Raw genomic sequence first — 72,089 nt, forward strand, 5'->3', positions numbered from 1 at the left:
TTGCAGGGAATAAAATACACCTTAGATCGAGCCCGACATTGTGATCCATCATCATGGTGTTAAACATTCTGAGGTGATCTGATGGATCTCCATCTCCATCAAATTTTGACAGGTGTGGCATTCTAAAGCCTATCGGATATGTGGCCGCCGCAATATTTGGAGCGAAAGGTTCGAGCTCCTCAATTGAGTCACAATCGTCTTTTTCTTTTCCAGATAAAAGCCTCTTCATTTGATCTTCCATCAAAGCTAGTCTTTCGAGGGTTTGGTCCCTAGTCTCTAGGTTACCTAGGGGCTGTTCAACAGCTCCCATCCTATCATATGCGTTTGATGGGTTATTATCCCTCCAAGCTCGAGCTTGGTTTTGTGGGGCATTCCCGTTATCGCTTACTATGGACGGACCTCCTTCTTGTTGAGTATAGCTAATATCTTCATTCCGAGTTGGATTCCTTCTCTGTGAATTCAGACGATCGTGTAAATCGGGTTGCAGATCATACCGAGGGCTCTGTGCTGAACTCAACTGATTCCTTAGGTCGCCCTCGGACCTACCGCTACGACGACTTTTGGTCCAAAAAATCTCATTTGCGAAGCTTACAGCTCGCGTCTGGAGTCGAGGATCTGGATTTTCGACACGTGTTCGTGGGACGTAAGTATTGGTAGATGAGGGAGGATTTCTCCTACTGTCTCCATAAGCTGGAATGTCCCATTGAGGATGAGGTGGTTTCAGATGTCTTGTAGGTGACAAGGGATGCCTTATTGGTGAGGCTATCCTCTTTCCATTAGGGCGGACTAAATTAGTCTACCTCTATTCTACTCCAATGTCTCTAGTTCTCTGTGCCTGGTGATCCGATCACGGTGTAGGGGGTTTTGTTGGAGAATTTTTTTATTCGTGAGCCTGTCCCAACCCCCCGTCATGGATTTTCATGGGCATTTCTGGGGGCCGGTGAAGAAGGCACCGAACTTGGGGTTGCAGTCCTAACCGACCTACTGACATGATGACGACCCCTATGATGAATGCTAGGTCGAACATTCTGGTGATCTCGCCCCGTAGGTACAGAACTTGGAGTGGCGGTTCTGACTGATCGACTCGGTTTGGATCACTTATTCATGTGGGACTTATGAGACCCACTCTACCTCTTTTCGACATTAATGTCGGTTGCAAGAGGGGGTAACCGAACCAAAACCTCCTCAATCTACCTGTTTGCCTTAGCGAGATGGCTTCTCAATTGCATATTTTCCAACTCGACGACAGTTAGGTAGTATGGATTTGGATTCGACGGAAATGACGCTGAACTCCCAGTGTCACCTTGTCCCACCAGTTGTTTTCCCGGAAGTTGCTGAATCTCAGGGCCATGTTCGTTCGAAACAGTGGTATGATGGGCCTCCTACCCACCGGGCTGTTCTATCTCATTATCATGCATTGAGCGAGTGAGCACCATGATGAGAATCGACTAGGATTTTGATGAAGCACTAATTGGCTCTCAATGAAAGCACCAAACTGTTGACGTGGTTTTTCGCCAATAGTGTGTTAAGAAATAATAAAGGCAGATTAATGCTTAACGGTAAACCGTAATGAAAAATAACCATAATTCACTCAAGAACACATAACTTTTACGTGGTTCAGTGGTTAAAATCCACCTAGTCCATGAGTTAATATTATTGATGTTTCTCTCTCTATTTTGGCAAAGTTTCGATATTATAGAATAATCGTCCCATATTCCTGTCTCCCAGTATTTATAGGAGAATTCCATGGATAGGTTTGGGTAACCGCGTGAGTCAATCACGCATTTACATAATGTCTATATTCAATACAAATAATTCCCATTTATATTGGGATATGATTTGATCACAATGTAAATATGTCTTGCTATCTTGGATAATAAATATGACAACCTGGCCATGAATAAGCGTATAAACAAATCCCGAATCTTTGGGGATTATTTAGTTTGCGTTATATCTGAATCACCCCGAGTTGTGTATCTTCCATGAGCTTATGTTCTGACAGCTATCCGACCCGGAGCTAGTGCTTTGATGACTTACGTTATTCATAGCTCGTGGTAAAGTCAGGACGCCCAATACCAGGTCTGACCACTACGAACCTTGAGCTGTCCGTATAGATAATAATCAGATATTTTACTTGATTACTTTTCCATATATTTATCTGCCACCTGTACCCGAGCTGAGTGAATGAACTCGTGCTAAGATTAGGGTACAACAACATGCATGCATGCAATTCATCATATCACACAATCTCAACCTTAAGCATAAAATCGGCTCCAAAAACTATTGAAATACCCTATACAACCAGATCTACAAAAATCACCACAAAACTTTAAGGAAAACAACCATAGATTCTACCTTTTGAAGCCCTATCACGGAGATGTATTCCTTAGCTCTTCAAAACCTTTCCTTGGTACTCTAAACTCTCAAAATTGAGCCCCAAGCCCCACATGCAGATTTTTAAGAAGAGATTAGGGGAGGAAGAAAACTAGATGAGGGACAAGAACATGCAAACTTACAAAACCTCTTACCTTACTTGCTTTGATCACAAATGGGGCTCAACTTTGAGATCCAACTTGTAAATGCTTCCCTTGAACCCTAGAACACAAGATCAAGGCCATGCATGTCTTTTAGATCCCATGCATGCACAAGGAACCCTAGGGTTTCAAGTTTGAAGGAGAAGAAAGGGAAAAGTGCACAAAGGGCAACATTGCACTTACTTGAGACAAGGAGGTTTCTTCTTGAAGCTTTTCTTCTCCAATGGAGAAGAGGAGTTCTAACTCTCTTAGGTTTTGATTGTGTGCACCAATGGAGGAGAAAGAGAGGGGGGGGGGGGGGGGGTGTATCGGTTTTGGGAGAGAGGGAGAGCTAGAGAGAGTGTGTTAGAAGAGAAAATGATCAAGATTTAACTTGTGTAAAAAGGTAAGAGACTTTTCCCATTCCTTAGCTTTTGGGGTATGTAACCTAGCTTATTAGAGCCCTGAGGCCTACCCCTAGACCATGCCTCTCTCTCTCTCTTCCCTTTTGAAATTACCTTTATGCCCTTGCTTAAGTTACCTCACACATAAAGAACTCAAAGGCCCTATGTTAATTTTTTGCTCTTAATTTTTAACCTATAGTTTTTAAATCTCCGAGCATAATTAAATAAATTAATTTGTGACCGAAAATAAAATTTGTCACAATATCACATAATTTTTGCAATTTATCACATATTGACCAAAATGCCCAAGCAAGAAATTTTCATTCTTAAGCCTGGTTGATTGGAATTCCAACCTCAATCAATTCTCTTAAAATTTATTGGCCCGACTATAAAGTCCCAGTTGCCAAAAATATTTTTATGCCATAGTATTCCCCATTTTATTTAAATCTGAGATTTTTCTACCATTAGGGTTTACCCCTTGGTCCAAGACCAATCTTTCTATGCATAAGCCTAGACCATTTACCAGATCATTACAACAGCTATAAAAATTCATGAAATAACACAATTTCATATAATATCATTTATCATAATAACATTCCACATAATTCTTCACCGGCTCGAACAGACTACTAACGTGTGTTCAAAACACGGGACGTCACAAAACATTTGTATTAATAATAATTAATCATATAATAAAACATGTAAACAATGAAATTTGATTGAACAAAATGATTTCTACTACTTTATTGATAATGAATGAATTACATTAGAAATGTGGTTTTATTAGGGCATAAAACCCAACATTGAGAGTTAGAGAGAAAGAGTTTTAGAGAGAGAGAGAGAGAGAGAGGTGAGTGATCAAGTACCAATGAACTCAAATGAACCCTTTAAATAGTATAGGAACCTCATTAGACTCAACTAATGAGATTATAGCATTTTTATTTTTATTTTGAGGCCTAAACACGTCACTATATGGATTCGTATAGACAGCCCAAACGACACGTTGCCTGGTACCGTGTTGCCTGGCACCATGTGATGCATCTCTTGCCAAGCGATGTGTCACCTAGTACCAAGCAACATGTCGTTGATGCCACTGAATTGGCGCTCCAACACCTGTCTCAAAACATCTACAAATGCTCTCAAACTTTTTGGGTATTCTCATATACTCCAAAGAAACACTTTGGACCTAAAAAGATGATTTATAAATGTCTATACCGAAAGTGTGAAATATATGAGTTATATTATAATATGACTATTTATGCATGCTTATGTGTATTAAATGTGACTGTGGGCCCATTTTGGTGAAAAATAGCATTTTTGTAATTACGACCTGTTGAAGGTAAAATTATAATCATTTGTGAGTGGGACCACATTATTATGTGGATATATTTGGGATGTGTGGCACGACGCGATCATAGTGAGCAATTTGGCGGAAAACTCATGTCGGGGATTAATACCCAGCTCGGGGTGAGCCTAGGGGAATTTTAGTAATTTGGTGAATTATTGGGGATATTAGAGTATGCGTTATAATTGAGGGAAAATATTAGTGTTTGGAATATTAGTGAGACTAATTAGGAATCTTAAGTGAAATTCCAGGTTTAGCGGGAAAGTGGTGTCAAATGACCATTTTGTCGTTGAAGGCATTAAAGAGTAAGATTTAGGCTAGGGGCATTTTGGTCATTTCAGGCCCATTGACTGATTTAGTCAATTAGGAGTCTTCAGCATCAGGTAACTCAAAAAAGAAAGAAGAAGAAAAAAAATTATCTCCGTCTCGCTCTCTTTCTCTCACCCTACTTTGCTCCAAGAAGAAGAAGACTATTGAAGAATTGATTTTAGAGGCAACCCTTAGTGCAATTGAAAGTTTTTCTGAGGGTTAGAAACTACTAAGTTTTGGGAATCCAGTGAGGAGTTCGAATTCTAAGAGGCAAGAAGTTGTGTTTTAATCCTTTTTAGGTATTCTTAAGGTGATTAGTCAGTTTCTGGCTTTTGAGGTTTTGTTGGGTTTTGGAGCATTTTAACGTTGTTTATAAGGTGATGAGGGGATGAATTACTCATCTGTGGTCTGGTTTAGGCTCGTAAATGGTTGAAATTGTGTTTGGGATTGGTTTTGAGAGTTTTGGGTCGGTTTGCGATTTCTAGAATCGTAGAATTTCTGGGTTCGTAGGGTTGCGTCGTGGCATTGTTCTTGGAGCGTCGCAACCAACATGAACCCAGAGGCTAGGGCGATCCTCTAAATCGCCTTGGCACCATGTGCCTAGTGGGCTGCACTGCGGCGTGTGTCCAGTAAGATAGCTTGGGGGGCTCTCTGATTTGAAGCGCGTCGCGACCCTTCAAGGGTGCGCCACAACACTAATTGGGAAAGTTAGCCAAAAAAGGGGGTTTTGAGTACGAGAACTCAAACCTAAGGGCTCAGTAAGGATTCCACTACCCGATTTAGTAGAATTCGAGATCCCGAAGGCTATGACTCAATCTTGAAGCTTTTAATTGGTTTAGTTTTTTATGGATATCCGTTAATATGTTGTGACTAGATTACCACAAGGCTCGGGATTAGAATATTACTTGAGGCCATATCATCATCCGCACGGAACTCAAGGTAAGAAAACTGCACCCTTGTTGAAATTAGGGCTTAAGCCGCTGTGATTGAACTAGCTATGACTATGTCTTGTGCAATTTGTTGGAGTGTGAGTAATTGTGCTTTAAATAGTTGAGTTATGTATGTAATGTATGTTTGTTTATACCTGGAAGTGCGATACACACTGGTACGGCCCTATGGCCGCTTAAAAAGGACTGGAGCGCGGGTTACACTTGTCCGATCCTATATTTGTTTGAATGAAACAAGTGCGGTGCGCACTTGGGTGCCCCTGTGGTCACGTGAATAAATTGAATATTGTTGAGCATTGTTTATAATTATTAAGCAAGTTGTTTATAATTATAATCTGTTGATTGTCTGTATGCTTGATTGAGTTTTCTTACTAGGCCTTGGCTCACGGGTGCTACGTAGTCCAGGTAAGGGCAGGGGGAGCTGGACCATCAATGAGTTGGAAAGGTTAAGGGGCGGCGTGTACATAGGAACCCTGCTCGACTGCCACGGTCGAGACTTCTTTTGGAAAGCTAGGGTTTAGTGGTTTTGCCGCTTAGGACGGTTGTTATGTACTTCATTTATTTTCCCTTGTATCAACTTTTAAACTCCTCTTTTCTTTGGGATCTCGTGTATATATACTAAATCTTTTAATGAAAGGTAGCAAATGTTTAACCAAAAACTTTTATACCAAATTTTAACTAACCACAACTACACGTTTTAGTCCAAATGACTCGCTTAACAAGTTAAGCACAATTTTAAACACCCAGTGTAACAGCCCTGGTTTAGTAGGACATTACATTATGTTAGTCTTATGGATCGCTAATGTGTTTCAAAGTTGGAGGTCAATTGAAAATTGTTGACAAGTTTCAAAATATTATTGTTCTTTGATGCCTTCATTTATTATTAATAATAATTAATGTTACACCCAAATTTAGCATGATGACATGGCGAGAGAGGCGATTAAAATAAGACAACGCGGACTCAATCAGAGTGGGAACCTCGCCATTTCACCTTAGCGAGGCACCTGTCCCACTTCACCTTAGTTAGGTACATTGCCTCAACTAGACACCTCGCCCACTTCAGCAAGAAGAACTTCACTCATGGCATTCTCCCCCCACCTCATTCAAAGATGGTCCTTGCAAAGCTAAAGCTTATCAAATGAGGATCGCCACCACCTTGAGATCTCAAGGGGATCGCCCATTTCAGCACACTTAGCCAAAAATTAACAATGAACAACGCGTTGCAGCAACTAGCTGGATTACCATTTTTGGAGGAACATAGAAGCCTGAAACAACTCTGTATCTCACATGAATTAGCTTAGTCGGGAAATGAAATGCCACCGTCATCTCCACCCTTCTCCTCCACTATAAATACTCCTTTTGATAAAAAGTAAAAGAGGTCTGAAAAAAAATTGCAGTGAGAGAAAGCATTTATGCTCTTGTAATTCTAGCAACCTCAATAATATAAATTAATTCAAGTGTAGCTGTTCTTGAGTGTCCATCAATCCTCTATCAATACATTTTCCTAAAGTGGATGTAGGTCATCTTTTTCGGGTTGAACCACTATAAATTTTGTGTTTTTCTTTTATTTATTACTGCATTTAATTCCTTATCCTTTGTTATTTACTCATTCAAAGTATTCCACTTAGAACTTTACACACAAACAACTCTTCACTTCATTATTTTGTGTTGACCAATGTTTTGGTCAACGACACGTAGTCAAATAAACGATATAGAATTTGAGAGCTAAACTAAAATAGAAAAATTGACACCAAGGGTTTATAGTGGTTCGACCCCAAGTATTGATAATGACCTACATCCACTTGTACTTTTATTATTATAGTAAGTATCCCAAACTCACGATCAGATGAGCTTGTGTCAACTGTGTTTCGTAAGCTTGAGAGAGTAAAATAATCAGTGTATAAGAGTATCAAAACTTCTAGCTTTTTGTCTAGAGTGTTCAGAGTAACATATGGCCAAAAGAGGTCACTTTAATGATTCACTAAGCTCTCTATTTATAGGCTTGGGAATTTACACATATGGATCATGGGCCTTACATGAATTGGGCAACAAGTAATAATAAATAAATGTGTAAATAATAGATTTTACGGCTGAAATACAAAATATATAGTAAATATCTATGCGCTAACTAACTTTAAGCGTTCCTTTCGCAACATTCGACCAACCCTGGTCGAGTTAGCATCGACCAGCCTGGTCAACAATATATAGTGGATTGTTGAGTAAAGCTTTGACTAAGTCTTGACCTATTGTATGATGAACCTTCTTGCGATTCTATGTCTGCTTGTCGAGGGTCGACTAGCCTCTTCAAAGATTACGCACTTGCTTGGTTGTCATTTGTTCAAGATTTATGCTACATCATCGCGCCAATTTTTATGGAAAATATTTGCCCACAAGTTTATCATGATACGACCAACATCATATCAACATTACTCGAACAGTTTTATACGACCAGGCCCCATAATATGTCATGTCAATTGTACTTTTTTCTGCCTTGGAAAAAACAAAAAATACTATGAAGACTCCTTCTTCCAAGAAGAAAACTGACGGCTACATGATTCTCAATGCGTGGAAAAGGTACTTTTTGACACCACCTTTTCACTTACCTACTCGAGTATAGACCTCTCCACTCTCTTCATTTTAATTTTACATGCATTTTCTCTTTCCTCAAGAACACCAAAAACTTTGGTGAACTTTTCTGGTAATCGTGAACAATCTGTGTCCATTTCAAGAAAATTTTGGTCAATTTCTTCCTCAATCTTCATTCCAAGTAAGTTGTAGACTCTAACCTTCCATCTTTTTTGCAATTTTCTTCAAGAAACATGCATGAGTTTTATAATTTTTGAAAGGGGGAAACTGAATTATGTTCTTGGTCTTTTCTTGGATTTTTTGATGAATCTGTTGAGCATTATGAGGTTTAGAGACTTAAAAGGTAGTTTTATAGGATGTGTAGAGACATTAGTTGAAGCTAATTGCTCACGGCAAGCAGGGTCGGCCCTGACAAAAAATGAGTCCAATAAAAAATGTGGCATTATTTCAAAACATTACATATAAAATAGTATTTTTTTTAAAATTGGGGTCTTTTTATATAAAAAAATTAGTATTTTCTAAAAATGAGACCCATTTTTAATTAGGACCCTATCATGGGTCTGACTAGCCTTACCCAAAATCGAGCCTGACGGTAAGGTGGTCTCCAGTCATCGAAAACTCATAACAAACCGTACAATTGTAATTATACAACCAATAAATTTGTAAAAAACTCCAATACAATATTTTATGTAAATTTCCCATAAGGGAATGCTATACTACTTCTTTTCAAATGAGTAAACTTGACTTCATTACAAAAATTCCTAAAAGCCACTACTTATATCAATACAATAATACACCATTCAATGATATTTTGGAAAAGAGTAATGATATGTGCACCCAAAATATATACTCAAATATTACACACAGTGATGTGACAGTTTGACTTAGCCAATCACATTTATTAAAACTGGAACCCACTGTTTTAAAAAGTAGTAACACGTCACTGTGTGTAATGTTTGGGTACACATATCATTACTCTTTGGTAAAGACTAATAATATGTGCACCCAAAATATACACTCAAACATTACACACAGTGATGTGGCAGTTTGACTTAGCCAAACCCAATACACTGAACAAAACAAAAAGCAGAAAGAAACATATGCATAAACAACTAAAAGTCTTAAACATGGCTAGCACATTTATATGTACGATTCCTTTCTAATCCCAAGTATGCTAAGTAAGTTGTAGCAACTCATGTTTTATGTGGTGATAAAGAGACCAAAATATCAGAGTATGCAAAAGAAAGATCAGTACTAATTTAAGCAATGAAGCTTGTAATGGACCCCATAACATCCACTAAAACTATGATCTTTAAAGTATCTAAGAACAACTAGAGAGCAATATTATATTGCAACAACTAAATCTCCTCTGATCTAATCCCACATCCCAACATTTACACCAGCTTCATAATTCTTATCACCTTCAATTATAGTCATATGTTGTTTGTTCACTAGCTGTAATCTGAATGACTTTTGCTTATTCCTTCTCCAATTATGCGAGTACTCGGCATTTTCATACCCTTCAACCCAATCAAAGCTATCAGTATTGGGTTCTCTACAATAGTTACTCTCCCATTGGTCTCCTATAAATAATGGGTTGCTTTTGCAAAAAAAAAAATCACTTTCATTCGTAGATCGAAGAATCACTTTTGGTAAAGAGAAAATTGGGATTTTTTTTCATAAGAATATAGATGGGTGGGGGAAATGGGTCATTTTCTATCCCAAAATATTAAATGGAGCGGGATGGGGACAACACTACCCGCCTAACGGGTCCCGTTTAATTTTCAATTTATTTTATAATATTTTTTTTATTTATTTACATGTTTTTTTAGGTGATTTTGTAACATAGTAACTTTTTAAAGATTTTTAATTTTATTTTGGACAATATTTAATATTTTGAATTATCAATATAGTGTAATATATATTAATTTTTGATAATTTATCTTTTTCTTTTCCAGTTTATTTTTTAATAAATAAGTACCCATAGGAATTCCCCACCCCTCCCCTGACAGAGAATATATGAAAATAAGGGCGGGGACGGGAATTAAAATTGATAATAAGAATGGGGGCAGGGGGAGCACCTCACCAATTACCAGCTTTGTTTCCATCCTTACACAAGACGATATCATAAAACTATTTAAATACTCATTATTTCATTGATATCTCGCATGATCATTTTGTAACCCTCTTTTCCAATCGTCAATCACCCTCATAGTAAGCTCCATTAATTGTTATGGAATAGCCCCTTAATGTATTTCACATCAAATTAAGGCATGTAATTTATACGCAAACTTAAAATCACATGCTTTGGTTCAATTGCAATCAATTATAATAATAGGCATCATATTTGCACCTAAAATTTGATTAAAACACCCCAATTTGATTAAAATTTAATATATAATATATATATTTTTTAACTTATACTCGTATTTTTCTAATTTTTTTTCTTTGTCATATTCTAAAAAATACATACATATAATATATATTTTAAATATTTAAATAAAAGAATTAAAACAAAAGAATATAAAATTTTGTTAAAGTAAAAGGTTTTTTCTTAAAAATTTATGAAAATAAGATAAAATAAAGTTATTTAAATTAATTAAAAAATATATTAAATATCAAAAAAAAAATTTAAGAAAATGTGTTTTTTTTTCAATTATTGGAGTGTATATATATTTTTTGAGTTGTAGATATAATGTCCATAATTATAATAATATTAATATAAAACAACAATAAACCAAGTAGAACATTATATAAGTTACATATCATAGAATATATGGTCAAATTCATAAAAAAACTATAGAAATCCTATAAAAAGAATAAGTGGTACAAAATCATTAAATAAAAAAAGAATGTGAGCTGCAATGTCCATATTTTGGGGGAATTTTTTTAAAAGTATGGCTTTTATACTATTAATGTTCAAAAATATGAGATTTATATATTTTTTTAATTTGTATGAAAAAATTTATTAAAGACAAAATTAAAGTATGAGAAACATAATTAGTAGCTAACTAAAATATGTAAATGCCACATTTTTTATCATAGTTATATTTTTTTATTTTGAAAGTGATTTTTTTTTTTCATTTTTTTCCTTCATTTTTAATTATTTTTTTATTTATTTTTTCTTTCTTTTTTCCTTACTTATTTTTTCTTCCATTTTTTTATTTTTCATTTTTTTTCTACCAAATTTTTTCTTTATCATTTTTTTCTTTCTATTTTTCTTCTTCTTCTTCTTCTTTTTTAATTTTTTTTTTATTTCATTTGTATTGTATTGTTTTTTTTTTTCATATTTTTTCAGTTTTCTTTCTCTTTTTTCCTTGTATTTTTTCTTCATTTTTGTATTTATTATTTTCTCCTCCAAATTTTTTTTTTCTTTTTTCACACATATGAGCTTTTTTATTTTTCTATTTTTCTATTTTTCTTCTTCCATTTCTTCTTTTTTTTTTCTTTACCAAATTTTTCATTCATTTTTTTTCTTTCCATTTTTCCATTATTTTTCTTCTTCTTCTTTTCATTTTTATTCATTCATCTATTTTTTTTCCTTCCTCATTTCTTTTGTTTTGTTTTTTTTCATAATTTTTTCCTTTTTTTGTACTTATTCTTTTCTCATTTCATTTTCTTTTTTTTTTCTTTTTTCACACATATTTTAACATTACATAATTATTTTACTATTTTTTATTTATTAACTTTGATTATTGTAATTTTTTTTTATAGTTTTTCCACTATATGTAAAAAAATTCAAATCAATTTTTTCAGCATTTTCTTTTTACTGTAACCCTTATAGGAACACCAAAATTTAGAAAGAAAACTAATAAAAATATGAAAACGTGAATGGGTAACTAGTTACCTTGATGAGAACATTCAAATCTAGAAAAAAATTATATGAAGAAGATGAGAGAGAAGGGAAAGGGGTGGATCTAATTTTTTTTTTCTATCTTCAAATTTGTGGAAATTGGTTACATTCTCGTTATTTGTGTGTATATTTCTGGGGTAACTGGTTATACTCACGTTCTTTGTGTGTATATTTATCGGGGTAACTGGTTACCTTCACGTTATGATGTGTGTATATTTTTGGGTTCTTTAAGGTAACTGGTTACCTGTGTTACTAAAATCATAGTTACTTCTTCCTTTTTTTTTAATGAAGTGTTCTTCCTATTTTTCATTCAGATTTGATGTTTCTTTTCATATTTAATATGAGTAACCCGTCACCCCTCTTATGGTAGAATGTTACCCCTCTCAGGGTAACTAGTTACTCCTCATGGTACATGTTATTTAACCTAGCTTTAGAATTTTTTTTTACATAATTGTCAAAGATCAATCAAGTAACTGGTTATCTTACTCGGGATTTAAAAAAAGAAACGTACAATATAAAAATAAGAAAAAAATGTTTATAATAAATAAAAAAATAATAAATACAATTCATATTACAAAAAATTTAATATAAAATTAGTTATATTAAAATAATATAAAAAAATAAATAAGCTAAAAAAAAATAATCAAATTACAAATATAATCTTCCAAATTAATAAAACTTGATTAAAAGTAAAATTATGACATAAACCAACTTTTATAGGGAAAATAAATCTAGCTAAAGATCTTAAAAAAAAAAATCCTATATTAACATTTTTGTTTGAAAAAAATACTATATTGCACACTATTAAAAATATCATATAAAATGTAATTTAGAGGCACAAATATTACTGCATTTTCAGCTTCTCTGGCGATGGAAAGAAGTTTTGATGGCATTGTCTTGGCTAAGTGTCTCTTCCTCATCCTCACTTCCATTGCTTCACCTCCACTCTTCAATTCCAAAACCCTTCTTCTACCCTCCAAGAACATCCTTATTCTCACTCTCAACTTCAATCTCCACAGCTCCAAATTCTTACTTTCCTTCTCTTTCCACCATATCTTGCTCAACCAACTCCAACTCCAACTCCATCTCTGCTTCTGCCATTGACGATTCTCCTCCACCCACCGTTTTCATCAAAGGTACTATCTTCACATGTGTACATTACATATTTCTCATTACCCCTTCTGGGATTTTTTCTTTTTCTCTTCAGGAACTGGTTTGGGGTTAATAATCTTTGGGTTCTCTTTCTTTTTTCCTCAAATTTTCACTAACAACTGAGATAACATACAGCTGACTTATGTTCAAAGGCATAAAGAATGATTAATTTGTCGCTCATAAGCTATTCTGATTGATTCAGGGCTGTCTCTATCAACATCAGAAGGGCGTTTAAAGAGGGCATTTTCGGAGTTTGGAGAGGTTACTCGAGGTGGGGGGTTTCTTTTTTTTTTTTTTTTGGTATTTTTGTTTAATACTTCCTTGCTAGTGTGTGTGAGAATGAAAGAGTTTAGGAAGCGACTCAAAATGACTAGTAGCTTGGCATTAGGTGTTTAGTACATGACAATGACAAGTTATTTGCTGTGAAGTGATGCAAGCTTAGAGTAACAAGGCATGGAAGCAGCACCATTTGACTTAATTTTCATTTGTTTGTTTGCGGTGGAAAAGGCTAGAACCACGAAATTTTGGTACCAAATGACTCTATACTTGTAATTTTGGTTCTAGTAGAGTAGCATTTTATTGTCTAGTGAGGAAGGTATGGGAGTTAGTGGATAAAAAGAAGACAATTTTTATTTTTATTTTTTTTATATGCAATTTTGTCAAATTAGTAGTGATAACACATGGTATATACTCATTAAAGAAATTCTGGGATAAATTAGAACAGGAATTAGTTCCTACTTGTTCAATGTGTTAACTAATCTTTCTACATTTCCCTTTTCATTTTGTTAGAACTTTACTGTGTACACCTTTCAAACCTTCAAATTTATATTCCTGTCTGAACTTTTATTCTGCAGTGAAAATTCTTATAGATACATTTTCCGGGCAGTCGTTAGGATTTGCTTATGTTTGGTTTGCTAAGGAACATTTTGGTCAATTAGCTATCAGGCAGATGAATGGGAAGGTAATCATATTCAGTGATGATGTGCCATTAATTTCTCTAGTTAACCTAAACAAGAAATGAGAAATCTAAATATTTTGGTGGTTCAGTTCTTTCATGGCAGGTATATCTTTGTAGGAAAGCCTAGACAACCCAGAAAACGAAAGACAATGAGCCATTATAAGTTTTAACCATGTTAATCTTCAGATGTTAGTTGAAGACATAGCTTGGTGGCAACCACATTTCTCTTTAATGTGAAGGTCTTAAGTTGGAACCTCTTTCATCCAACTAAGGAAAGTAAGTGACTAATCATCATACTGGAACAACATGTTTGCATTGAAATTATAAAAGAAGTTGTCTATTTGTTTGTATGGATGTGTAGTGGGAGAAAATGCTCTGCTCATTAGTTGGAATGAAAGAAGATATTCTAGTCATATGGTTTCTTCTTTAAAGACCTGTTCTGTTTAAGTGAAAGGCAAATCAGTATAAAAAAAAGTTCACAGCATGATTATAACTATGAAACTGTAATTTTTTATCACACAAGTGTTTAAGAACATAAAATACAAGAAAACAACAAAGAAGATGAGTTGCTTTGTTTAGATTATCTATTAGAGTACCCATCAGGGTAGCTCGAATGGTCAACCATGTGATTTGCTCTCAGATTTTGAGGTTTGACTCCCACCTAAGTACTTACATAGTAATTGTTATAGTTTTCTGATCCACAAATGTTGTAGGGTTAGGTGGAGAGCCTAGTTTGAAAGAAAAAATAAATGATGTTTGAGAATCCTACCACCCTGGCAGGGGATTGTTGTACACCCCTGGTTAAATCCAATATCACCAAGTATTACATCTCCTTCAATCTCTCTGAAACAGTTGCTATGAAACTCTCAATTACAATCTCAACTTTACCGAGCAATCCCAGTAACCAAACATATATTTTTTCTAATAATTATACAAGGGTAATAAACCTTTCTAAAAACATGACATAAACAACCTATATAATGCTAATTGACTTGCAAGAACTCACCAATAGAATCAACTGTTAAGGCTCTTTAACTGATTTGCTGACATCTACAAGTCTCACAAGTTAATTGTTAAGTGCAGTCTTAACCGTTTTAACACTTGGCACGCTAATTAGTTTTTAGTTAGAAAACCACCATCTTAGCTAACCTATTTATTAGAGTCACACATATCAACATATACTGATTCTCTTGCAGATTGGACCATTCACATTGAGACAGAGTTATACTTCCTACATATACAATCAAAATGCATATCTTGATCTTCACATATGAAATGGGAAGGAGCCCATGTTAAAGACTTTGAAAAAAGGAGAAACTAATTATAAAGTTATATTCATACCTGTTTATCAAGCCCCATCTTTGTCTTTTTTTTCCCTTCATATTATTGACGTGATTGCATACATAAACCTCAGCCCAAAATGTAAATTTTCGAGTTTTCCTCCTATAATCTATAAAAAATTTACATGAATTATTAATGTTAATCAAAATTGTATTTCCAATGTCGTGTATGAAGATTTTTTATTTTTAAAATAAAGTAATCACTCCCCCTGCCATTCTATAAAATAATGGGGAGTTTTTAAAATTAAAAAAACTAATGTATAAAAATATAGTTGTGTAACTTTTGCTTGAATTATTTTTAAAAAGTCATGACATTTATTGGCAGCTAAATTTTGAAAAATTTATATTCTCGTATATGTTAACTTAATATAAAAATTATACGGCTCATTTAAATTTATATATTTATATATATGGAAGTGTTTCCAATGGTTACGTAACTACAGTGGTTACATTTTTAGTGACCTATTATAGTAGGTTGTTATAACACCCTGAATAGTCAAGATCGTTATATCGTGTATTTTAAATAGTGCTAGACTCCATAAACGAGTCATTTGGTCATAACCGTATAATTAAACGTGATTCATGATTTAAGGTTAAAACTTTCGGTCAAAAGGAGTAGTTATTTCGTTAAAACGTTAAGTGTGTACATGGGATCCCATAATAAACGTTTATAAAGTTGTTTACAGTTCCAAAAGGATAATTACAACTCAAAAGTTACAATCAGCCGGCCTAAGTGTCAAAAATAGGGTTTGACCCTAGTTCCTCTGAGAAACCTCAGCCATGGTGGTCGACTAGCTACGTATGTACACGTCGCCACCAAAGCTCTCCAATTCATGGCTGGTCCAGCTTTCCTTTCCCCTTACCTGCACCACAGAGCACCCATGAGCCAAATCTCAGCAAGAAAACATAAACATGCTCATAAAGCAGTTAATGATATATCATAGAATCATAACAGGCATGCCTAGTAGTAATAATCCTACTCATGCATGCATTTTATGCAAATAAGTGACTACAACATCACACTGGGGCCCATTGCCCTAAATACATAATTAATGAATCATATCAGGGCCCGTTGCCCTAGGATATGAGACTAATAAGTCACCCCGGGGCCCATTTCCCTATCATCTGTATAACCAGCCTTGGAGCTGACCCAATGTACCTAACACTTTAATTTTCCACGACCATTGGGTCGGACAAGCGTATGATGCGCTTCTGATTAGGCCTAACCATATCGACCAGCGTCCGGCGCACTATTGCCGCCCTTGACTTATAAGTCAATGCTTTCGACCAGCGCTCGACGCACTATTGTCGTTCTTGACTCATAAGTCAAGTCTTTTCAATCAGATAATGTAGACAAGCATATATCATATAGCAAATATCCAGATACAGAGCATTCAACATGCTTAATCAAACAATCTCAGACATAATCATAATCATAATCATGCAGGGGCCCAAGCCCTAATCAAGTTTATATTCAACAACTGGGCCAAGCCTTAATCATGTACATCACGTATTGGGTGCAGTATTCTTACCTTTGGTCCAAGCACAAGTTAAGTATAAATGACCTTCGAGCACGATCCTGTCCCGAGCCCTAGCGGTAACCTGGTCACAACCATGATAATGATCTCATTAAGATTCAATCTCAAGAACCAACTCCGGTAACCTAGTCACAACCAGAGTGAACGTTCACTCTGGTTTCCAAACTCAACACTATCAAAGTACTACTCTCGCTAGCAGTTAACTTGGATTGGAAGTTGCATCAACTTGATGTAAAGAATGTATTCTTGAATGGGGAACTAGAGGAAGAAGTATATATGAGTCAGTCTCCAAGTTTTGAAGAATCTCTTAATACAACCAAAGTTTGCAAGCTAAATAAATCACTCTATGGCTTGAAACAATCTCCTCGAGCATGGTTCAATCAATTTTGAAAGTTGTCAAAGGACTTGGATACATACAAAGTCAGATTGGTCACACTCTCTTTATTAAACACTCAGGTATCAGAAAAATGACAGTACTGGTTGTATATGTTGTTGACATAATTGTCACTGGCAACCACACGGAAGAAATGAATTTGATCAAAGAAATGCTGGCAAAGGAATTCGAAGTCAAGGATCTCTGTTACCTTAAGTATTTTCTGGGAATGGAATTTGCTAGAAGCAAAATAGGCATTTCTGTGTCCCAAAGGAAATGCACTCTTGATTTTTTAAAGGAGACATGAATGCTCGGAAGCAAGCCCATCAAGACTCCAATTGAGTTCGGAGACAATATGAGAATGTTTGAAGGAAGTCCAGTGAACAAAGAGAGGTATTAGCAACTAGTAGGAAAGCTCATCTACCTCTCACATACTAGACTTGACATCGCCTTTGTAGTAAGTCTAGTTAGTCAATATATGCATGATCCGTGTCAAGGACACCTCAATGTAGTATATAGAATTATGAGGTATCTCAAGCAAACACCGAGAAAAGGCTTTTTCTTCAAAAAAAAAAAAAAAAAACTGAAAGAAAAGTTGAAGTATTCACAAATGCAAACTGGGCTGGATCAGTTGATGATGGAAAGTCTATGTCGGGATATTGTACAATTGTATGGGGCAATGTGGTAACATGGCGGAGTAAAAAGCAAACAGTGGTTGCAAGAAGTAATGCAGAAGCAAAGTATAGAGCCATGGCCCATGGAGTGTGTGAAGCAATATGGATTAAACGCCTATTAGAGGAATTAAAGATTAACTATGAAGCCCCTATTCAACTCTACTGATAACTCTTGGATAAAGAGTTATTTTTCATACTTTTAAGCTTATTAATATCGAATTAGGTTGAGTGATGTTTGCATATTTTTGTTATTTTCTTTCCTTTTTATGTTCTTTTGTGTTATTGTGGCATTTTTGGTGTTTTAGAGCTGAAAGTATCAAATAAGGAGTTTATGCATGAATTTGTCCAAAGAAAAAAATGAAAAGTGAAATGGCTCTTAATTGTTTATTTTGTCCTGAAATATCAGATTTTGATGGAGCAAAAGAAGTTTTGTTGGAGCATTTTCAGCAGGATTCAAAGAGGGAAATTTAGCATATGAAGAAGAGACACTTGGCATCATTAATTATGTTGACAAAGAGTGATGAGGTGGCTAAAATCAAAGATATTGGACTTCATTTTGGAGTAAATTCTAGAGGAAAAAATGAGGGTTTCACATGTAGAATTTTGGGAGGGCATTTGTGTACTTTGGGAAAAAAAGATTTTGTACCCTAACTGAAAAAAGAAAAAGGACAGCCTCCATTTTACCTCATTCAGCCATATTGGAGAGAGAGAATTATTCAAGAGCTAAAAAGAGAGAAAGAAATACCCAAAAGAGATAATGAAGAAGAAGAGAAAGAAGGAGGAGAAAAAGTAGAGAAGAGAGAAGGACAAGGAAGGAGGATTCATTTACATAGTTTATTCTTTCCCTTTACTCTTTTGTATTTCTATTTTTCTCTTTCTCTCTATTTGTAAACTCATGGATATGTTGATTATGGGTATTTTTGTGTTTTTGAGCATGAACTAATTTTCTTGTAGCTAGAGTTATTGATGAACTTGGATTGTGGATTTAATTGACGTTTTATGAATGTTTTTAGTATTTAAAGTTTGTTCATTCAAGTGATGCTCAATATTGTAGACTTACCTTTGCTTGATCACCAATTGTAGGTTTTGATAGCTAATCTTGATTTCGGAAAAAATAGGATTAGTGGAAATATTGAATGATGCATGATTTTCACCTTGAATATGTGTGATTTGTAGATGGTATATGAATATACTATTTACCTTGTATGACTCATTGGAACTTTAATGCTTAATTAATGTTCTTAATTCTAGATTTGCATATGAATATGTCTAATTTAGTTTTGAGAACCCATAGCATATAGGTTTGGAAAAATCATATGATCATTTCTAAAGTTTCAGTGACAAAGTTTAATTGGTAATGCATTCCTCTAAGACATTATATTGAATTTGCATTCTAGGATGATTTAATAATTATAGCTCATCATTACAATGTTCACTTTTGTTCTTTATTTTATTTGGTTTCTTTCTTAGCTTTTAGACTGAATCAAATTATCGCCATTTGTTTTACCCAAATTGTTAAGTGTTGATTTTGCCCAATTTGTTGCTAATTCAATCTATGTGGTGTTTGAACTCTCATGGATAGATTTAATTTGGTATTTGTGTTTCTTATTTTAGCCATGAACTAGATATTTTGAGGTTTGGATTATTAATAAACTCTAAGTCTAAATTCTAATTTTCTAGCACTTTATTTAAGAAATTGACCCATTGTTCATTCAAATGTGTTTATTGATGATTTCTTGTTGTTGATTGGTCACCAATGACAAGATATTGAGATATATTTGTGCTGGGAAGTTTGAATATAATGGATAGATTTGAATGACACAAGTGAATAATTTTGTTATGTTATGTTTGTGAATAACATAGGAATGTGTTATTTACCTTGTGTAACAATTATGAATTGATGCTTAATTCTGGGTTCTTAAACTTGATTGACATAAGAATATATTAAATTAGGTGAAAGAATTAATACCATAGGATTTGGAGAAGTTCTATGAACTAATTTGGAATTCTTGTTAACTCTGGGTAATTTTGTTGAGAGTTTGCTGCAGCAAAACGTACATATTAATTGACATAGAGGGATTTAATAATTCAATCCCATTTCAACCAATTAATTTACCTCACTTTTGAATTAGCATTACCGTTTATTTTTTAGGACGACCTCAAAGAAGCTCGAATGGAAATTGCAGCAAGGGATGCGGCGATCAAGAAGAAGCCTGAGCTTGAGTCAAGGTTGAAGGCAACCTTGAAGGAGGTCCAAAGGATTCCCGAACTTGAATCGAAGCTGGAAGCGACCTTGAAGGAGATCGAGGCCAGGGACTTCGAGATCAAGCAAATTCAGGGACTCCTCAAGAAGATGAGCCTTCTCACCCTCGATAACTTCGAAGGTCATCTTCTTCTCATCACTCGTCTTCTTGAGGAGTTCAAGACCAAAAAGAATCGCGTCGTAGACATGGCGATGTATCGAATTTGGGTTAAAACCTCCGACCTCGACACTAGCTTTCTTGCCAACCTGGAGACCGAATTCATTGCTAAATGGCAAGCTCATCTTCAGGAGGAAGAGGCCAGACTCGAGGCTGAGGAGGTGGCGGAAGTTTCCGGGACTGCAATTGAAGAGGCATCTAACCCTTGAAATCATATTTATGGGCTGCGACCCATTATCACTTGTAATTATATTTGTGTGCCCTTGTGACAAAGGTAATTTATAGCTCGAATCTGGGCTATTCTAATTATCTTGTGAATGTTTGTATTTTAACAGTAGTTTTTTGTGCTTTCAATTTTCTATCTCGAAAACCTTTTTACACATTGTCTACCTTTGCCTTAATATTATAAATCATATTTCAAAATATTCTGAGCATGTTACTAAAGACTTGCTTTCATATTTATTTATTCGTACAAATGTATATGTTGGGTTTAAGTTCGAATTTCAATACATTCATGCATAGTTTATCTGAAATACCCATATTCAACTTCGTTATTACCAAGGTTGAATTTACTTTTACCATGTATTTGAAAAGTACTTAACTGGTATGTAACCTTGTCACTCTAGTTATATTTTATTTTTTCAGTTACTTTTCCTCATCCTCGAGTATAACCTCAAGGTTGCGAGATCAAAACACATTTGCAAAAATTTCCAGCCCTAGTTTCGACTTATAATTTATAGTTGGTTTATCTAGAATTCCAACTTTTGACTGTCGAATAGGTATTGCTGGTTTGTTCCAGACTTGTTTAGTTCGCGTGTTTGGTTAATGATCCATACACTTATTGTTTTCTTTATGTCAGGTTAGTAATCCAAACATTTCTATTAGAGTTCATTTTTATTTATGTTATATTTTTTTCGAGCCTATGGTATGATTGTATACCACTTATGCCCTGATCTATAAAATATGTACGCAAGTATATTTAGTCGTGTCAAGTAATAAAGCCTATAAGAACAGAGATCGTCCCACAGAGACTATTAACCAATTACCAATAATTATTTTTCACTTTCTATTTGGTGATTAAAATAAAGATGAATAATTATAAACTATGAACACAATTTAAATAACTGTAAACAGATTAATAAATCAACGAATTAACAATCAATAATAAAAAGCCTAAGAATTAATTTCATCAACTTTTCATTCTATTAATTTTATTAATCAATTCTAAATCTCTTCTTTCTATTCTAATAGCAGGCTAACATAATCGATTCCTATTCTTTTCAAGATATAAGATCTCAGCCTATATGCAGGTTTTCTACATCTCTGTGATAAACTTAAACATATAGAAGACATTAAGCATGGAAACCTAATTACTACACAAGTCATACATGTACTTTCGTCCAATATGTAACCTATGTCTATATAATGATAGCATATTCAATTCTCATCTTTCAAATTTTGAATCAAAACCATTAAATCAAGTAAATAGTGATCAAGTATTTACTAGCATTAAACAAACATCATATAGATTAGAATAGAGAAGAAGTATCAATAGAACATCATAATAAAATTAAATTGAAATTCAAGTGACTACATTAATCCCTAGATAAAATATTTAGTTCATAGATAACATAATGACAATAAAATTCAAATAATTGTTCATAGAAAATAACCTAAAGAATTCAGATGAAGAAGAAATCTAGAAAGTCATAAACCAGAAAAAGAAATCTAATTACAACAGTCTTTTCTAGATCTAGGGTTTACACCACTAAAACTACCTCCTAAATTCGCAGAATAATGTCCCTTAAATATTTTTCCAATGCTCCCAAGTGAAAAGACCGTTTTTTCCTTCAAAAAGTGGCTAAAAATCTCAAAACCGCGTTGATAGCGCTGTAGCGCTATTGTCAGTGCCAAATTGCCTCAAAAATTGTTTTTCTAGTGCTGTAGCGCCACTAATGTAGCGCTGGGGCGCTAATCTTCAGACCCTCCAAGCATTGTAGCGCTTGTTTTGTAGCGTTGGGGCACTATTGACAAATAACAACTTTAAGGTCTCCTTTCTAGTGCTATAGCGCCACTTTGATAGCATTGTAGCGCTATTGACAGAATCAGTACTCGGACCTATTGCTCCCGAAAGACTCGATTTTCTCTAAAATAACTCCATTTTCTTCCACTTTCACTTCATTCCACTCTTTTCACCATCTTAGCATCAAAAACCTGAAACATGAACAAACAAGCATAATTCTGCAATAAAATAGCCCTAAACTAATGAAAACCTTGCTAAAAACTAGACCATAAATGAGCCTAAAACTCAATTATCATGCCCCCTTAATATCCTATGATTGCGATCTTAGGTTATTGAATTTTGAGGGTTTGCACAAAAGTATAACTATAAAAATACAACATTTGAATGAAATTTAGTACTTTATTGGTAATAAGCACAAAATTAAATACAAGCTTGGTTAAAATGAATAAACAACATTCCTACATTACTGATAATAAGGTCGTAGCTGTTCTCCATTCCAAGCTCGCGGAACCAATCCTCCATTTAGCCTCGCTAGCTTATAAACTCTAGGTCGAATAATGGACTCGATCTAATAGGGTCCCTCCCAATAAGTCCTAAGCACCCCAGTAGATGGGTCTCATGTTGCCAAAAACACGCGCCTTAACACCAAGTCTCCCAATCCAAATTTCCTATCTCAGACCTTCTTGTTAAAATATCTCGTAGCCCTCTGCTGGTATGCAGCATTTTCAACTGAGCTTCGTCTCGTTTTTCTTCGATGAGGTCCAAACTTTCTTCGAGCTAGGATTGGTTCAAGGTTTGGTCATATGCGCCACACCTTATGGTTGGTATTTCAACCTCGGTGGGCAACATGGCCTCGCACCCATAGGCCAAGGAGAAAGGGGTATGCCTCATCGAGGTTCTTTCCATTGTTCTATATGCCCACAAGACTCGAGGCAACTCCTCTAGCCATCTCCCCTTTGCTTCTTCTAGCCTTTTCTTCATAGAACTTTTTAAAGTTTTGTTGACTGCCTCGACCTGGCCATTTGCTTGGGGATGGGCCACGGATAATTTTTTTTTATTATCTCATTCTTTTCACAAAAGTGTGTGAACAAATCATTGTCGAACTGGGTCCCATTATCTGATATAATCTTCCTGAGCATCCCATATCTGCAGATGATGTTTTTCACTACGAAATCTAGGACTTTCTTTGAGGTGATGGTCACTAAGAGTTCGACTTTGGTCTATTTTGTGAAATAGTCTACAGCGACTACAACATATCTTACTCCACCTTTTCCAGTTGGCAAGGAGCCTATGAGGTCAATTCCCCATATAGCAAATGGCCATGGGGAGCTCATCAGAGTAAGCTCGGTGGGTGGAGCTCGCGTTATCGAAGAGAACTGTTGACATTTATCACAGCGTTTGACGTATTTGAATGAGTTTGCCTTGATTGTTGGCCAGAAATATCCTTGCATAATTACCTTTTTTTGACAAGCTATGCCCCCCGGTGTGATATCCACAAAATCCTTCATGGATTTCTTCCAAAAAAAAATTTCCTCAGGAGGAGTTACACACCTAAGTAGTGGCATAGAGTATCCCCTTCTGTACAATTTTCCTTCCAAAATGGTATAGCTTGGTATTTTGTACATAAGCTTTCTAGCCTCATTTCGGTTGGTTGGGAGATTTCTGGTTTTGAGGCAGTCAACTATTGGGGTCATTTAGGAGGGTTGCGAGTCAATCATGTTTATATCTTCTTCCTTAGGCTCGGTTATGCTCGGGGTCGGTAAGAATTCCATTGGGACCACGTTGAGTGTGTCAGCCTCGTTAGTTGTGGCGAGCCTGGCCAATGAATTTGCATTTGAATTTTTTTCTCGGGGAACTTGTTCTATAGCGTAGAACTCAAACCCCCCAAATGTTGCTTTAACCTTCTCCAGATAAGCCCCTATTTTTATGCCACGAGTCTGATATTCACCCAGGACTTGGTTAACAACCAATTGTGAGTCACTATAACAATGAATGGCTTTTGCTTTGAGCTTGGTGATTGTCCAAAGTACTGCTAACAACGCCTCGTATTCAGCCTCGTTGTTTGATGCCTCAAAGCCAAACCTTAGCACCGAGTGGAAGCGATTTATCGTTGGGGTAATTAGAATGATTCCTGCCCTCGATTCATTTTCATTGGAGGACCCATCGACATAAAGTCTCCATAGCTCACAGGCTAGGGTTACGATTCCTCGTTGGAAATTCATGTGCATTCGATAATGAAATCAGCCAAAGCCTATCCTTTGATCATTGTTCTAGGATGAAAAGTAATCTCAAACTGTCCGAGCTCAACAACCCATTTCAACAATCTCCTGGATGCTTCAGGTTTGGATAATACTTGCCTTAACAGCTGGTTAGTTAACACATGAATAGGATGTGCTTGGAAGTAGGGTCGAACCTTTCGAGATGCATGCATTAGGCTCAAAGACAGTTTCTCCATTAATGGGTATCTCGATTCTACCCCCAGTAACCTCTTACTGACGTAGTATACAGCCTTTTGTACTGTCTTATCCTCCCGTACAAGTACTGCACTAATAATATGCTCGGTTGTGGCGAGGTACAAGTATAAAACTTCCCCTGCAATCGGTTTAGACAGGATCGGTGGCTCTGCGAGGTGTTTCTTAAGATTTTGAAACTTGAGTTCACACTCATTCGACCATTCAAACTTCTTGCCCCCTCTTAAAAGATTAAAGAATGGGAGACATCGACCCATAGATTTTGAGATAAACCTACTTAAGGCCGCCATTCGTCCAGTTAAACTCTGGACATCTTTATATTTATGAGGCGAGGGCATGTCTATTAACGCTTTGATCTTATCAGGATTAGCCTCTATACCCTGACCATTCACTATGAATCCAAGAAACTTACCCGAGGATACTCCAAATGAGCATTTTTGTGGGTTGAGTCTCATATTGTATTTCCGGAGCACGGTAAAACATTCAGCGAGATCGTCTACATGGTTATTGTTATGTTTTGATTTGACTAACATATCGTCCATATAAACTTCCATGTTATTCCCTTTCTGCTCAGCAAACATCCTATTTACCAATCTTTGGTATGTAGCTCCAACATTTTTTAGCCCGAAAGACATTACGTTGTAGCAGTACAAGCCCTTATCGGTTATAAAGCTTGTAACATCCCAAATTTCCTAATGTGGCTTAGTGCCTGGATTAGGGGGCCGGAAGGCAATAACTATGTTACTATGTGAATTATATTATAATATAATTATGCTTGCATGTTAGAAATATTAAATATGTGTATGTGGCCTGTTTCTTATAAGAATGGTATATTAGTAATTTGACCTGTTCAGGGTATAAACGCAAATATGTGTTTGTGTGATTGAGACCACATTATAATGTGGATATATTTGGGTCACTCGATGCGAGGCGATTCTGGTGAGCAAGTTAGCGGAAGAGTCACAACGGGGTTTTATACCCGATTCGAGGTAAGCTTGGGGGTATTTTAGAAATTTAGTACATCACTGGAAAATAGTGGGTAATGGGAAATTATTTGGTAATCATGTGAGAATATTGGAAGTAATGAGAATTATAGGACGTAAATTGTGAATAGCGGGGTATGAGTCAAAGGACAAAATTTCCCTTGAGAGCACATGAAGAATAGGCTAAGAGCAAGGGGCAATTTGGTCATTTCTGGCCACATATGTGACTTGGTTGGCTGGGAACCTTTGAGAGGGCTTAGGAAACCAAGAGGAAAACTCTCAGCAGCATCACTTTCTCTCTCTCTCTCTCTCTCGTATGACTCTCTCTCCATGGAAGCTTGAAAATTTTGAGGAAAATTGAAGAACAAAGCCTAGGAAATTGAGGTGTTGAACTTTGGGAATTAGGAGAGTAGCTCAAGGGAATCATCATATCTGAGGTAAGGTCTTAATTCAAAATTCGTTTATGAAGTTTCTGTGGTTATGATTGAAGTTTAAAGTTTTTGCATATTTGAGAATTTGGGGAATGAATTTTGGAGGTGTTGATGGGTTTTGAGTTAGTAATTAGCTAGGTTTGGTTGCTGGAAAGAAGTGTATTGATTTTGGGGATTTAATTGGAAGATTGGGTTATAATTACATGGTTTCTAGTTGGGTTCGACTAAGGAAGGAACACAGAAATTCTGGGTTCGAAGGGCTGGGCCGCGGCTCTGTTCTTGGTGTGTCGTGGCCCTATGGAGCAAGAAGGAGCTAGGTGGGCTCAGAGGCAGAGGCGGGGCGCGACACCTCAGGGGAGCACTGCGGCGCATGTTTGGTTTTCCAGGGAGGTCAAGCCTCTGATTTAGAGGCAGGCCGCGACCCTTAAGGGGATTTTTGGCCCTAGGGGTGTTTTTAGGTTGAGAACTTAACCTTTTGGGCTCGGGATCGATTCTACTTCCGTGTTGGGTGGAATTCTATGTCTCGGAGGCTAGGACTCAGTCTGAAATCCTTTAATCACTCGTTGTTGATGGAATTTCTTATTATGGTTGTGACTAGGTCATCGCTAAGGGCTCAGATCAGGAATCGTACTCAAAGGGCGTCGCTAGTAACTTGCATTTGGATCGAAGGTAAGAAAACTGCACCCAGTACGTGATTGTGTGATTAGGGCTTAGCCCACTGGTTAAAAATAGACATGATTAAGGCTTTGGCCCTGTTAATGAGCATGATTATGATTATGTTGGTGAATGTTTGGTTAAGTACACTCAAATGCACACGATTATGATTATGCCTATGTATGTTGTTGGGTGTATTATAATACATTGTATTTGTATCCATGTATGATAAATGACATAGGAGATTTTCCATTGGGATTAGGGAGCTCAGTTTATAAACCAGGGGATTATTAGGACGTTAGTTGGGATTGACTTATCAGTCGAGGTCACGCTGGATTTTAAGAGACTCGACTTATAAGTCGAGGGTACTAAAGCTTGGACTTATAAGTCGAAGGCTTGTAAGGCTCGACTTATGAGTCGAGGATCAGTAGGACTCGGCTTATGAGCTGAGATTGGCATTATGCATGTGGAGTGTAGGCCACCATGGCTGGGCCACCCGGGGAGTGTGACATGCACTTGGCTGGCTCAGATGCCAAACAAATAGAAAGGGAGTGCGATATGCACTCGACTGGCTCGGATGCCATACAAATAAGAAGGGGTGCGATACGCACTTGTGTAATCCTATGGTTGATAATCTGTATACCTGGTTGGGAAAGTTCAGCTTATAAGCTGAAGATTTGTCTGTGCTATCTGATAAAGGGCCTGGCTTAATAGTCAGGGTTATAACATCCTCTACAGATTCAACTTATCAGTCGAAGGTTAAAGGATTCGACTTATCAGTCGAAGATTGAAAGACTTGACTTATCAGTCAAAGGATGAAAAGATTTGACCTATCAGTCGAAGATTGAAAGACTTGACTTATCAGTCAAAGGATGAAAGGATTCGACTTATCAGTCGAAGGTTTAAGGGCTCGACTTATCAGTCGAAGATTACGGATCTGACTCATCAGTCTGAGGTTACAAATGCGACTTACCAGTCAAAAAAAAAAGACTTGGCTTATTAGTCAAAGGTAAAGCACTCGACTTATCAGTTGAAAGTCAAAGGACTCAGCTTACCAGTTGAACTCTAAAGGAATTGACTTACTAGTCAAAGGCTGATGCACTCAGCTTATTAGTCGAGAGTTTTAAGGCTCGACCCAAGAGTTGAGGGCAGCAGTAACGTGCCAATCGTTGACCGGTAAGGTTGAGCCAACCCAAAAGCGAGGTTTACGTTTGAATGCTTCTGAGGTCGCCGGAAATGTTAGCATCACTCCCTCTTGGCCAGCTTTAGGGTCGATTGTATGAAAGATGAGGATGGGCTCTAGTGTGGCTCTGCAGCCACTCAGCCAAGTTATTTGCATGCATTAGTAGGATTATTATTATTATTACCCGGCATGTTAGTGTTAAAACTATGAAATGACCATGTACTGCTTATAAGTATGATTATGTTTTCTTGCTGAGCCTCGGCTCACGGGTGCTAGTTGGTGCAAGTGAAGAAAAGGAAAGGTTGGATCAGCCATGAGTTGGAGAGCTTCAGGGGTGAAGTGTACATATGTGGCCTGCTCGTCCGCCACGGCCGAGGTTGTCAGTTGGAACTAGGGTTGAACCCTAATTTTGCCACGTAGGCCGGCTGTTGTGTTCATTTTAGGGTTGTAACCATTTTTAATTACAATGGAATTCCATGCAAGGAAGCTAAACATTTTTAATTAAATTGTTTACTTTGATCAAGATTTTTAGTACCTAAACTTGTGGTTAGTTTAATTACACAATTTAAACTCTAATGGCTCATTTAGCGAGTTAAGCACTTTTTAAACTACACAGTGTAACGGTCCTTATTAGGAGGGCGTTACAAAGCTCGTATGTTCTTGGTCAGGTGCATGCATGGAAATCTAGTTATATCCAAAATAAGCATCCATGAATGACATGATGTTGTGGCCTGCAGTGGCTTCTACGAGCTGGTCGGTTCGAGGCAAGGGAAAGCAATTCTTGGGGCATGCCTTGTTGAGGTCCAAATAGTCGATGCAGGTTTGCCATTTTTCTTTGGGCTTCAGGACCAGAACAGGGTTGGCGATCCAATTAGGATAGAAAGCATCTCGGATGAACCGATTTACTTTTAACCTTTCGACCTCCTCTTTTAGGGCTTTCTTTCGATTGTCATCCAGGAGTCTCCTTTTTTGTTGCTTCGGGGGGAAGCTCTTATCTATGTTGAGTGCATGGCTAATAACGCTTGTACTAATCCCTACCATGTCTGAGTGTGACCATGCGAACACATCCTGGTTTTCCTTCAAAAAGCAAGTTAATTGCTATTTTGCACTTTCAGAAATATTTTTCCCTATTTTTACAACCCTCGTGGTATCTTTCTCATTGAGCTTTTGATAACTCTACAAAATAGAGTTATTTTACCACTTTTTATGTGCTAATTGTTGCTTAATTCTTGAGTTTTTAATTGATTTATTAAGTTTTTAAGTAATTTTTAATTTATTAGGCTTATTGTAGTTCTCTAGATTTTTGTATGTTTTTATAGATATTTTATTATAATATATTGTAATTTAATTATATGAAATTTGTATTATTAAGTTAGAAGTTAAAAGTGTAATTCTTTTGAACTTAAAATGCTATATTAAATTAAGTTATAATCAATATTGTCAAATGATTAATATGATTTATTTATATTTGAAAATATTTGATTGTTATTTAATTTATTTTTATCTTGTAGGAATTATGTTGTATTTTTTTGGAAAAAGTAAAGAAATCAAAAGTGGCATTTTCAAGAAAGAAAAGAAGAAAAGTGGCAAATAGCCAATGCCACCAAGGCCCAATTCGGCTGGCCACCTGCCCAGGCCCGCCTGCTACAGCACCCTCCTGAAGTCAGCAGCTTCTCCTTCACGCCTGCCTTCCTCTCCTGCCGCCACCTGTCTCCAACACCACATAGCCTTTTGCTGAAATCTCACAGCCATGCACCATCCCAGCACCAAGCTCCCTCCACGTATCACCAAGCCACCAACTCCCTGCTTCAACATCTTTTTGGGCCTGCCAACCTCCTTGGCCCACCAACCCAATCCTTTGGCTCACCTCACTAACTTCCTTCAGCTCCTTCCAACAACACCAAAAGCCTGCCATTCTCTCCACTTTCCTGCGCCTATCTCCACCAAAGCTTGCAACCTCCTTTTCCCAACATTTTGAGCCCACAAAAAATATCACAAAGTACCATTTGTCCCCTTGTCTCTATTGTCAAAAATACTACTTTTTACACCACTTTCTACACTTTTTACCCCAAAACATAATTATTACACCCTATAATTTATCCCTATTTGCCATATTATAATTAATTCAATTAATTTAATCAATTTAATTAATTTGAATTGATTATTTTAATCATCATTTTTTGCTATAAATAAGGGATTTAGTGTCCATATTTTTGAGGAGAGGTTACCATACCAAAAACTCTACACATTTCAAACCTCTCTATTCTCTTCATCTTCTTCTTCTTTTTATTTTTTTCTATGTATTTTTAGAGGAAAAATTTGGGGGTTTCTCCTCCAAATTTTCCTATTTATGTTTGTAATTTTTAGTTTGTATTTGTTATTCTAGTTATGTGTTTCTAATCTTTTTGAGATTATTAAGGTGATGATGAAACAATTTGTAACTAGATAGTGTTTATTTTGTATGTTGATTTCCCATTTTGTGCAACAAAATTTATGGAATTTTCTTCTTCAAATATCTTCTTTCATTTTAAATATCATGTATTTTGGATTGTTAGCACATATTTACACTTTGTTCTTCATTAGTGCTAAAACATAATATTCTTTGTGTAAGATGTGTCATTAAATTGTACACATCCATGCTTAGAACAGAAATATTATGTTTTGCCTTATAAATAATGTTCATTGATTTATTTGTTATTTCATTAGATTGATTTACAGTAAATGCTTTGAAATTATAACTTTGAAAAGTGAAGAAAAATCCTATCTTTTTATAAATAATTTGTGCTTAAAATTATAAATTTATTTAGAAAATGATAGTTTGATTTATTTTAACTATCACTAAAACTTGGGAATCAATGTACTTATAAATATTATTGAACTTATATTTTTTGGATTCTAATCCTTAATAATCTTATTTTACCATCTTCATTTCTATTATTAATTTATGTTATATATATTGTCTTTAATTTCTTTATTAGTATCTTATATTTTATTTTTATTATACAAAAATCTCATCAATCTTTGGAACTAGGTTAGAATTTATTAATTTTGGTTTAAAATAGTTTCTCTTTTTCGATTTTAGTCAACTCATTTGGGTTCGATCTCGTGCTTACACGAACACTATATTCCATATACGATTCGTGCGCTTGCGAGTATAAATATTTAAAACATACCCGTTTTGGGTCCATTAGCTTTACTTCTTTAAGCTCCTCCAATGGTTCAAGATCGACCGTTTCTTCAACCCTAGGGTCGATCTCTTCTTCTATCTTGAAGATGGATCCGTCCATCTCCTGAATAACTATAAATGCTTATGCACTTGTTTGGTTTTTCCCTCTCATGGAAATGCTATAGCATTGCGAGCTGGTCTCCCTTCAGCGTCCCTATGCCACTAGACGTCGGGAACTTGATGGCCAAATTCCTAACAGACGACACTACCCCAAGCCCAATCAGGGCTTGTCTCCCGAGCAATACGTTTTAGGTAGACGGGGTGTCCACCACCACGAACTCCATCATCTTGGTTGCCGAGACTGGATAGTCTCCCAAGGTTATGGGGAGCTCGATGGATTCCGTACAAGCAATCCCTTCCCCTGAAAATCAATACAATTGTTTTGCACAAACTTTCAAATCTCAAAGTATGAGTCCCATCTTTTCTAGAGTGGCCTTATAAAGGATATTAACAGAGGTCTCGTTATCTATAAGGACTCTGCGCACCTTTTTGTTTGTGAGATGAAGCGTGATGACCAGAGGATCGTCATGGGGAAACTGGACATGTGAGGCATCCTCTTCTATAAAGGTTATGGGTTGAGATTCAATCCTATGTTGCTTTGGACCCTGTAGTTCAGGTTCGTAGGGAGAACCATCTCCAGTCTTGAGCTCGTTTACATATCTCTTCTGGGCATTTCTGCCCGATCCGGCAAGGTGAGGTCCCTCGGAGATGGTTACCACATCCTCTCCATATATTGGGGGAGGTCGATCATCTTCCCTTGATCGGGAATTGTTATTTTGCTGGGCAGGTTGCGCAGACGCTACCCTCTGACCAGATGATGCTTGATTGGTATTATGGCTTCTTACATATTGTTCGAAATATCCTATCGAGATCAAGCCTTCAATCTCGTCTTTCAGTTGTCGGCACTCGTCAGTGGTATGTTCGACTTCCCAGTGGAATCTGTAGTACTTGTTGAAGTCTCTCTTTGACTTCTGATTTTGCATTGGGTCAGGTCGTCTAAATGAGACCTGATTCTCATTAGCGAGGAAAATATTTTCTCGAGTCTCATTGAGTTCGGTATAAACCGTATAAATTAAGAAATATTTGTCTACCTTTTTATTTTTCCCCCCGTCTGCCTTAGAGTTATTCCCTTCATTTTTCTTTCTTTTTGAAGTGTTATCTCGGGAGGGTCGTGACGTCGACGGGGTATCCAAGGTCGAGGCTAAGTTAACATTTTTCGTTGTAGTTATGGGCTGAGGGGTCAGTTTTAATGCTGACCTCGCCTCCTCTACATTGAAAAATATCTGGGCCCTTTTGTTGAACTCGGTTATTGTTCTTATAGGTTTTCTCTGCATATCATCCCAAAGGGGACTCCTTGGTAATATACCAACTCTTCCAGCCATAAGGGACTCATGCCACATCTATGTTAAACCTCGCAATGTAACTTTTCAACGATTCTCCCTGTTGTTGTCTGACATTGGTTAAAGTTGAGCCTTCGAGCCTGATGCCTACCATAGCCTTGAACTATTTTTTGAATTCCTTTGCTAACTAATCCCATGACGAGATCGAATGTCTTCTAAATTTCTCGAACCAGTTTTTTGCTGGTCCTATCAGAGTGGTTGGAAACAACATACACCTAAGCTCATAACTGTTGGGTTTTATGCCTTTATAAAACCATGCCAGACATGTAACATGATTTTATATTGTCGATAAAAGTAGTTGAAATCATTTAGTTTGACAACCGTGTTGCTTGCTTGTTTAATTACATGATTATTGAAATAATACAAACATTTATAAAATCCCGAACATATGGATATTTACAATTATAGTGACTAGGTCACAGTGGATTATAGTTGTAATTATATGTTAAAAAAGAACGAGTCCTAAGATTAGATCAGTGCATTTGATTTTCCTTGATTAGGCAATCTACGATATGATCTACTTATACATTCGGGGTGTGATGTCTTCTCCAAGGCATTGACCAAGTAAATAAGATCGGATGTATTTGGTTACATCGGACTAGGATCGATATTGATTATTGATTGATAAATAAGTATCGTTGTTATCAAATCTAATCAATGTCACAACGTTGACCATATGTTAAGTCAATCTTAATTCTGAGTGATAATATTCTGCTAATTATATTATTTAAATCTTTTGACTTGTTCGTTACCAGCTTACCCTACGGTCTAGCCCATACTTACATCTTGGAGATTTAGAAGTGTAATTGAGTGGGAGTATTATACACAGATATGAAATCTATAACTTTTGTATGAGAAGTGAAAAGATGATTTCTTTAATTTCTTTGTTCAAAAGGTTAAATGATTGAGATCTCATTTTTGTGATTAAGTTCACGGAAATATCATTTATAAGGAAAGTGGGAGTTAAGGATAAAATACTGATGAGGGGTAAAATGGTAATTTGCACCCAGCTCGTTGGTAAGTTATCGATAGAGGATTGACTGACTGTAATGGTTATAACAATGGATAATGTATTTATGGTTTGGAAAACACGTTCTATGAATTCAAGAGTTCAATTCTGAGTTTAAAGTGGAGTCGCGAGGAATAGTGAAATTATTCATAAATAAATTCACAGTAACTTATTGGAGCTTGATTTCATGGATCCATGGTCCCCGTATCACCTTTGAGTAAATCATCTAGAATGTCTCAATTAATTGATTTAATTATCAATTAGGATTTTTAAAGTTGACAAGGTCAATTTTGGAAAATTTACAGAGATATGAGATTTAGAGAATAAAAGAGATTCTTTGGGTAAATTTATTAATATTGATAAATTGGTGTCAATATGAATAAATAATATTAAATCAAGTTTCAAATTATAAATAGTTAATTTGAGTAAGGATTTAATTAATTAATTAAAATAAATAAATAAAAGGTTTTGATTTTAGGCCTAATTGGGATTTAAATTCAAAACAAAGAGATTGGACCCAAGTTCATTTATGGCAGCCCAAGGCTTTTATTTTTTGTTTATTATTTTTAACTAATCTAAATTTAAATTTGAATAAAGTGTAGTGCACCAAAATTTTTTTTTTAGATTATTTAAATTTTGTGCTTTATTTGATTTAAATGTTAAGTGTGATGAATTGTTTTATTTAAGTGTTGTTTTTTTTTTATTTAATTGTTTATTTGTTTTATTTGATTGTTTGTTATTTTATTTAATTGTTAGAAATGTTTTGGTTAATTAATTTAATAAGTGAATAATTGTGTAACATGTTATTTTACTATTAGTGTTACATTTTATTTAAATGTGACAAATGAGGTAATTATGTGAGCTATGGTGGAATGCACTAAGGTGCATGATAGATAGTAATGCACCCTAGTGATTTAGTGTGTGCTAGTGCATGGTAGCATGGTGCACATGTGTAGATTTTCTACACATTTTATGTTTCCTTATTTTAGATTTTATTTAGGTTAATGTATTTATAAAAAAAAAAAAAAAAAAGAAAGGGGAAATGGGAAGTGGGCGTGTGACCTAGTGGGAATGGAATATTTCCTTAAGATGGTAAAAAAAAAAAAAATCAAGACTTGAAGACCATGATCATTTGGGGATAGGCATGATCATATCTTATCCCTTTGTATCTTTTTGAAATAAAGAGAAATCAAAGAAAATAAAAGAGAAATGGAAACTTACCTTAATATTGTTTGGGGAGACTTTATGAGAGGATTTGTGATAAAGGGGCTAAGAAAGGAGAGAAGAGCCATTGCTCTTGTGTGTGTGTGTGTGTGGCTGCCGTGACCTAGAGAGAGAGAGAGAGAGAGAGAGTGGCGTGTAGAGAGAGAGAGAGAGAGAGGAAGAAAGAAAGAAAGGAAGAAGGAAGAAGAAAGTGAAGAGGAACCCCCTAGAGTATGTCTTCTTGTTTCTCTTTGTTTAATCTCTTTATTTGATAATATGATATTGATTTGTGTTATGTTTTGTGTGTGTTTGGATTCTTCTTTCTCCTCATGGTGGCTTTCCCATAAAAACCCTAGGCTTGAACAAAGGTGTGGATTTTGGGGTATTGATCTTTTGTGTTCTTGATTTTTACAATCAAGAGAGGTAATGGTCTTTTCCTTAGCCTTATATTGTTTTTGGTGGGTTGTATATGAGGTTTTTGCTAATGGTGCTAATGGTTGATTTTGGTAGGATTGATGTATAGGATTTGGATTTTGTGAGAGTATGATTTGTGTTTAAGGGTTGTGATGTTGATTTTGCTATGCATAAAAAATTGTAATAATCTATGAATACTTGTATGGTGATTTCGGCCTAGGTGCACCCAAGGGTGTTCTTGATATGTTGTGTGATTTACAATATGTTTGATCCATGTTTTAGGATCTATGATATATGGGTAAGAGAATAAGTGGTAATCTTGATATTTTGATCATGAAATTTTGTTAGATGCATGTTATATTTTGAATGATTAAATTATAAGATGCATGAAAATAATGATAGAAATATGCTAGGTTAATATAAGACATATGTGAATATGGTGCTTATCAATTTACTATATGCTATTTTTATTGTTAATGTTTTGTTGGTTTTCATGGAATCGCAACAAATGATTTTAAAAGGATTCATGTGATTATGTTAGTAGAATCATGCATATTATAAGAGCATAATGAGATTTTAGGCATGAATGATTTTATGTAATTTTTGAGACAAAAGTTGAGTTTTACAAAGAATTAAGCTTGCTGTTTTTTTTTCTTTCAAATAATTGGGTAAAAGTTGATAAAAAGATGAGTTGCATGCATAAATAATGTTCTTGATGAATATGTTAATTTTTATGAAATTAAAAGAGGATTTTAAGTCTCATGTTATGATATTTTACTCAATTAATATCCTACAGAATTTTTATTGAATTTTGAGAAAAAAAATGGGTTTATAAAATTGAATATGGTGATTTTAATGATAAAAAAATGGTTGTTGGAATTTTGTAATAAAATGTGAAGTAAGTTTCACTAAAAATGAATCTGATTAATTTTTGGAATAAATTATTTTTCCTAAGTTATGGTAATATTGAAAAATGATATTTTAATGGTATGAAATGCATATTTTGATAAATAATGATTTTTCTTTATTTTGATTAAGAAAAATATTTAGACTCTATTTATTTGTGATTTTTGAATAAAATAAATAGTGGCTGAAAGTTTGTTTTAAAAAGGTTAACAATTGTTATTAAATTGTCACATATGGGTTTTTACTACTTAAAAACTAAGTCTTAAATAAATTAAATCAAAATGTATTTTTCCACACTTAAAATATATTTTTCACATCATTTTTGTAACACAATAATAAAATATATTTTTCTAAAGAAACATGTTAAAATAGGTATTTTAATTAAACCCAAGCTTGTTGGTTAATTCTTGGTAAATTAATATTTATTAAATGAAAATGTCACATATTTTATTTTGAGCTTAAATAAAATAAAGTTTTGAGAAATTTAATCAAACTTAGAAATTTTAAGAAAAATAAAGCATGTAATATGGCCATTGATTTTCAAACAATAGAAGCAAGAAATGTAGAGTTATCGTTTTTGAAAACGTCTTTATTACGCAACGTTCCCACGTATGCATGTTACATGCAAATCAACTTTTACGTCCAAAATCATGATTTTTATTCAACTATGTAATTTTTATAAAGCAATCATGTCAGTAAAATGGGTAGAACGGGCATTATTCTTTTGGCGATAATTGCATGTTTTAGTGTAACTGTTATCATGAGTGCATGGCCCATGCACACATGAGTTGTATGGAAGGGCAAAATAGTAATTTTATGAACCTAAGAAACGTTATTTTGATTATGATATAGGCTCGTTGAAAAGATTGTGAAATTCTTAGCTTGGACCTGAGGTAAGGAAGTTAGATAGATTTTTTTTATGATTTTATGCTATGAATGGTAAGGCTGTTATATGAATGAACTGTTATGAAATTATGAATGCCTTAATATGATGATCTGTTGAATGTGATATGTGTATGGATGTTAGATACATCAAACAGAATGCGATGTTAGATACATCAAACAGATTTCGATGTCAGATACATCGAACGAGTTACTAAGGACATTGAGACGTGACTCCTAGGGCGGACGCGCCGAGGTTATTCAAGGACCAGTGATCTCCTGTTTACCTCATAGGGTGACATGGACAACTAGCGTTCCATGCTCATCATGTATGCTGTATGATTGTGATATGATGATATGTCACATTTATGTTATGATATGTTGATATGTCACATTTATGTTATGATATGATGAAATGTTACGATTATGTTATGATATACCATGATGTTTTAGATGAACGTTAGTGTTTGGTTGTTTGTTGTTTTTCTTACTTGCTTATTTGCTTGTACTTCCTTACTGGACTTTTAGCTCACCCCCTTACTTTCCTTCCAGGTAGCAAATAGGATTTCTCTATGGCACGCGTGGTGACGTGAGGAGTTCTTCATCATGGGGTGTATGGCGTGGGGCAATCCTATGGACGATAAAACGATCAACGTAGAACGCCATTTAAATTATGTTTTGTTTTAAGGGACTTTTTCCTAAATTATCAGTGGAACTCTGTTATTTAACTTAATTGGTTTTCTTTGAACTTTGCATAAAAACCTATGTTTTATTTTAAACTTATGGCGCCAACTTGCATGATTTTAAATAAGTCCCCCTGAGACTTTAATAAAGGATGGTATTCTTTTATAAGCTATGTTATGCGAATATTTTGTAAGTATTAGTCTAGGGCGTTCTTTACAAAAAGCCCATTAAGTTGCCTATATAAAGAATATGATATCTAGGGTTTTCATAAAGGAAGTCGGTTTCAGTTGATTCATCGGGTAAGTGAAAACCTAGACAGACTAACCTTTCTTGGCCACTCTTTCTTCTTCTTCTCTTCTAGATCTCTATCTCATGTGTTGAGAACCAGCCCACTCTAGTTTTAGGTTGATCAAAGGCTTGGTGAGGAAGACTGTGTTGCTGATCTAGTTCAATCTCTTGTTAATACTCTGCTACAAAAAGGAATCAAGGGTTAAAGAGATTGAAGGATGGAGTTGTTCCAGTTCCGCTGCGTAATGTAAGTTTTTACTTTAATCTGTATTTATATAAATTTCATAGGAGCATGTTCTAGGAATTTACATGTTTGTTTGATAATATGTAAATTTCATGAAAATAAATAAAGATTCTGCAATAAGTAGATCCTACAATAACCAACATTGTTGGCTTGCTTGATGGTATTGAAAGTGCTCAGGTGGCTGTACGGGTCTAAGTTCCTATAAAATGGAGCTATGTGGGGTATCTTGAACCCATGAGGAAACGGGGTATTAGAAATGTGTGGAGAAAAAGGCTCGAGCTCCTCATTGGAGTCATCAGCCTTGTCCTTGTTCCTTTCATCCTGAAGGAGCCTGAATGCTCTTTCGAGCTGGTTAATTCTCTCCTGGACCAAGTCCACTGGAGGCTGAGCTTGTTCTTGGGGGATCTTGTTATTGTTTATAAAATCTCCAACTCCCTATCCCGGAATAGGGTTTTACTGATTCCCATATGCCGGCTGTACAGGTTCCTTTCGGCTGTTCAAATGATTGCGTAAATGGGGGTTTGCGGGATTGGCCTGCCCCTGGTTCTAGTTCAAATGATCTCGAAGATCAGGATTATTTCCATAATTCCTAGTATTCCTGGGTTCGGTATCATATACACTTACATACCTAGAGAGGTCTAAGCTCCCACTCATAAAAGTGACGTTTCTGTTTGGTTGATGGGCTCGGTGGTTACGAGGTGGGTCTTCCATCGGCCTTCTTGATCTAGTTGTTTGTGATCTTGACATGTGGCTTCCTGCTGGTTGGGCAGCCTTATGTCCTTGAAACGTCTCTTTCTCACCCCCATGCCTAGGTCGGGTTCGACAGTTCCCGTCTCGGCTGCCACTGCGTGATGGCCTTTGTGGTGTAGTCTTTCCTGCTTGGTTCCTATGAAGAGCTGGCTGGGGCCTCTCAAAGTGGTGAGGGGTGTCTTATAGGAGATGGCAGATGCCTTATATTGGATGATGGTGGCCTCCCATTGTAGGGCCTGGAAGGCCCAGAATTGTCCCGGACAGGTTCCAGGTTGTTCCTGACAGATTCATGGTTAGAGCTTCCAGCTATTGGAGGAGATCAGTTATTCCCTGTTCCTGTGGTTACCTCCATAGTCAGGTTGCCAGTAGTATTGGTTTAATTTTCCTTCTAGAGCGTTCATCGCCAGTGTTTTCCCTGGGCCTTGGCTGAGCTAGTTGAGCCCCTTGTTTGGCCTTCCTGGCGGTCGTGCTCCTGCAGGGACGTCCTCTAGGCCTTCGGGGTGGTGCCTGGACCTCAGCGGCCTGTCTGGCCAACTCTTCATTGCGCCTTGTGGCCTCTGCCAATTGTTGGTGCAAATGTAGATTCTCCAGTTGCACAATGGGGATATACCTCTCAGGATTATAGTAGAGGTCCTCGTCAGGCCTGGGAGCAGGCAGTCCCTGGGATTCTTAGTATGCACTCCCCTCATCTGGGCTGTGGTCTGTCATTGGTTGCTTCCCAGGTCTCCGTGGGTAATCTTCAGTGCGAGGAGTTTGCTCCTCAGTTATTTGGGGCAATGGTCGCCCACCAACACCTGGGTTATTTGAGGCGACCATTGGTAATTCAGGAGGATTTTTACTAAACAATCCAAAGATTTGCTTAAGGCTCTCAATGAAAGCACCAAACTGTTGACGCCGTTTTTCATCAACTTAAATCCGAAGAGAAATAAAAAAAGATTTAGGAAATAAGGAAAAAACAGTAGGATTTTTACATGGTTCAGCAGTTAAAATCTGCCTAGTCCACGAGTCAATGTTATTGATTCATGATACTCTCTCAAAGCTTTAGCAAAGCAATTCAGCAGAATATTCTCAGTACAATATTGTGCCTCTCCACAAATGAAATTCCCAATGCTATTTATAGACCTGGTTGACAAAATATCTTCCCCTTATTTCTGGAAGTTACAATTCAACTTTGAAATAAATACAAATAAATGCATTAATTACATAATATCCCATGATAATTGGGATTTAATATCAGATAACAACAAATCCCTAAGGAATAGGGATCTCCTAACAGTTGTCGTGTTCAAAACACGTTGTTGACCTCGAATGCAAGGTTTACACGCTTTCGAGATCGACCAACACTTCGAGCTCATTATTCTAGTCAGCCTCCTCTTTAGACAGTGATTTTATCGAGCTCAATCTTCAGAGAACAATGTCTTCGAGCTTGCAACTAAGGCTCGAATACCACCCATGTGCATCGAAGAAGATTCGTTCTTTCAAGCTTGATGGTTAAGCTCGAACCTTCTGAACTTGTGCTCGATCGCCAGTAAGAACAAGTCAGGAATCATGCAAATTTATAGAAGTGTTTAGCCACCACTTGTTATTTTCGAGCTTACGCTTTACGAGCCTATATTTCGAGGTTCATTTATGACAATATCAAAATTTTGGGTGTAACAAACCCCATACATCATGACAGAACTAAACATGTAGAAGTGGATCGTCACTTCATCAAAGAGAAGATTGATGAAGGAACTATCAACATTAAATATGTGCATGCGGATCAATAGTTGGTTGATATTCTCACAAAGGGGTTGTCTGAACGAGTATTTGATTTCCTAGTAAACAAGCTTAGACTCATCAATATCTATAGTCCAGCATGAGGGGGAGTGTTGATAGATAATAGGAAATCAATCTGATGATTTGATAATGGCTGTGAATCCTTAGTTTCCTCATTTAGAGGATTTGTAAATTAATTTTATTTATTACATGATTGAGGGTATTGTCTGTATAAACGCTATATATATGTCTGTACAAAATGTATTGTAACGTATATAAAAAAACAATCGTTTCTCACCATTTTCTATACCTTTCTATATGCTTTCCTCTCTTGTGTCTTCTAGATTCCTTGGAGTAAGATACTGCTCTATTATTGTCACAGTACAGGATTAGTGACTTATCCATATCTGGAACTACTTCCAGATCAGTATAGAACTTCCTTAGCTAAACTGCCTCCTTAGCTGTTTCACAAGCCGCCATATACACGGCTTACATGGTTAAATTTGCTATATTAGATTGTTTAATACTTCTCCAGACCACAACTCCTCTACCAAGAGTGAACACTGACCTAGACATCAACTTACGAATAGCTTTGTCTGATTGGAAATCAGAATCAGTGTATCTAGTAGGGTTTAACTCACCCCCTGAATACACAAGCATATAATCTCTCATTCTCGTAAGATACTTGAGAATATCCTTTATTGCAGTCCAGTGTTCCAAACAAGAATTTGATTGATAACGACTCACAATCCCTACTGAACAACATATGTCAGGCCTAGTACACAACATAGGATACATAAGACTCCCAGCTGCTGAAGCATAGAGATACTTTCTCATGTCCTCTTCCTCCTGAGGTGTCTTTGGACTTTGCTCTTTGGAAAGAGTAATTCCATATTTGGTCGGTAACTGACCTTTCTTGTAATTCTCCATAGAGAACCTTTCTATCACCTTATCTATATAATTAGCTTGAGAAAGTACCAATAGCTTGTTCTCCTATCCCTTAGGATTTTGATTCCCAGAGCATAGCTCGCCTCACCCAAATCTTTCATTTGGAACTTTTCGGGTAACCACTTCTTTATGTTGGACAGTGTCTCTACATCTTTGCCAATGAGGAGAATGTCATCCACGTAAAGAACTAGGAAAACCACAACTTTTCCTTTGATATATTTATATACACATGCTTCGTCGACATTCTGTTCAAAGCCATACGTTTTGATTGTTTCATCAAAGGTGGTATTCCAAGATCTAGATGCTTGTTTTAATCCATAAATAGATTTCAAGAACTTACACACCTTTTGTTCTTCCCCATTCTTGACGAACCCTTCTGTTTGTACCTTATAGATACTTTCATCAAGATAGCCATTGAGGAAGGTTGTCTTGACGTCCATCTGCCATATCTTACAATCATATGTGGCAGCTATGGATAAGAAGATGCGAATGGATTTCAACATGGCCACAAGAGAAAATGTTTCTTTATAATCAACACCTTCTCTTTGAGTGTAACTTTTTTCCACCAGTCTTGCTTTGAAAGTCTCCACTTTCCAAACTACACCTTTTTTCTTCTTGTATATCCATTTGCATCCAATGGGCCTGACATCTTCAGGTGGGTCTACAAGTTCCCAGACCGAATTGGAATACATGGATTCCATTTCTTGGCTCATGGCTTCTTTCAATTTTTCATTTTCAAGATCACCCATAGCCTTTTTAAAGGTTAATGGATCATCCTTGTCTGTATCAGAAACAAGGATATATGCCTTATGTTCGTAGCGAATATGTTGTCTCACAATCCTCCCACTACGACGTTGCACTAGGGTTTCCTTTTCAGGAATAATGGTTTCCTCGACTTTTCATTTATCATTTAATGATGATGATGATGATGGTGATGGAATCTTATCAGCTGTGAGTTCCTCCAAAACTACTTTGCTCTTAGGTTTATAGTTATTCATATAGTTGTGTTCAAGGAAGGTCGCATTTGTTGAAACAAATACATTTTGATCCTTGGGACTATAGAAGTAACCACCTCTTATTTCTGGAGCATATCCCACGAAAATGCATACTTCAGACCTCGAATCAAGTTTCTCTGATTTAGGTCTAAGAACATGAGCAGGACAGCCTCAAATGCGAAAATGGTGAAAACTAGGTTTGTTTCTATTTTACAGTTCTAGTGACGTTTTTCTTATGGTCTTAGATGAGACTACATTCAAAATGTAAGTTGCCTTTTGAAGTGCATATCCCCCAGAATGAGAGAGGAAGTGAAGAGTAGCTTAACATAGACCTGACCATGTCCAACAATGTCTTATTTCTTCTTTCTGAAACACCATTTTGTTGTGGCTCCAACATGAAATCTTTGAATTCTAACTCCAAATATTCACCACCTCAATTTGTCGAAGTGTTGTAAGAGTCTTACCTAATTTCTTCTCAGCCTCAACTTTGAATTCTTGAAACTTACCAAAGGTTTTAGATTTCCTAAGCATTAGATAAGTATGACCATATCTTGAGTGATCGTCAATAAAAGTGATGAAGTACTCATACACACCTCTTGCTTGTACATTGATTGGACCACATACATCGTTGTGTACAAGCTCCAACGGTTCTTTAGCTCTATTGCCTTTCGCTGAGAAATCATTTGGTCATTTTGCCTTCTAGAAAAGATTCACAAACCGAAAGAGTTTCAACTCTTAGTTCTCTTAAAGGTCCATCCTTTGTTAACCGATTTATTTTTTCTAGTCCTATATGACCAAGTCTAAGATTATAAAGATATGTGTCATCCTCATTTGAAACTTTTTATCTTTTGTTTCTTTCAGTTTAGCTACTTTAAATAATTCTGAGTTATTTAGCGATTGTTCAATTAATGAAAGCGTTAAAGTCCGAATATTCATTTGCATGTCTAAAGAAAAATTAAGAATAATCAAAATTATAAATAAAATGTTCCAAAGTAAATACATGCAATAAAATTCAAAATACTAAAAGAAACAAACTAAAACATTGTTCAAACAACAATAAAGTTTTCTTTTAATAAAAACTAAAGAACTTTAAAATAAAGGGACTTTCTTCAACACTTTCTTAAACTAGACGCTTTCTCTCTCTTTGACTTCATGAACATCATCAGTAACCTTCTTTGAATCATAAACATTGTTAGTGGACCTATCTTCGTAGAAGAATAAACATTGTTAGTGGACCCTGAGTGTAAAATTCAGGATGACAGATCTTTTATTACTTAGTTATAAGAATAAATAAATCATATTTATCTTTTGTAATGACTCAACTATTCTAAGACCTAGGACCATTAGAACTACTAAACATAGCTATTACTTTGAAGAACATATTCATAAAAAGAATAATAACTTTATTAAAATTTCAACATAATATTGTGAAAATTACAAAGTAAAATAGAATTTTGGTATGGGTACCCATTGTTTAAAACATAAAACATAATTTTACACTAAATAAAATTGTTTATAAAACTAAATGCGTAAAATACATAGAAACATAATTTTTAAAAAAAAAACTAAAAATAACGTCATCCTTGATCGACTCGCAGCCCATTCATTCCATTCGTCCTCAATACACAAGCCAAGCCACCAAGAATCCTCCCGCCTCCGTATCTAGTTTCCTGCATCACACTGAAAGAAAAAAAAGAGTGAGCCTAATGCCCAACAAGGAAAATATACTAACATATATATAGCATAAAACGTAAACATAAGATTATAACAAAAACATATACTATAAAACATATATAACAATTCTAACCCATGTACATGGTAAACATTGGGATTTACTAGCTAAGCAACTATAAGCCTCAAAATACATTGAGGTTCGCTATCTAAGCAACTATAAGCCCCAAGAAACATAAAAGTATTGGTTTTTGCTATTTAACCAACTATAAGCCCCAAAAATATATATATATATATATCATAACATATAATAACATATCATAACATAACATATTATAGCATAATCATAACATATAAGCATATAATGACTATCCTATTTTCCTTACCAAAACTGGGATATTTGAGAACAAATGCGGGACTTGGAACACTCCTAAAACCAACAATAAGAATGGTGTGTATTTCTAAATAGTAAAGAATAAATGTGGAAACAAAACCTTCAAGAAGAAACTTACCAAGAAAGATCTTTAAGTTTCAAGAACCTAATCAAAAACCAATATCAAAAGTTAGGATCTGAATAAAATGAACTAAAGAAAACTAAAGAATTTTAAAGAACTAGACTTAAAGAATAGGAATACCTCTGCTGACATTATGGATTGGTCTAACTTCAATACCGAAATACACTAAACCTCACTTCCCAAGTATTTTATAAAGCTTAAGAATGACAAAGCTTTTTCCCAACCCAAGTGTTTATCACTCTATGGTAACACTAGCACCTTGGAGTCTCTGATCACAGCTTGAAGAATGAGAGGAATGGCTGGGTACTAGGACCTATTTATAAAGGTAAGGAGTGAAACTAACCCCTTTTTTATTTGAATAAAAATAATGAATATTAATTGAAAATATTTGAATATTCGTCAATTAGAGGCTTAAGACTCGGTCAAAAACAGTTAGAGGTAGGTCTAAGTAGTTAAGGCTTATTTTAAATTTAAAAACAAAAGTTAAAAAAAAATTTATCTCACTAAGGGCGATATATCGCCCTTATATGGAGATATATTGGCTCTGCCTTAGTCCCGAGCCTCCGTTCGTACGTTCGTGCAAAGCCGACGTGTTTTCTGTATTCTTCGTTAGGCGATATATCGGCTCCCATGCTGCGATATATCGGCATACGTAAATAATTTAAACACGTAATTGCACTTTTTCAGCATAATTTGAATGGGATAACTACTTTGACTGATTCATAATACGACCCTAATAGTTTCTGGTAGGTACTAAAGCTTCTATTTCTTTATTTTATCATTAAAATACTTAATTCCTTAATAATCATGCTTATGACAAGTGTCATGTTCTTATTGACTCTGTCTAAACTTTAGGTTATAATACATATCATATTTAGGACCAGCAATATTAATCAAACCTTATGTTATAATTAATATTCTTAAACTATAGGTTAAACTTATAATATTCATAATTGTTGTTATGAGTTTCCAACTAAATCCCGGTTTGAACCAAAATCCACGAAATCAAAAATATTACAACTACTACTAACTATCTAGCTAACTAAGTAAACATTCTGGGACTCTACAATTCTCCCCTACTACAAAGAATTTCATCCCCGAAATTTACTTACCAAATAATTCTGGATACCGAGCTTGCATGTCCTCCTCCAACTCCCACGTTGCCTCCCGTTTAGAACTCTTTCTCCATAGGACTTTGACAATCGGAATACTCTTAGACCGTAATTCCTTCATCCCTCTATCTAGGATGCTAACCGGCTATTCCTCGTAACTCAAGTCTTTATGGAGTGCTATCGTATCATACTTGAGGACGTGAGATGGGTGTGACACATATCTACACAGCATCGAGATGTGGAACTCATTGTGACTATCTGCTAGAGCTGGCTGTAGGGCTAATCTATATGCAACTGCTGCCACTTTTTCCAATATCTCAAAAGGACCTATAAACCTGGGACTAAGCTTGCCTTTATTCCCGAACCGCTTCACACCTTTCATAGGAGATATCCTTAAGAAGACTTGATCTCCGACTTTGAATTCCACATCATGTTTCTTGGTATCTGCATAACTTTTCTGACGACTCTGAGTAGTGAGCATACGCTTTCTAATTAGCGCTACTGCATCCTGAGCTTCTCTAACAGCTTCGGGTCTAAGAAGTTTCCTTTCTCCTACTTCATCCCAATGTAACGGCGATCGGCATCTCCTTCCGTAAATCAACTCATAAGGTGCCATCCCGATTGTTGACTGGTAGCTATTGTTGTAGGAAAATTCTATCAGTGGCAAATACTTACTCCATGATCCTCTGAAATTAAGTACACAAGCGCGCAACATATCTTCTAAAATCTGTATGGTACGTTCAGACTGACCGTCTATTTGAGGATGAAATGTCGTACTAAGACTTAACTTGGTACCCATGGCTTGCTGCAAGCTTCCCCAAAATCTCGATGTAAACACCGACCCTCTATCAAACACTATTATCTTAGGGATTCCATGCAGTCTTACTATTTCTTGAACATAAATGTCTGCGTATTTTTCTGTTGTATATGAAGTCTTGACAGGTAGGAAATGAGCCGACTTGGTTAATCTATCTATTACTACCCAAGTCAGTCACGGTGCTTATTCGTTCGAGGCAAACCCGTCACGAAATCCATGGCTATGTCGCCCCATTTCCATTATGGAATGCTAAGTGGTTGTAATAAGCCTGCAGGCCATTGATGTTCTGCTTTCACTTGCTGGCATACCAAACATTTAGAAACGTACTCCGCTATATCCTTCTTCATTCCTGGCCACCAATACATTGCCTTAAGATCATGAGTCATCTTGGTCGACCCTTGGAAAACTGAGTATGGGGTATTGTGTGCTTCTTCTAAAATCTTCACCTTAATCCCTTGATCATTTGGCACACATACTCGATCCTTATATCTCAATAACCCCTGACTTGATATTGTGAAATCTGTTGCCTTGCCTTCCTAGACTGCAGTTATATGTGCTACTAATGTGTCATCATGCCCTTGCCCAATCCGTATATCTTCTAACAGACTTGACTGTATGGAAAAGTTAGCCAGTTTACCAATGACTACTTCTATTCCAGCATTGATTAGCTTCTGCTATAGCGGCTTTTCTATTCCAACTAATGCTGCTAGACTTCCATAATTCTTCCTACTTAGCACATCAGCAACTACGTTTGCCTTTCCCGGGTGGTATAAGATTTTGCAGTCATAATCCTTTACTAGTTCTAACCACCTGCACTGCCTCATGTTGAGCTCCTATTGCGTGAAGAAATACTTTAGGCTTTTATGGTCTGTATAAATCTCACACCGTTCTCCATAAAGATAATGGCGCTAGATTTTTAATGCGAAGACCACTGCTGCCAACTCCATATCGTGTGTTGGATAGCGTTGCTCGTACTCCTTCAATTGCCTTGAGGCGTAGGCTATCACCTTGTCATTCTGTATCAGCACACAACCCAATCCTTGCTTCGATGCATCACAGTAGACTACAAACTTGTCATTGGGTGTCGGTACACAAAGTACTGGTGCTGAGCATAGCTTATCCTTAAGCAACTGGAAGCTCTCTTCACACTTATCTGTCCAGTTGAACCTTTGCTGCTTCCGGGTCAGGTTGGTAAGTGGAGTGGCTATCTTAGAAGAACCCTCTACAAACCTCCAATAATAACCTGCTAGTCCCAGAACACTTCTTACCTCTGATGCATTATTTGGTATTGGCCAATCCTTCACACCCTCTACTTTAGATGGGTCTACAGAAATTCTGTCCTTGGATACTATGTGGCCGAGAAATGCTACCTGTGAAAGCCCAAATTCACACTTTTTGAATTTTGCATATAGTTGATGCTCCTTTAGTCACAACAAGATTAACCTTAAATGTTTCTCATGCTCGACTTTATCCTCTGAGTACACCAAGATATCATCAATGAATACTACGACAAATTTATCCAAGTAGTCCTTAACGACCCTATTCATTAAGTCCATAAATGCGGCTGGAGCGATGGTAAGACCGAAAGACATGACTAGAAACTCGTAATGCCCATAACGAGTTCTAAAAGTTGTCTTAGGAATGTCTTCTTCCCATACCTTGAGCTGATGATACCCGTACCGTAAATCAATCTTTGAGAACACGGTCGCTCCTTGCAATTGATCAAACAAGTCGTCAATCTGGGGTAGCGGTTACTTGTTCTTAATCATCACCTTATTCAGCTCGCGGTAATCTATGCACATCCGCATACTCCCATCCTTCTTCTTCACAAATAGAACTGGTGCTCCCCATGGCGAATGACTTAGTCTAATCAATCCCAAGTTTAAGAGTTCTTGTAGTTGCGTCTTTAACTCCTTGAGTTCAGTAGGTGCCATCAGGTATGGTGCCTTGAAGATAGGATTGGTGCTCGGTACTTGTTCGATTGTGAAGTCAATTTCCCGAGTCGACGGCAACCCTGGTAAGTCGTCAGGAAATACTACTAGAAATTCCTTTACGATATGAACGTCTCAAACTTTTAGCGGTGTTTCTTTTACCACATTTGTAATGCTGGCTAAGAATGCTTGAAATCCTTTTTCTATCATCTTCTGAGCTTTGAGTGATGAAATAAGCGGTGTGCGTAGCCCTGAAACCTTTCCCATAAAGCATAGTCTCTGACCGTTAGAAGTCTCGAACGTTACTTTCTTGCGTTTGTAGTCAATGGTTGCGTCATGCCTTGCTAGCCAATCCATTCCCAGTATCACGTCAAAGTCTTTAATCTCCAGTTCTATCAGGTCTCCTTCTAATTCTACATCCTCAATCTTGATCGGTACGCCTCGTACTACCTGTGATGATAAGACTATTTCACCCGAAGGTAATTCTGTTTTAAACCCAGCTCTAAATCTTTCACAAGGTTTGTCTAATTTTTCTATCATTCCTAACGAGATATACGAATGAGTGGCCCCCAAATCAAATAATACAGAACATACATTATTGAGGATAGAAACCTGAACTGTAACCACTTTATTGCTAGCATCAGCTTCTCCTTGGGTTGAGGGAAATACCCTGGCAGGAACCATCTTGTTGTCTCTTTTTCCATCTGGCTTGAGCTGGGGATACTCTTTCTTTCGGTTCCCTTCCTGACCACAGTTGTAGCATCCCTTAGTATTTACGTGGCACTCACCAGGATGTTGCTTTTGGCATTTAGCCCATTGCGGGTATTCCACATAACCCGGCCTATTACCTCCATTGTTCGTCTGTGCTTTTTTATCGTTGTCAGACTGCTTATTGTCAGGATGCCATCTCTTCTGACCATTACTATTGCTGGGCTGCTGGTTGTTGTTGTTGTGGTTGTTTCGACCATTCTAAGGTTGCTGTTTAGGCTCAGGCTTACTGGCCTCCTCTTTACTAACATTCGCCTGAAGCCTTTCCACTTCTATTGTCGTTTCTATAACATCGGCATAAGTAGTATTTCCTGGGTTTGCTAGCTTAACCCCTAGCTCAATCTTTGGTCGAAGTCCTCTAACGAACTTGGTCACCCTCAGAAAGTCAGTTGGAACCATTTTTGGTGAAAACTTGGCTAATCGGTCGAATTGCCGAGCATATTTTGCTACTGATAAACTTCCTTGCTTGAGACCAGCGAACTCCTCGACCCTTGAGGCGATGACTACCGAATTGTAGTAATTTTTGTGGAATAGCTCCACAAATCTGGTCCAAGTCATGGTGGCGACATCGTGAGTCTACTGTACTAGGTCCCACCATATTCTAGCATCCTTCTTGAACAGAGACAAAACACGGGATATGCGGCCCGCATTGCCGAGATTCATATGGGATAGGATCGGCTCTGCATTCCTGAGCCATTATTCTGCCTCGAAGGGGTCTGTTGTCCTTTCAAAGTTTGGAGTGTGTTGCTTACGAAACCGCTTGTAGATTGGCTCCATGTGCTGAGCTGGGTATGGCGCATAGTTCGCCATTGGCCATCCCCCATAAGGACCTACTTGATGGGGTGCTTGAGCCATTTGTTGAGGCTGTAGTTGCGGCTGAGGCTAAGCCTGTTGTCACTGTTGTTGCAGTAATTCCTCAACTTGCTACCATAGCCTGGCAATTTCTACAGTGTTGTCAACTGGCGGGGCGGCGGTGCACTTCGGTTGACATTAGCACGCACTCCCCTTCTGCGAACTGGAGGGGCTTCATTGCTCTTAAGAGCGGCATTTGAGACATTGACATTGTTGCGAGCAGATCTTTTGAGCGACACTTCAGCAGAGTTCTAACAGTTGAGAAAAACATGTTAGAACTTACCTTAATAGGCTCTAAAGCAAAAATTAATCTAAGCAAACATAACTCGAACCTATTAATTATGATTTTTTTAAAAAAGAATTGTATAAGCCTTCTTTATAATTAGGGTGTATTTCTAAACTTAGAAAAATAAGCCATCTTTATTATTTTTTAAGTGTGTTTCTAATTATCCTATATGACTTAATTCTCAGGCTTGAAACTCATCGTTGTTCCAAAGTTAACCATACTGAGGGAAGGCTGGGAACAGTATAATCGTTCCCACTACTATGGCCCCCTAACTCTCAATATAGAACCCTGGTTCATTGATTTGTATCCACCCTCACCGAACTTAGTCATTATTTATTAAATTTATGATTGCAAAATAAAATCAAACTCATACATGTCATCAAAATAACAATGATATTAATTTGGAAAAACAGTTTTCACTAAGTACAATCATAAAGGCAAAATAATAAATAAAATAAATAAAGAAGCTAATCTATTCTAAAAATCAGGATCTTCTACATCAGATCCTTCATCTAACATGTCATAATCTATTTCTTCATAATCATCATTTTCGTGAGCCTAAAATATTCCTCAGGGAAGATTCATAAAGATTCTATTCGTTTGTTCTCTTGTGAATTGGAATTCCATCTTAGAGGTAAACCTAATTATGAGAAAATAATATATCATCGCCACTGGTATTTCATCTTCAACATCTATTGTCTCCCATATTTCTTCCAAAGCAGCAATTACAAAAGGAAAATCTTTAAAAAGCCTAATTACTAAAATATATTGTTCCGTAGCTTTCATCATTATTTGCTTAGTTGTTTGGAGATGAACTATATGATTATGGAATAAAAGTAATCTCCGAGTGATTCTTTCCAATATTCCTACTGTATTTCTTGGTTCTCTAATCCTTTTTAAGGCCTTAATGGCTCGGATATCGTTATATGTTAAAGCTCCATCCATTCTTAACTGAAAACATAAGACTAAAACATTAGCTAAGCATAGAAACATAAATACTTACATTGGTGGTTAGATTCGGAGCTTGAGCGTGTGTATCAAGGAGAATTTCATGTAAATGGACTGTTGTTCTGATACCAACTGTAGTGACCCAACTATTCTAAGACCTTGGACCATTAGAACTACTAAACATAGTTATTACTTTGAAGAACATATTCATAAAAAATAATAATAACTTTATTAAAACTTCAACATAATATTGTGAAAATTACAAAGTAAAATAAAATTTTGGTATAGGTACCCATTGTTTAAAACATAAAACATAATTTTAAACTAAATAAAACTGTTTATAAAACTAAATGCAGAAAATACATAGAAACATAATTTTAAAAAAAAACTAAAAATAACGTCATCTTCGATCGACTCATAGCCCATTCATTCCATTCGTCCTCAATACACAAGTCAAGCCACCAAGAATCCTCCCGCCTCTGTATCTAGTTTCCTACATTACACTAAAAGAAACAAAAGAGTGAGCCTAATGCCCAGCAAGGAAAATCTACTAACATATAAATAACATAAAACGTAAACATAAGATTATAACAAAAACATATACTATAAAACATATATCACAATTCTAACCCATGTACATGGTAAACATTGGGGTTTACTAGCTAAGCAACTATAAGCCTCAAAATACATTTAGGTTTGCTACCTAAGCAACTATAAGCCCCAAGAAACATAAAAGTATTGGGGTTTGCTATTTAAGCAACTATAAGCCCCAAAAACATATATATCATAACATATAATAACATATCATAACATAACATATTATAGCATAATCATAACATATAAGCATATAATGACTATCCTATTTTCCTTACCAAAACTGGGATATTTGATAACAAATGCGAGACTTGGAACACTCCTAAAACCAACAATAAGAATAGTGTGTATTTCTAAAGAGTAAAGAATAAATGTGGAAACTAAACCTTCAAGAAGAAACTTACCAAGAAAGATCTTTAAGTTTCAAGAACCTAATCAAAAACCAATATCAAAAGTTAGGATCTGAATAAAAGGAACTAAAGAAAACTAAATAATTTTAAAGAACTGGACTTAAAGAATAGGAATACCTTAGTTGACCTTATGGATTGGTCTAACTTCAATACCGAAATACACTAAACCTCACTTCCCAAGTATTTTATAAAGCTTAAGAATGACAAAGCTATTTCCCAACCTAAGTGTTTATCACTCTATGGTAACACTAGCACCTTGGAGTCTCTGATCACAGCTTGAAGAATGAGAGGCATGGCTAGGTACTGGGTCCTATTTATAGAGGTAAGGAGTGAAACTAAGCCCATTTTTATTTGAATAAAAATAATGAATATTAATTGAAAATATTTGAATATTCATCAATTACAGGCTTAAGACTCGATCAAAAACATTCAGAGGTAGGTCTAAGTAGTTAAGGCTCATTTTAAATTTAAAAACAAAAGTTAAAAAAAAAATTATCTCACTAAGGGCGATATATCACCCCTATATGGCGATATATCGGCTCTGCCTTAGTCCCGAGCCTCCATTCGTACGTTCGTGCAAAGCCGACGTGTTTTCTGTATTCTTTGTTAGCCTATATATGAGCTCCCATGCTGCGATATAGCGACATACGTAAATAATTTAAACATGTAATTGCACTTTTTCAGCATAATTTGAATGGGATAACTACTTTGACTGAGTCATAATACGACCCTAACAGTTTCTGGTAGGCACTAAAGCTTCTATTTCTTTATTTTATGATTAAAATACTTAATTCATTAATAATCATGCTTATGACAAGTGTCATGTTCTAATTGGCTTTATCTAAACTTTAGGTTATAATACATATCATATTTAGGACCAGCAATATTAATCAAACCTTATGTTATAATTAATATTCTTAAACTATATGTTAAACTTATAAAATTCATAATTGTTGTTATGAGTTTCCAACTAAGTCCCAGTTTGAACCAAAATCCACGAAATCTAAAATACTACAACTACTACTAACTATCTAGCTAACTAAGTAAACATTCTGGAACTCTACACCTTTCTTATTCTTCATCATTTCAGCAATATTTCATGCTTTCCCGATAGGATTTCATTCTCATAAAACCACCTATCATATGTGTGTCCATATCTGGATGACCTCCCATATATCATATGTTGATTTAAGGCCTTGTAGAGTATTTTTGGTCTCTATATTTACTGATTTGAGCAAATAATACATTGCCATATGATTTATTCTCAACCACTGGGCATACTCAAACTGACCATTCACTGAAGCTTCTATTGGTGGTGTTTTAACATCTTTCATCAAATTCTCACTCAGAAATAATATATCGATATCATGTCTCCAAAATATTATATTTTCATCATGAAGTTCAATTCCTACATTGCAATCATTTTGAGACATTTTAACTGAAAGAAATAAAATACAATAATGTTACTATTTGAAAAATATCAATAATTTGGAAAGTAAATAGAAGGCATGAATGCAACGATTAAAACACATAAATAACATTTACTATTCCACAATAAAACTACCCAATAAATAAAGTGTCGTCTTAGGGTTGGTCAAGTTAAATTCAGATAGCTTATAAGACAATCTTATCTCTATTATTTAAAACTTAAAATAACTCTTTATTTTCTCTTTTAAATATAAAGCATCGCTTGTTTGGTCAAGATGCAATTATCCACCGCAAAAACTTAATTGCATCTTTGTAAGTGTAACTCGTTATTTCAGAATTCATGACTTAACTTAGAGAGTGCTGCCATAGGGTCAGTCAAGCCTAAAATATATCACTATTTCTTGTCTTCGTAAGAAGTCAACCTTGGTATTAATATGTTTAGAAACCTTCCTTAGGGGGACAGAAACAAAGTCGCCTCGAGGCCCTATTCATATCTCATGGTGCTGTACTAATAATGGAGATCATAGGTTTCATTGAGATGTTCACCTTCTCCCACTTACTATTTTAGAAAAAATGTGTTTTATTAAACTAATAAATTAATTCAAAATTAATTACTAGTTTATTAATAACCCTATGAATGTAATTTATTAAAAAATACATTTAATTATAAAAGAGTCTATTTCTACAATTAATGTGATCTAAATAATTACCCATTACATTCATCTAACTTTACTAAAACACTTTTAAATCGAGTTAGTTCTCTTAAAGGCCTATAAAAACTATTGCATTTATTATGGTGTGACTTACTAGGTTTTAACTAATTTAATACTTAGTAGTTTACATGCAATTGATTTCTCCAAAACAATTCACATAACACAATTATGACAATCCTAAATAATCATGTTTTCTAAAAGATGCATGATTGATGAAAATTGTGTGCGGTTTCATGAATGACATGTAATTGACTAATGCATGATCATGTTATCAATTATACTTTATTTAACATTTATTTAAATAAATACAATAAATAATTACACAACAAATGATGGACCAAGAACTTTTGGGTATTTCTAAATTTACAACCCTTTGAAAAATATAAATAAAATTATAAAATAGGCCTTTAATTGTTTGCAAGACTCCAAGAATGTTTCTCCTCTCTTTTAGACTTTCTTTATAATTCTTAGGAATTTATTAGGCCTAACTAATTATTTAGAAACTGTTTATCCAAAAAACAGTTGTTGATGACGTGGCAAGGATTCTCGACACGTGGCAGAGATATTGCTCGCCTATCGACCAACATTATTTCCACATGAAAAGATCAAGTTTTATATACGACCAGACCGGTCGTATACTCCGTTCATTTATGTAAAGATCTGTACAGTTGTGATGATATATGAGAATATCTCTTCATTATGACCTGCAGATCCATTTATTAAGGATAGATATTATTTCCTAATTCATGTAACCCTTCTTGAGCCTATAAATACACAAGGAATAGCACAAGGAAGGGGATCGATCTTTTTTCTCTTTTTCAGAATTATATTACTATTATCCATCGTTTGTATTGTTTTCTTCTTCTAAGGTCTGTGAAACTCAGGAACCCTAGTTCTTTGATCACACCTTTGGGGCTCAATACTAATAATAATATCAAGTGGACATAGGTTATTACCAATCACTGGGGCCGAACCACTATAATTCTCTGTGTCCTTTATTTTCCATTAGATCATTTTCTCAAGCTCTATATTATTTTCTGTCGTTTTCTAGACTCCGTGTCGTTGACCAAAACTAGGGTCAACATTTTGTTGCTTTCATTGAGAGAGTTGAACTCGAGAAGATTTGATGGAAAAAACTACCAAGAAGACTGGACAGGCTGCCGCTGCACCATCCCAGCCTCCTCCCCCAAATGTGGCTGAAGACGAACCTCATTTGGAGTTTGATGAGGAAGAGTTGGACTCTGAGACCCTAAAGACAACACTGGGGGTGTTGCAAGATGAGTTGGCCAGTCTGAGGGCCAACCAGGAGAATGCCGCCAAGATAATGGCATCGCAGTAGAGGGAGATAGAGCCCTAGCACCAAGAGCTGAGCGATCGGCAGGTGGAGATGGACCGTCGGCAAAGGGATGCCATGGCAGCCCTTGAAGCAGCCCTCTAGTTGGCTAGGAATCAGGCTGCGCCAGCCTCACAGCCTGATCAACCCCCAAGTAGGCCACCTCAAAGGGGTCCGAATCCTAGCCCTCCGCTCCAGCCAACAAGCCCTCAGAGGCCGGAGCAGTCGCCTATGCCTCAAGATGACATCCCGCCTAGGGATCCTGAGACGCAACCTCCGTCCTAGGCTGGTCGAGGTAATCCCCCGCGCTCGAGGCAGAATAGGGCCGGGCAACAGCCCCACAGCCCTAGACGCCCAAGGGGTGAAGAGATGAATCCACCGAGCAGGGGGTGGCGTGCTTCTGCCAACAGGAGGAACTCAGAGACAGGCTCTGCGGTCAGGGGCCCCCCATGCCATGACAATGCACAGGGACCCACCGACCAACGCAGGCCTCCCCCTAACGCTCGGGAAATGCCAGCCCAAGGAGGCAACCGAGGAAATAGTCGGTCCCATCATAGCTAGTCACGGTTCAAAGATGGCCACAGCTACAATGAGGCCGACTCAGGAAAAGGAAATGCTATTCGGAGGAACGAAGAAAGAGGTGGAGGTAGGAGCCCCCCACCTAGAGAAAACCGATAAGCAGGACATAACGCTGAGGGGCAGCCCAGACAAAATAACGTCTTTAGCCGGCTCGGAGCCAGCGAGCAACGGGGAAGAGATGATGACTTGAGGGATGTACTCAACGACTGCCGAGAAAGGCACGATGAGTACATCCCCCCGACACCAGAGGCCCCAGCAATTCCGGAAGTCGTTCAGGCTCAAATCGATGCCCTGAACCAGGCTGTGCAGCAGCTGGTCGGGGGGCGGACATCGCATATCGAGTACGATTGGAGGAGAGGCACCCCTTTCGTACAAAGGATTGCTGTGGTAGAAACCCCCAGCAAGTTTAAGATGCCAACTCTGCCAAATTTCGACGGGTATGGAGACCCGGTATCTCATGTAAACAAGTTTGAGATACAGATGGACATTCAGAAAGTCTCTGAAGATGCTCGCTGCAGGATCTTCCCAGCGACCCTTTCTGATGTCGCCCAGGAGTGGTTCTTTAAGTTCCCTACTGCAAGTATAGTATCTTGGGAGATGCTCGTGAAGGAGTTTTACGGACAGTTCTCGCGGGTCGTGTGCACCCCACCGAGGCGAACCAACTGGTCGAGATATGCCAGAAAGATGGGGAGCCCTTGAAGGAATACGTTCAGTGCTTCATGCGAGCCGCAGCAGGAGACAAGACTGTGGGCGATGAAGGCAAGATGATGGCCCTAGCCGTTGGGGTTAGGTGCCATTCTCCCCTCTGGAGTAGTCTCAGGAAGCATGGGGTTAAGAGTACCCAAGAGTTTTTAGATAGAGCTGATCGGTACATCAAGCTCGAGGACGCGATTGCCAACGAAGGGAAATAGGCAGCAAAAGACAAGGGGCCCAAGGAAGAACCTGCCAAAGCCGCCAACAGGTCTAAGCCCAATAGCAACGGCAAAGGCAATGGGAATGGCAATGGCAATGGTAAGAATGGTGGAAAGAGGGCGAGCAACGAACCCTCGACCTCCGAGAGTAAGCGCCCCAAAGGTGATCGGTACGAACTGAAATTCACCAATTGCATCGCCCTTGTTGAAAGTCGAGCCGAGGTTTACCAGGCGACCAGCTCGAGCGTGCCCTACAAGCGACCCGCACCAATAAGAAAAGATATCTCCAAGAGAGATTCAACAAAGTTCTATCATTATCATAATGACTATGGGCACGACATCAATGAGTGTAACCAGCTAAAGAACGAAATTGAGTTCTTGATAAGACAGGGACATTTAAGAAGGTATGTACGAGCCGCGGGAGGTTCTCAGCGAGAGGCTCAAGGTGGCAACAAGTCGGTGCCTACACGCCAACGCTCGCCACCTTTACAGCCAGCTCCTGTGGCAGGTACCCTACTCACCATCTGTGGAGGCCCACATCTTACTGGAGATAGTGGAAAGGCGAGGGAACGATATGCTCGAACCCTATGCCACGACCAGGACATCGAGATGATGAGTGTCAAGGATCATGCATCAAAAAAGGCTCGAACAGAGGAGGAATTGATCACCTTATCTGACGACGACACCCAGCATGTGCGATTCCCACACTTTGATCCGCTGGTCGTGGATGTACAAATCACAAATATGATGGTGAAAAGGGTGTTGGTCGATACAGGAAGTTCGATCAACATCCTATATAAGTCCTCGCTGGAAAGGACGAAATTGTCCGTAAAGGACCTAAAGCCATGCAACCAAACCATTTATGGTTTTTCCGGAGAAGGGCTCGCCCCAGTAGGGTCAATTAGACTCTCAGTCACATCAGGCACTGCGCCTGCTAACAGGACATTGCTCACTAATTTTATAGTAGTTGATTGTCCTTCAGCGTACAATGCTGTGATAGGGAGACCAATTCTAGTCGACCTTTGAGCCGTCACTTCTATATGGCACCTCGCCATGAAATTCCCAACGGACCCAGGGATAGGATGCATGTTGGGAAACCAAAGGGAAGCGAGGGAGTGCTACAACGCCTCGATCACCAAGGCAAAGAAGGGTGTATCGAGAGAAAATGGCAACTGATGTTCAAGCCCGCTCAGGTGCTAATCTCACCAAATAGGGCGTTGCCCAAAGTGGGGATAGAGACTTAGATCCTCGCTTTGGGGATTTTGAAGAAGAAGTAGGACCCATCGAGGACCTTGAAGAGGTCCAACTCGATGAGGAAAATCCGACCAGAGTTGTGAAAGTCGGTAAAAACTTAGAGACAACAACAAAACACGCACTGGTGGAGTTCTTAAGGAGGAACCAGGATGTCTTTGCCTGGTCGCATAAAGACATGGTTAGGATAGATCCTGCAATCATCAACCATGTCCTGAACATTGACAAAATCTTTCCACCTATGCAATAAAAAAGAAGGCTACTCGACAAAGACAGATCAAAGGCTTTGAAAGAGGAAGTCGAGAAGCTGAAGGAGAATGGGTTCATCAGGGTGGCATTTTATCCATCGTGGGTCTCCAATCTCGTACTCGTGCCCAAGCCGAACGGCAAGTGGCGTACGTGCGTGGATTTTACAGACCTAAATAAAACCTGCCCTAAAGACTGTTTCCCACTCCCGAGGATCGACCAGCTGGTCAATGCCCTGCAGGACACGAGATCCTCTCATTCATGGAGGCATACTCTGGGTATAATCAAATCAGTATGCATCCCCCTGATGAGGATCACACTAGCTTTTGAACCGATACAGGGCTCTACTGTTACAAAGTGATGCCCTTTGGTTTGAAAAACGCTGGTGCGACTTATAAGAGACTTGTCAACCACATGTTTAAGGAGCTGATCGGTGCAAACATGGAGGTTTACGTCGACGACATGCTGGTTAAGTCGAAGAAAGCAGAAGGGCATGTACGGGATTTGCAGGAATGCTTCAACATCCTGAATAAATATAGGAGGAAGCTAAATCCCCTTAAATTCTCCTTCAGAGTAGGATCAGGGAAGTTCTTGGGATTTATAGTTAACTTAAGAGGAATTGAAGCTAATGCGAAGAAAATAAAAGCCCTGATCGAGATGAAGTCTCCAGTAAAGATTAAGGATGCCCAAAGCCTGACCAGAAGGATTGCTGCTCTAAGTAGATTTATTTCAAAATCAACAGACAAGTGCGTCCCATTTTTCAATCTACTCAGAGGAAATAAGAAATTTGAATGGACAGATGAGTGCGAACAGGCCTTTCAAGCACTAAAAACACATATGGCGCAACCACCCATCCTGTCAAAGCCGGTTGATAAAGAGACTTTGTTTATCTACCTGGCAATCACGGATTACGCTGCTAGTGCTGTTCTTGTAAGAGAAGAATAGGGTGTGCAGAAGGCTGTCTATTTCGTGAGCAAAAGGCTAATCGGAGCGGAATTGAGGTATCCCCCCATCAAAATTTTAGCCTACTGCTTAGTTTTGGCCTCAAGGAAGCTGCGGCCTTACTTCCAAGCTCATCCGATCACAGTATTGACTGACCAGCCTCTTCGGCAAGTTCTGCAAAAGCCAGAGGCTGTCGGAAGATTACTAAAGTGGGTAGTCGAACTCGGGCAGTTCGACATATCTTACTTGCCGCGAGCAGCGATAAAAGGTCAAGCCTTAGCGAACTTCATCGCCGGATTCACAGAGCCCACAGGTGGCGAGCAGATTGAGAAGCCCAGCGAGCCTAAATGTCAAATCCAAGCACCCTCATGGAAATTATTCACAGACATCTCATCTAACGAATCCCATGCAGGAGCAGGAGTGATATTGATAATGTCAGAAGGGCATCGATTTCACTGTGCAATAAGATTTGACTTCACTGCTTCTAACAATGAGGCTGAATATGAAGCATTTCTCGCTGGACTACGATTGGCCAAGGATATGAAAATAAAAGCGCTTGACGTCTATAGTGATTCTCAGCTGGTGGTGAATCAAATCTTGGGAGAGTATCAGGCGCGAGGATTGAAGATGGTCGCCTATCTGAACAAAACAAAGGATCTGTTAGTCCAGTTCGACAGATACACTCTCCAGCAAGTACCACATGTTGGCAAGTGCAAAGGACGCTGACACTCTGAACATAGTGTCGGTCAAGAGGCTTTCTGCACCAAGCATCCAAGCATCAGAAACCACTTTGGTCATCCAGATGGCGGATACATGGATGGCGCCATATGTAGAGTATCTATTAAGCGGCGTGCTACCAGTGGACAGAAACAAAGCTAGGACCCTTCAGCGGCAAGCTGCTAGGTATATCCTGGTCGATGGAATCCTGTACCGAAGGGGATACTCACTGCCACTTCTCAGATGTATTACAAAGGAGAAAGCCAAAGAGTTAATGAAAGAGGTACACGAAGGATTTTGCGGGGAGTATGCTGGGGGGCAAAGCCTGTCAAAAAAGATCCTAAGGCAGGGGTATTTCTGGCCAACCATGAGTGAAGACTCAATGGGATTCGTGCGAAAATGTGACAAGTGTTAGAGATTCTCTAAAATCCCACGAGCAACTCCCAATGAATATAAGCAGATGCAGAGTCCATGGCCCTTCGCAGTTTGGGGAATAGATTTAATCGGATCTTTTCCTACAAGAAAGGGCGGGGTAAAGTATGCAGTGGTTGCCATCGACTACTTCACCAAATGGGCCGAAGCTGAGCCACTCGTGACCATAATGACCAAGAAAGTTCTTGATTTCGTAGTAAAAAACATCATCTGTCGCTATGGATTACCAAAGAAGATAGTCTCAAATAACGGCACCCAGTTTGACAGTGATCTATTCACGGACTTCTGTAAGATTCATGATATTATCAAAAGCTTTTCTTCAGTCGCTCATCCTCAAGAGAATGGGAAAGTCAAAGAAGTTAACAAAACACTGAAGGATACCCTAAAGAAAAGACTCGAAGATGCTAAGGGAGCGTGGCCAGAACAATTGCCCGAAGTCCTCTGGTTGTACAGAACTTCCCACCGAACAGCAACAGGTCATACCCCGTTTTCCTTAGCATACGGGTATGAAGCCATGTTGCCCGTTGAGTTGGATCCACCCTCGCACCGCAGATTAGCATACGACCAGGACTCTAACAGCCATCTATTTATGGAATCCTTGGACTCGGTTGATGAAAGGCGTGAACAAGCCCAGCTCCGAGTAGCTGCGTACCAGCAGAAGGTCGCCCGGTATTTCAACTCTAAAGTGTGAGAAAGGAAATTCAATGTTGGAGTTCTTGTACTCCGAAGAGTTTTTCTTAACACCCACGACTAAACTGCTGGAGTACTCGGGCCAAATTGGGAAGGGCCTTACCAAATTGATGAAGTCCTTCACCAAGGCACTTATAAACTTGCACGCTTAAACGGAGATCTCGTTCCTCGCTATTGGAATGGAGAACACCTGCGCAAGTATTATCAATGAACAATTCTTCTTAAAGAATTGTCTTGTATAAATTTTACTTTTTACAAGTTTTGGAAAAATATAAGATCTTATTGATCGCTCGTAAAGACATGTTTAGTCCATTTATTATGAGAAATAAAAGGGACTGTGCTCAACCAGTCATTTCTTGCCAACTATTGTATTTATTACAAGTATTTGCTCATTACGTGTGTTGTTTTGCTGTATTATAATTCTAATCATATTGCTACGAGCAGTAATGTTCGAACAGGTTCTGGTCAAGGCAAGTGACCACGGACTTAAAGCTCCCCGATCACTTGGGGGGCATACAAGGTACAAGTAAGCAAAGCATATCATTAAAAGGTATGTAAACACAATAGCAAAATAAGTGAAATCATGCTAGGGCACTTAGAGTATTTTTCAAAATTTTGATATTTTGTTAAATCAAACCAAAGTGCTATGCTAAGTTCGGTTATGCGAACAGATAGATGTTATAATAATATGCAAATATATTATAATATCAAAGCGAATCCTTTTACACCGCAATCAGTAACTGCTTGGATGTAATTGTTCAAGTAAAAGTAAAAGCTGCCCATGCAGCAAACCAAAAAATTATATTGTTTTTACATCACGACCCATAGGTCGTGTAGTTAAAAAAAGAAAAAAAAAAGCATAAAAAGAAAAAAACTAAGGAGCTTGAGGAGCTGGAGGATCTAGGGGAAGATTCTGGTCGACAGCACCCGCAGCTTCGTTGTCTGCACCATCCATCCCAGTGGACAGTGAGATTTTGGGGGAAGCAGGGACCCTTGATCTTTCTTCCTCAGCCAACTGAGCCGCACAGCGAGCAAGCTCTGCATCCTTCGCATTCTCGGGAAGGTAGTCGAAGTTAGCACCCTGATTGTGCTTCCAGAAATCATAGAAGCATCTCAGAGTGGCATTCTTGTACCTTTCCAAGTTACCGGCGTTGGTCTTCTCCAACTCCTCAACCCGGCCCTCCAGAGTTGTGGTCTCCTGTCTGCTCGCTATCAGGTCCAGCTCAATCTGTTTGGCCGCTTTGTAGTTAAAGCGGTTGGACTCCTTGTATTGGTCCCTCTGCTCGCGAGCTTTCTCCAGAGACTTCAGCTTCTCCTCCAACACCTTAGCCAGTTGGGTGTTTTCCTCAACCACCGCCACCAGCTGATCAGCATGTCTGGCCTCAACATCTTTGAGTTCATCCTCGTGTCGTTGCTCCGAAGTCCTAGCCTGCTCGGTGATGGCACCCAGGCGGATGCGGCCGGCAGTAAGGGTTAGTATGGCCTGCAGTCAGAACAAAAGTTAGACAAACAATAAACTAAAGAAGACTCATTTTCACAAAAATAGATGACTTACACTAGTGAACTCGTTTAGGGAACGATTCAGAATTGGGTAAACTCCCATCGTCTCCATAGCAGCCATTGCCTCTCGGCAGCGTTCATGCTTCGCGATCTTGGTGATCCTATCCTTGATCAGCTTGAGGCAGGATCAACCTGCTGAGGTTGGTCAGTCGGGGCCGCGGGAGAAGGAGTCGACCCGGCTGCAGCAGATAGAGTCAGCTGCTCGCGGGGAGAAGGTGGAGTCGTGGTGGCAGAGGGCATATCCTCTGAAGGTCCTGCATTCCGGGACTTCTTCGCTTAAGGAACTTTGCTGCTCTCCCCGGGATGTCTCTTACTGGTTTTCTTCTTGCTTGGAGAAGCCGCGGCAGCCTCTGGAGCGCTCTAGAAGTCGAATACATTGGCGGAGTCCATGTCTGAAAAGCAAGAACAAAGTCGAACAGTGAGATAGCATGAATGACTAAGTACATTACATCAAAAAAAGAAGCAAAAAAGGATTGCAAAGTTAAATACCCGAGCTATTATTATTGGTCGCTACACTACAGACTCTACTAGTCTTATACTCATTCTTTGACATGAAGAAGTCTGGCCCTAAATTTGGAGCATGTTTAAAATTGCCGTCCCCGTAAAAAAGGTGACACGGAATTGGAAAATTGTCTAAAAGCGAAATAACTATACCATTGTCGTCCGACGAATCGTCAGAGAGGTCGACAGGCTCGGTGGCCTTCTTCTTTCCTTTCCCCAAGGGGGCTGAGGGCCGCTCTGCTGGAGGAGTGCCAGCAGGTTCCCTAATCGTGACCCCAGTCGGTCTTCTCCAAAGAGGTGACGCTAGAGGTTGCTTCTTGGGTTCCTCCTCGATGCAGGCACTCCCTGCTGAGGGCCCCCTCGTGTCCGGTTGAGGGGCCCACAGGCCAACCAACCTAAGGTTAGCCTCTGTAACCAGATTCTTGACACTCTTTTTAGCATCAATCATGCTAACTAAGAGTGCCGATCTCAACTCCATGTCCGGAGTTGGGTTTGGTCACAGCCATAGGCCTGTAAGACATTAACAGTTTAAGACATTGTGGAGGAGAACACTAAGTGAAGAAGTCAGCCAATGATACGAAAATTTTACCTCCTCGTTCGAAAGCCAAGTTATCCGCGGCCATGTCAGCAGTAAGGAAGTACTCTTGGTAGTACCTCCCCATGTTTGAGATATGAGTTGTGTCAGTCAGGAAGGTGCGCCCGGTTTCCTGATGACAGAAGTGGAAGAACCCCGTGCCTTCTTGGTTGGGGTTAGATTTGAGGTCGAATAGGTAGTTGACCTCATGAGGCGATGGCATGGGCCATTTCTTTTGGTTGTACAGGATATAGAGTGCATCAAGCATCCTATATCCATTTGGGGTTATTTGAAAGGGGGCAACTCCAAAATAGTTGGCCGCCCCTTGAAAAAATGAGTGAAGAGGCAAGGAGCCCCGACCACGATATGAAACCATGACCATGCACTGAAGGCGCCTCCAGGAAGATTCGCCCTTTGGTCTGGTTTGGGTCTGACTAAGGTCAGCCCCGGGAGACTGTATTTCCTTAAGTAGTTGGCGATCATTCTAATCATCACCCTGCTTTCAGAAACTACATACCACTCAACATCTGGCTGAATGGCATGTCTAGGGCGGGCATGTATTTCAATATTTGGGTCGGGAGCATTTTCATCTCGACCACTGGTCGAGGGAACATCGGCCGAAGCAGCAGGCTGATGAGAAGGGTCGGAGGTTTTCCTTTTCTGGGCCTTGGTTTTGGTACGAGCCATGTTTCGGGTCAAGACAGAGGAAGTGTTTGGATTAGTACGAGAAAATGGAATTTCGGGTATCAGCGACGAGGGTTGCTCTTTATCCTCGAGCAGTTGAGCTAGCAGATCAGCATCGGTGGGTCTTTCTCCTTCCCACAGGTCTTGCATGTAAACTGCAAACAGACAAAGGAGGAGATAAGACGCACAGCCTAGGAGCTTATGTTGAAAGTTGGAATAACGTTGCTCGCGTCTACGACCAGATGCATTCTAACAGAAACACTAAGTTTTATGCGAACAGTTTGAAAAACGGATCGAAAAGTGAAAGTAAAAAGTTTTTCTGAAAAAAGCTTTTTCAACTCCAAAGGGGCAGGAAAAACCCAGTTTTTCAGCTAGCCTAAAAATCGAATTTTTACTTCGATTTTACACCCTAAACCCATGATCCTGACTATCAAACTGATTCCTAACTTCTACAGAGAAAAATTACACTACCCTATCAAGTATTAAACGGTATATACAAAATCCTCACAAATTTCTACCCAAGAACACAAAAAATTTCAGAACACAGAAACAGTATGCATGGCATCTCAAAGGGTTTAAACGTCGAAGAAATTTACCTAGATAAATATTGGAGATTCTGAAAAGGAATGACTTTGGTTTTGCAAGCGAAGGACCCTTAGCAAAGCGACTGAAGACCTTTGAAGTTCTGGGCTCTGAAATGGAGTTCTTGAGAGTTCTTGGCAAAGAGATGGCGTGTAAAGAGTTAAAAGAAAAATGTGAGGATTATTTATAGAAGCTGAGATGTGTTGAAAAGGGGTAATCATGAGTTACCTTTTTCAAGGCATGGGGGAGTGTAACAGCCATCAGAAAGGTTACTTGGAAACTGAAAAGGCACGATTGGATGTGATTAGGTCACATTTTTCAAGAACGCACGAGAGGCTCTGACAGTTTCGTGGGGCATATGAAAAGTCAGTTTTCTAAGTTTACTTATTGCTGGTCGCAATAAATAAACTTGGGGGGCAAATATTTATCCAAAAAATAGTTGTTGATGACGTGGCAAGGATTCTCGACACGTGGCAGAGATATTGCTCGCCTATCGACCAACATTATTTCCACATGAAAAGATCAAGTTTTATATACGACCAGACTGGTCGTATACTCCGTTCATTTATGTAAAGATCTGTCCAGTTGTGATGATATCCGAGAATATCTCTTCATTATGACCTGCAGATCCGTTTATTAAGGATAGATATTATTTCCTAATTCATGTAACCCTTCTTGAGCTTATAAATACACAAGAAATAGCACAAGGAAGGGGATCGATCTTTTTTCTCTTTTTCAGAATTGTATTACTGTTCTCCATCGTTTGTATTGTTTTCTTCTTCTAAGGTCTGTGAAACTCAGGAACCCTAGTTCTTTGATCACACCTTTGGGGCTCAATACTAATAATAGTATCAAGTGGACGTAAGTTATTACCAATCACTGGGCCCGAACCACTATAATTCTCTGTGTCCTTTATTTTCTATTAGATCATTTTCTCAGGCTCTATATTATTTTCTGTCGGTTTCTAGACTCCGTGTCGTTGACCAAAACTAGGGTCAACAGAAACTAACTTTCTAACTAATTTATTTAATTAAAACTAACTTTTAATTAAATAACCACTTTGTCATCTTTTTAATTTAGTTGATTTTAAATAATTAAAAAAAAATCAAATTCTAATAATTATTTAAACTTAAGATAAGATCTTAGCCAACTAAAATATATTTTATTTTTCTAAAAAAATAACATAAGATAATTAATCTTTTACTTTCAAACAATTTAAAATTTTAATTAAATAAAAGATATTTTCACAAAATTAGGATCTAGCTTGGGCACCAAGATTGGTGCCCTAGATCACCAGAGCCAGCGACTGGGAGATGAGCCAAGGGCTCCCGTGGCTGCTACTAGGTGGCTGCGGCTAATAGGCCTGAGCATCGGTCGATTTGGGTGGTTTTTTCATATTATTAAATCTAGAATTTGATTTTCAGTCCAGATTGGTGCGATCCAAAAACCAACCGACCAAACCAATTAAAGAAAAAAACCGATCTTTTTGGACCGCGGTTTGGTCGGTTAAACCGACCAAACCGAAGTTCATTTTTTAAAAAAAATTCCATAATTTTTTAGAAAGTTTTAGTTAGAAAAAAACTAAAAAATTTGGATTATTGGAATCCATTTTTGTGCTTTTTTAAAACATAAATACATTGACACATAGTTACATTCACAAATTTAAAAGTTTGAAAATATGATTAAAAATCCATAAGCATAACATAACCTACATATATTTATAATTTTAGTCAGTTTCGGTTCAAACCAGTCGGTCCACACGGATTTTTCAAACCGACCGAATAGTGGCGGTTTACGCCGTTAACGGTTTTTTCAGTGTTCGGTTTAATTGGTTTTGATTTTTTCAGTGTTTGGAACGTCAGTGTGCTTGGTTTTTTCGATTTTATGCTCAGCCCTAGCAGCTAGGCATGGTGCAAGAGGTTGTTCACGCGTGGAGCAGAGGCTCGCTCAAGGCACTGGCACAGGAGCAGGGGCTCAGGCTGTAGACAGACACGCAGGGATGTGAGCGTGAAGCTTCGGGCCTGTGTGCTAGATGTTGTGCGGCTGGCGCAGGGGTTGCATGGCTAGGCGATGCCCTGGTTCATGCGGCTAGGCCGAGGGGCTCCTAGGTGCATGGCTCGGGTCCCTTTCTTCTTTTCTTGTGTACAGATTTTTAAAACCAAATTTCAAAAATAAAATTTACAAAAATGCTATGCTCTTTAAGGCTTACACAAGATCTAGAAATTCAAATTCCTAACCCAATAGTACCATATAATTAACAGTCCATTATTCAACCATACATTCAAAAAGCACATTCATCCATTCAATATACACATAACAAATGCAAGAAACCCACACAATATTTAATATATATATATATGTGTGTGTGTGTAGACTGCTCTGGTACCAATTGTTGGTGTTAAATATGATAAATCAGGATAAGCAGTGGAATATATATATTTTTTTTAAATGATTAATACCAGCCAGGATCATACATATATAGATATATTAAATCAAACACAAATAGATTAGATATTACCTCTTGTAGCCTATCAAGGGTCCACGAATCTTTTTGTATAAATCAATGATCTTCCTATCCTTATTTTAAAAGCTCACACTTTGATCTTCCAGACCAATCCTTAAACACACAAGGACATGTGTGGCACGTAGGATTCAAAATGTTGATTTAGTCTCTCTAGATGTACTCAAAACATGAGATCTAGGAGGTTTGAGAAGAGAGAAGCTATTGAAATTAGAATTTCAGGTTTAAGAAATTCTATCATTTCTTTTCTTGAGAGAGTCTGATAGTTAACTGCGTAATTCAATTTCTTAAAAGTATCGCTTCTTTTCAGGTTTATAAAGACAATTAACTAATTTAATTAATCTTTATTTTATTTAAAATAAATCTGATCAGTTACATCTATTTAATTATTTAATTTAGATCATATTTAAACAGAATAATTAAATAAAAAAATTAATTTGAAATTCAAAATTCAAATCCTATGGATATTTCTATCCCTCAGTGACGCCACACACACTCATTGTACAGTGAGTGTGTCGTGAGCCACATTAGGGTTTTCCCTAGTTTTCTCATTTGTTTCTTTAATTAATATTTAAGATAATATATTTATCCCAAAATAAATATCAATCAATTCAAATTTAACTTTATCTTTGTTGACCTGTGAAATTGGCCAACAGTCGTACGTATAATATACGACACCTTTTGAACGAAATAAATATAATATACAATAGAATACAAATATCTTAAACAATCACACATAAATTTTATAGTGGTTCAGCCCTGTTCTGATGAACAGTAACAACCTAATCCACTTAGTCTTTAGTATTGAATCACTCGATAGACAATTACACAGATGAACTGAAGTATTCACTCGTTACTAACTTGCCCAGAGTTTCTCCCAAAATATTCATTAGATCCCCTTCAATGAAGCCCTGGGTCCTTCATTTATAGTACCCAGGGGCTGTTACATGATCAGTAATACTGGGATTGTGGTTTGGTCACGATTATTGGGTAGTGGAGATACGTGTCCACCTCCCCATGATTATGAGATCGTGGGTCTTCTTGTTGTTTCTATGGATTGCGGTAAAAAATGCACGATTGAAACCTCTAGGAAAATGCTAAGTCTAGGTTGGTCCATGAGACTTAGGTGCTAGGCTCGATGACCCTTCAGAGCTTGGGTGCTAAGCCTGATGACCTTCTGGGTGTTAGACCTGTTGATCCTCTCGGTACTGGGCCTATTGATTTTAGCTTGAACAAGCATGAACTTCATCCAGCAAAGTGTATTTGGGAGTTTAGGCCGACCACCCTATGAAGAATAGGGTGGGTCGACGACCCATGTGGCTTTTGAGATGTCAGGTCGACCACCCCTAAGGGTTGGGGTTAGGCCGACCACCCTTCAGGGGTTTAGGCCTAGTCGACTTCCCTATAGGTCCTGGACCTATCTGTTTTTGCTCATCGGTCTTTTTTCAATACTTTGTCATTTTTCCCTGACTTGTGATGCCACGTGTTGCTTTCTCATTTGCCACGTCATCTCTTGATTTTTGAGGGATAACATTTGCCCCCAAGTTTATCGTAATGTGTTCAACATTACGGTAAACTTGATCTGACCCGAGAAACATATCGTAGCAGTACTCTAAAAGCAAATTCCCTTGGGACATTACATAGTACTTTTATCAACTATCGATAATTTGCTCGGCACGTATTTTTCAAGGATAATTGTAATTCCTAAAAATAATTATATTTTTCGAGGAAAATTTATTTCCTAAAAATCTAGTATATTTTTCAAGGAGTTTTGAAGTCCTAAAAATATAATATATTTTTCAAGGAGTTTTGAAGTCCTAAAAATATAATATATATTTCAATGAAATTTGAAATCCTAAAAATATAATATATTTTTCAAAGAATTTGAATTCCTAAAAATATAAGATATTTTTCAAGGAATTTTAATTTTTAACAATACTATATATTTTTCAAGGATTTTGAATTCCTAAAAATATGGTTAGCCTGAGAGGCTATAAGTAGCAGATTCACTTCTCAGATCCCTGTTCTGTACGCCTAAGCTGTAGGGATCTCCAAGCGTGACTTCCCCAATTCTTCATCAAACTCTGTAGATCTTCACTTGGGTTAGTATTTTCTCCTAATCTTCACATCATTTAATTTAAATGTGCTTAGATTTAGAAGAAATACTTTGAATATTTGATGAATCTGTCTGAATCTCCTTGTTTTGTTTTGATCCAAAATAATTGACTTGTTTGAATAAGAAAATTGTTCTTAATAAAAAAATTGGCTTGTTCTTTGCCTCTTTTTGTGTGATGCTTAGGGTTTAGATGCCTATAGGCCGACCACCCTATGATTTCCCTAGCCTGGACAATTTCCAGAGTTCCAAACCCTAGCATAGGCAATTTCCAGGGCTCCAAATCCAAGCCTAGGTCGTACTCCTCATGCCCTAGGCGATTTCCACGGTTCCAAACCCTGGCATAGGCAATTTATAAGGTTTCAAGTCCTCAGTTTTGGTTGACCCTAGATCCTCCTTGTGTTGCACAATTTTTTGGAGACTTGAACCCTAGCTTTTTTGCGATTTTCAGGTGCTTAAATTCTCAGCGTGGTCGGCCTAAGGTTGTAGGCCGACCACTTAGTCTTCTTTTTTGCATGTTATTGGGTCTCCAATATCCTAGGGTGGTCGGCCTAGGCCGACCACCTAGGTCTTTTCTTTTGCATTTTGTAAGCTCAGGGACTCAGGGCGGTCGGGCTAGGCTTAGTTCCACTAGGCCAACCCCTGCTTTGAGAGTTTAATCGATTTTCACAAGTCTAGGGGAGTCCTATGGTGGTCAGACTGAGCTTACTCTCACTGGGCCGACTCCCTATATAGATTTTTCCCTTGATTTCTTCATTTTTTTTCTCCTTAGTAATAGACATGCCCCCAGCTACTGGCCTATCTGGTCATTGGCAGGGAGCTTCATTATGTCGATGTACTAACTTTACTCTTTATTTTTCCTTTGTTGCAGATGTCCAGCTCCTCTTCGTCAAATAATTCAGTAAGCAAGCATACTCCACAGGAGTTCTTGGAAAGGGTGAAAAGGATTTTCCCTCGCTCTGCTTTATATCTGTTCAGTGAGGAAGATTTCTTGAAAAGGTATAGCCAATGGCCAGAGTAAAACAAAAAACTCGGCAGCCCTCCAAAGATAATCCTCATATTTCTAGGCACATCACTCAGGGCTCTTCTCAGAATAGTACTCCCCATGGCTCTCAAGGCACATCTCAGCGAAGTCATTCTTCTCAACGGAGTTTGTCCATCCAGCGAGACTTTTTGCAACACCTTTTGCATCGGGATACCAGTCGGGTTCCCCATCACTCTTCTTCTCAGCAAGAACATACTAAGGGCTCTCATTGCCAGGCTACTCATCCTCAGGAGCGTTCTATTCATAGGTTCTGGCCTAAGGTGGTTCCCTTCTCGCAAGAGCAAGACAGTCTCGCCAGTTGTGCAGCAAAAGAAGAGATGACAAAAAGAGTTCCATTCATCAGATTCTAGGGACACCTTTGCCAGTGAGATCATATGGAAACCGGTTGAGAAGCCTCGCCCTGGTGATTACGAGGTTGTTTGGTTCAAGGGGGCTGCCTCTAACATGACTGAAGAGAAGGTAAAGAACTTAAGGAAGACCATTGACCTCTCCGACATTT

At 37.6% G+C, this 72,089-nt stretch overlaps 1 protein-coding gene and 1 long non-coding RNA gene across 4 annotated transcripts; both read left to right on the forward strand.

Moving 5' to 3' along the window:
- The first annotated feature begins 12,777 nt into the window (after window positions 1-12,777).
- On the forward strand, window positions 12,778-18,985 carry LOC133819273 (organelle RRM domain-containing protein 2, mitochondrial). 2 transcript variants are annotated; one of them, XR_009886298.1, is made up of 5 exons: window positions 12,778-13,093; window positions 13,312-13,380; window positions 13,964-14,070; window positions 14,157-14,343; window positions 18,399-18,985. XR_009886298.1 is itself a non-coding variant. In XM_062252471.1 (4 exons), exons 1-4 carry the CDS (start codon window positions 12,844-12,846, stop codon window positions 14,235-14,237), a joined length of 507 nt encoding a protein of 168 aa, XP_062108455.1. In that variant the 5' UTR covers window positions 12,779-12,843; the 3' UTR covers window positions 14,238-14,480. The 2 variants fall into 2 exon arrangements, 1 of the variants encoding a protein (XP_062108455.1); XM_062252471.1 differs by lacking the exon at window positions 18,399-18,985 and having other exon boundaries at window positions 12,779-13,093; window positions 14,157-14,480.
- An 18,108-nt stretch (window positions 18,986-37,093) lies between these two features.
- On the forward strand, window positions 37,094-38,049 carry LOC133816658 (uncharacterized). 2 transcript variants are annotated; one of them, XR_009885395.1, is made up of 2 exons: window positions 37,094-37,208; window positions 37,750-38,049. It is a non-coding gene; the product is annotated as an uncharacterized LOC133816658 (long non-coding RNA). The 2 variants fall into 2 exon arrangements; XR_009885396.1 differs by lacking the exon at window positions 37,094-37,208 and adding an exon at window positions 37,235-37,526.
- The last annotated feature ends 34,040 nt before the right edge of the window (window positions 38,050-72,089 follow it).

The sequence above is a fragment of the Humulus lupulus genome, chromosome 2 (genome assembly GCF_963169125.1).
Source record: "Humulus lupulus chromosome 2, drHumLupu1.1, whole genome shotgun sequence".
Taxonomy (NCBI): domain Eukaryota; kingdom Viridiplantae; phylum Streptophyta; class Magnoliopsida; order Rosales; family Cannabaceae; genus Humulus; species Humulus lupulus.

Coding starts and splice junctions, on each gene's coding strand:
- LOC133819273 (XM_062252471.1), top strand. CDS start 12,844: ATGGCATTGTCTTGGCTAAGTGTCTCTTCCTCATCCTCACTTCCATTG. Junction 13,381..13,963: donor GTTTGGAGAGGTTACTCGAG/GTGGGGGGTTTC, acceptor TTTATTCTGCAG/TGAAAATTCTTATAGATACA. Junction 14,071..14,156: donor TCAGGCAGATGAATGGGAAG/GTAATCATATTC, acceptor TTGGTGGTTCAG/TTCTTTCATGGCAGGTATAT.